Below are 72,089 nucleotides of genomic sequence, written 5' to 3'. Positions count from 1 at the left end.
TCGCTCGTTCATCTGGTGATCTGTGGCACATTTAGATGGGCAGATTGTCGAGAATGAGCATTTGCAAGAACGTTCATTCTCGATAATTTGCCCGACAATCGGGTCATGTAAATCCACCTTTAGGGCTCATGCAAACAGCCGTAGTGTTGGACCCATTCATCTCAATGGGGCTGCCAAAGATGCAGACAGCACACCCGTGTGCTCTTTGCATCTGTAAGTCCGTTCCGTGGGCCTGCTAATTTTTTTTTAAAATTCTTGTCTGTTATGTGGACAAGGATATTTTGGCAGGATTCATTTTTCCATCACATTATACACTGCTCATTTCCATGGTTACAGACCACCCTGCAATCCATCAGCGGTGGCTGTGCTTGCGCAATATAGGAAAAAGCACAAGCCTATGTGCACTCCCATGGTCCCGGCCACCAGAGAGGCTGATGCTTTTTCGTATAGTGTGCAAGCACAACCACCACTGATGGATTGCAGGGTGGTCGTAACCATGAAAACGAGCAGTGTATAATGTAATGGAAAAATGAATCCAGCCGGCAAAGGAAGCAATACGAATAACAACATTATATTAGTGGGTGGCTTGTATTAACTATCTCTACATGATAAATGCCACTCGCTGAAGTGAGACAACCCCTTTAATAAAGGACCATTATTTCCATATATTGCTCAGTTAGGCTACAGTTAAATTTTTTTTCCTAAACATGCCGTGAGACAGACACACTTAATATAGGGCAGTGTACAAGTCCATTGATTCAATGTACCCAAAACTAAAATACTTATCCCTTTTTACCTACTTGAAGTCTGAGACGTTGAAGTTTGGAGGAGGAATACGACATGTCTGCTTTTTCCTGTGATTACTAGAGATGAGCAAATTGCATATTTTAAAATTAATTTCCAATTAGTTTACTGGTAAAAGGAGAATTGCGTTATGGATTCCGTTACCACGGACCATAACGCATTTCTATGACTGAATGCCTTTAGAGTAATTCCGTCATAATAGAAGTCTATGGGCTGCATAACGGATCCGTCCCGTTTCCGTTATGCAGGAGAGGAGTCATACAACCCCGTATCCTAAGAGAATTAAGTAATGTCATAGCCAGACCCTTATTTCTGATATTTGCGGACTCTATACTGACAGGGAATGTCCCACAGGATTGGCGCATGGCAAATGTGGTGCCAATATTCAAAAATGGTCCAAAATCAGAGCCTGGAAACTATTTGCCGGTAAGTTTAACATCTGTTGTGGGTAAACTGTTTGAAGGTTTTCTGAGAGATGCTATCTTAGAGCATCTTAACGGAAATAAGCAAATAACGCCATATCAGAATGGCTTCATGAGGGATCGGTCATGCCAAACTAATTTAATCAGTTTCTATGAGGAGGTAAGTTCTAGACTTGACAGCGGTGAATCAATGGATGTCGTATATCTGGACTTCTCCAAAGCATTTGACACTGTACCACATAAAAGGTTAGTATATAAAATGAGAATGCTCGGACTGGGAGAAAACGTCTGTAAGTGGGTAAGTAACTGGCTCAATGATAGAAAACAGAGGGTGGTTATTAACGGTACACACTCAGATTGGGTCACTGTCACTAGTGGAGTACCTCAGGGGTCAGTATTGGGCCCTATTCATTAATAAATATATTGAAGAGATCTTGTAGAAGGCTTGCATAGTAAAATATAAATTTTTGCAGATGACACTAAACTGTGTAAAGTAATTGACACTGAAGAGGACAGTATACTACTACAGAGGGATCTGGATATATTGGAGGCTTGGGCAGATAAGTGGCAGATGAGGTTTACCACTGACAAATGTAAAGTTATGCACATGGGAAGGAATAATGCAAGTCACCCGTACATACTAAATGGTAAAACACTCGGTAACACTGACATGGAAAAGGATCTAGGAATTTTAATAAACAGCAAACTAAGCTGCAAAAACCAGTGGCAGGCAGCTGCTGCCAAGGCCAATAAGATAATGGGTTGCATCAAAAGGGGCATAGATGCCCGTGATAAGAACACATAGTCCTACCACTTTACAAATCGCTAGTAAGACCACACATGGAGTACTGTGTACAGTTCTGGGCTCCTGTAAACAAGGCAGACATAGCAGAGCTGGAGAGGGTCCAGAGGAGGGCAACTAAAGTAATAACTGGAATGAGGCAACTACAGTACCCTGAAAGATTATCAAAATTAGGGTTATTCACTTTAGAAAAAAGACGACTGAGGGGAGATCTAATTAATATATCAGGGGTCAGTACAGAGATCTATCCCATCATCTATTTATCCCCAGGACTGTGACGAGGGGACATCCTCTGCGTCTGGAGGAGAGAAGGTTTGTACACAAACATGTAAAAGGATTCTTTACGGTAAGAGCAGTGAGACTATGAAACTCTCTGCCTGAGGAGGTGGTGATGATGGCGAGTTCACTAAAAGAGTTCAAGAGGGGCCTGGATGTATTTCTGGAGTGTAATAATATTACAGGCTATAGCTACTAGAGAGGGGTCGTTGATCCAGGGAGTTATTCTGATTGCCTGATTGGAGTCGGGAAGGAATTTTTTATTCCCCTAAAGTGGGGAAAATTAGCTTCTACTTCACAGGGTTTTTTTTTGCCTTCCTCTGGATCAACTTGCAGGATAACAGGCCGAACTGGATGGACAAATGTCTTTTTTCGGCCTTATGTACTATGTTACTAATATGGTTGTATAGCCGTTTAACAGATATTTAATGTTAATGCCATTACACAGAGCAGTCCAAACAATTTTCTAAGGTTTAAATAAGTGGAAAGTAGCCTTCAACAACTATGAATGCTGCGTCAAATAGAACCTGCTACAACAAGAAAACAGAGGTTCACAGTTATATAAAAAAATGCATTTTTGTAAACCTCTACTGCCACCAACAGGTTAAGTGAAGATACTCTTCCTAACACACTATTATGCAGAAATGCAGCCACTTTACAAATTTCAATTTCTCTGCTTTTAAAACAGATAGGCGATACCTCATAAAATTGTTATTACTTTACATTTCCCATATGTCTACTTTATGTTGGCATCATTTTGTAAATATTTAATTTTTTAGGACATTAGAAGGCTTAGAATTTTAGTAGCAAATCTAAAAATGTTTAAAAACCCACTTTTTTAAATGACCAGTTCGGTTATGAAGTCACTTTGTGGGGCTTACATAATAGAAACCACCCACAAATAGTTCCATTTTAGAATAAGGCCTAAGTCATGTTCTGACAGTGGCTTGATGCCCTCTTAAAAGGGGTTGTCCCATGAAAAATATTCTACATTTTTCAAACCAGCACCTGGATCTGAATACTTCTATAACCGCATGTAAAAAAAACTACTTTATGGGCACATTTATTAAGACCGGCATTTTAGACACTGGTCTTAATAAGGCCCTGTACTGGCGGTGGATCCGAAGTTATGTGTGCCGGCCTCTTCATAACTTCGGCTATAAATGTAAGACCGCTTCCTTGCTGTCTTACATTTACCGCGGGTTCACACCTGAGCGTTCTGAAAGGAGCGCTCTGTATGCGCGATTGTACGGGCGTTTACAAGCGCGCATACAGAGACAAGCGAACGCCCATTGTCGCGCGTTCCCGAAAGTCTATGTACGGGAACGCGCGACAAACGCCCAAAAAAACGCTCAAGTACTTGTTTGAGCGTCGGGCGTTTTACAGCGCGATCGTACGCGCTGTAAAACGCCCAGCTGAGAACCATTCCCATAGGGAAGCATTGGTTTCTCCTTGTTGAGCATTTTACAGCGCGTAGGAACGCGCTGTAAAATGCTCAGGTGTGAACTGGGTGTTAGACCATTTTCTAAGCCTAAACTAGGCCTAGAAAATGGTAAATGAGACGGGCCTGCCTTCCCCGCCCACTTTTTTTAGACCTGCTGTGAGCAGGGAGAAGTCGAAGATTGCGGCACAAAGGACCTTTGCGCCGCAATCTGCCCTTCAATTAGGGGTATTTCTGGTTAATAAATTACCCCTTAAAATGTATTTGTATTGTGCCACCTGCTGTATGTTATTTCCCTTATTACCCTGTCCACTTGGTAAGGTGCACACACATGCTCAATTCCAGGACAGAGCTGCAGCAGAAAGGACATTCCCCCTGAAATACATCTAGCATAGCAATTGTAGCAATGAATGGGGAGTCCTCTGGACCCATATGAGGTACAGGGCTGGTTCTAGCTTTGTTAGCTAGATTGTCATGTACTATATGAGATCTGATTAAAAAAATCTACGTTATTCATGGGATGACATTGTTAAAGCAAAAGTTAAATATATGCTTCTACTACTGAATGCAATATGGCCACTGGTCTATGTCACCAGCTAAGCGCCTGTAAAGATGGTGGAAATCTTTGAGTTAAGCAAGTGCTATCTTTAAAAATCCGACATGTACGGAAAATGTCGGGATGGGAGTAAGCCAAAAAATTATATATATATATTTTGGCACTTTAAACCCTAACTAATACATAGTAGGCCAGAATATGGGTCTATATACCCTTTACTAACTCCCTAAGACCACTTTTTACACTGGTTTTGGTAAGTATTTGTATGTAAAAACAAGGAGCTGGTCTAAAACACAAAAACATGCACAAATATTTCCATTACACCTTTTCTCCATGGGTTCCATTCCTTGTTTTGGCTTACATATACTGACCATGTTAAAGTGGCCTAAGGATACTTTCACACTTGCGGCAGAGGATTCCGGCAGGCAGTCACCGGAACTGACAGCCGGATCCAGCAATCCTGACGCAAACTGATCCGTCTGACAAATGCGCTGCAATACTGTCTCAGTCTCTCCGGTGTCATCCGGAAAAACGGATCCGGTATTAATTTTTTGGGGGATTTTTAAAGGTCTGCACATGCATGCTCAGGGTCCGTTTTGCCGGAACACTTAATGCCGGATCCGGCAGTCCGGCAAGTGTTCAGTATTTTTGGCCAGAGAAACTGCAGCATGCTGCGGTATTTTCTCCGTCCAAAAAACATAAAAGGGACTGAACGGAATGCTCTCCATTCAGAATGCATTAGGATAAAACTGATCAGTTTTCTTCCGGTATTGAGCTCCTGTGACGGAACTCAATACCGGAAAACAAAAACGCTAGAGTGAAAGTACCCTAATAAGGTGCTTAAAGAATAGTCTTCTAAACCAAGTAATGGCTGCTGTGTTACAGATTTATTGTACATCAGATGGTCCAAACTAACATCTGAGCAACATCCCAGAACTTACTGGCAGATTACAGACATATTTTAAAGCTATGGGGAGCTTGCTGCAAATTTATTTGGCTCCCAGTATCTTCAATGGCAACTTTAAAATATGTATGCAATGAGCTCCCACCTCAGCAGGAATCATTCTAGATCTGTGTCATGAGAAAATCTCTGCTGGCAGTAATATGGAAATGTAACTTACAAATCTTACAGAACTTCTTTAGAGGGAACCTGTCTCCGTGAAAATGCAATGTAAGCTGCAGGCAGCAGGTTAGAGAGCAGGAGGAGATGAGCAGATTAATATATAGTTTTATGGGAAAAGATTTAGTAAAACGTAATTTATCTTTATATATTCCTGTTCATTCTGAGCTCTGAAGTCCAGGAGGCGGTCCTACCAGTGATTGACAGCCTTAATTATTTGACTGTGCATACAGAGAGAGCTGTCAATCACTGGTAGGACCGCCTCCTGGACTTCAGAGCTCAGAATGAACAGGAATATATAAAAAGAAATTATGTTTTACTAAATCTTTTCCCACAAAACTATATATTAATCTGCTCAGCTCCTTTTGCTCAATATTATCCTGCCTGCAGCTCAAACACCATGGCGGGTCATCAAACTGGTGTAAAGTAGAACTGACTTAGTTGTCCAAAGCAACCAGATTCCACCTTTCATTTTCAGTCCTGCTTTATTTTTGCTAAAATAAGAAATAAATGGCATCGCCTTCCATTAATAATAAGCTGGTTCAACTATTCATACTGCACCCCAGCTAGCTCACTCCCTCCAGGCTACACAAAATGGGACGTCTCACCCATAACAGGTTCCACAGGTGCGAGAATGAAAGTGCTGATTTCTGGCACATGATCTGGGAATGCGAGATAATTCGTCAATTCTGGACATCGGTGTTAGAGGTTCTCTCCACCATGGTCCCCGTAACAGTACCCTTCCTTATGTCCCAAATTGTGTATCCTGGGTGTATTGGATGAGGAGTCTTGGTCGCATTACCATGGAATCTTTCTGGGGGAGGCTTTGTTTCTCGCCAGGAAGGCCATAGCTATACGATGGATGGGGGATAGACGTCCTACACTAAGGCAATGGATTTCTCTAGTAAATCACGCAGTCTCTATGGAGAACTTTGTTTTTAAACACAGAGGGTGCCCACAGAAGTTTCAAAAGGTATGGGGTGAGTGGTGCTCATCCCCGTTAACTCTGAACGCAACACATATGTACTCAGCGGCCGATGATTAGGCCTGACAACCCAATTAATCTTTAGTCAGCTCTCTCTGTTCATAGCAGTGTGCCTGATATACTGTCCCTTTTTCCTCCGTAATCTTATTGTAACCTCACCTTAATTGATCTGTTACATTGTTGATGCTCAATATGTATTACATTCCATGTATCTGTGACATTCTTTATGGCCCCTGCGTGGGCAAACATCATGCCTTATCTAAAACATACTTGTGGTCATGGTTACGGCCAAGAGATATCCGAAGAACCCTAGGGAGAGAAACAACCTAACCCAGCTAGGCGTGTCTTAGCTAACCTGACTAAATGGCTTGTTGTGTGCCCTAAGCCATGATCGTGGGTAGGCCTATAAGTGGGCAAAAACCAAGCCAAGTAAAGTAGAAAAGGAACACGAATGGCATGTGCAAACTAATCCCCAAGCCAACTGCAAGGCGTCAGGGATCTAGAGCGAAAAATTCGGGGTGTATGAGGCAAGGCCAGAAGGAGACCTACAACCCATCTTGTGGATGACAAGGCCAGAGACAGGATGCTCAATATTGCGGATACTGCCCCAAAGCGGAATAGAGGACCGGGAATACGTTGTGAAATGGATCATGAAAACCAACTGAACCTTGTAAAGTTTTGGTTCTAGGGAGTACTGGCAATGCCCTAGCCCCAGGAGATCGTGGGACCGAAACCTAACTGCCTAGACTATGCAGGAATGAGGGCCAAAAAGAACTATGTAGATAGGAAGAGAATCCTTAAATAGTTCCCCAGACAACAGCTATCTGCTAGCCGTGATCCGCGCGTTGTTCTACTGTGTGCCCCTGAGAATTGTGTTAACGCTTGAGACGTGAAGACCGACCAACTATCTGAATCTTCTACCGTGAGGAAATGATGAACCTTGTCCAAAACCCGATTCAACGTGATTGTAGGGAGTGTGAGGTTGGTGCGGCAAGAAGCTACGAAGCCATAATATACAAGATTCTGTCTATGCCCTCCCATGAGTGAGGGAATGCAATTGCAATGAAGCTACCGGTGAAAATGAATTCCTGGTCGTGGTAAAAAGGCAAAGACTTTGCGCGGGGACCTGGTTGACAAGATATGATCAACTACGATCAGAGACTGAAATGCTAGAGGGAATTACCCTACTTGTGCCTCCTCTGGCAGGACCTGAACGTAAGCATGAACAATTAAAGCAAGACGAAATGTCTGCGTAAGACATGACAATGATGCTGTAGGGCGAACCGGACCAGTTTGCGGTCAAAACATAAAGTGAGCGATCAACATGGATTATTAGGAAATTAGGGAAGCAGGTATGTATGTGATACATACGGGCCAAATCAGCCCAGATGCACATATGGACAACCAACCAAGCAATCAGCCCAGCAGGACCGAAAACAGTCATCGGGCCCCCGAAGCCATGGGGCAGAGTTTTGTTTTTTTTTTAAATCAAGAAATTATAACTATAAGTGACCTGAATAAGGTGCAGGTGAAATTAAACCATGAGCCTGACCGATGTGGCAAGCGATACCTAAGATAAACTACGTGACCTGAATAACATGCAAGGCGAAATATCGTTAGCAACGAGACCTGACCGACGTGGAAGGTGACCCCCAACATGAATTCAACTGCATGACCTGAAAAGACGAAGGGAAACGTGACAGAAAATGGAGAGAATAACGGACATTAACTAAAATGAACCTAAATAACATAAGCTGGCAAGCAGGTAAAGATGTGAGTCATTCAAAACCAAAAGCATAGCTGCACAGGTAGACAGACAACCATTAGTCGGACCCCTGAAGTCATGGGGCGAAGCAACACCAGGGGCCCATGGGGCCGGGCAGCCGCCGGGATGCGAACCTTAGAATTAAGGACGGCAGGGGAAAAGCTTGGGGCTTAACCCGACGGATTTAGTAATCAACCAGGACTCGATAACTAGAAAGACAAAGACATGGGGTAAAGCTACTTACTGAATGAACAGCAAGTACTAATCTGTAAATATAAATTAACAAAAGAAAACTTCTGAAAGGTGTGCCATGGAAAATAGTATCAGATGGCCGTATGACCTACCAATGTCGATGACAATTGTGAAATCCTCTAAGCCGGGAGCCATGCGTGCGAGTCCCATATGGCGGGAGCCATGCGTGCGAGTCTCATATGGCGGGAAAAAGTATCAGATGGCCGTGCGAACTACGAATGAGGATGCCAGTCGTGAGCACCTATAAGCGAACAGCCACTCGTGCGAGCCTTTATGGGAGGAGCCATGCGTGCGAGGTCTCTTATGGCGGAAAAAAAGTATCAGATGGCCGTGCGAACTACAAGTGTCGGTGCCAATCGTGAGGTCCTATAAGCGAAGAGCCACTCGGGCGAAGCCCTTATGTTTTTTTTTTTTTTAAACCACTTATGCAGACACCCAGAATGCCTTAGGGGACTTGCATAACCATGACCCTCCAACAGCAAACCTGGGACACTAACCAGCCTACAACCGTGTCGTACCCCTAACGAACAAAACAAACCATGAAAAACGGTCCATGGGGCCACCGGAGCCATGAGGCCGTATCAGTCATAGGGGCCCTGAAGCCAGAGGGCCCCCCTGAAGCCAGTGGGATGACGTTGCGTGGTGACGATAAGAAATTAAACTTAAGCCGAGACCTGATGGGATCTGCAGACGACTTGAATGATTGGAGTGGCTAAGAAGGTGGCCTAAAGAACATAACTGCCAACAGGCGTTGAAAATATAGACATTAGTTAATACGAAGCACGTGCATTCAGTACATAAAAAACTAACCACCGCGAACCATAAAACGTAAACATGAAATTGAAACAGAGATGGGAGAAAACAAGAGCCTGAGGCGTTGCAAGTTTGCTAAGAGAAGGTCTCTTATGTGACAAACAAATGAACAAGCTTGTGAAAACATTAGCAGGAAACTTGCTCCTATTGGGCCCCACTGACTTCGCTGAGGAGCAGTTTGGTGAAATGGGGTAGGAGACAAATCCTGCCCCAGTGAATACGAACCAGAAGTAAAAGAAGACCAGTCTGAGTGAATATGAACCAGGATTAAAGAAAACAAAGAAAAATATGTATTTCTCCCCGAGGTGAACAGAAAAGTAGGCCTATGGAATGTAACAGACCACGAGGAAAGGAACGTAAGCCTGAAAAGAACGCAGGTTATGTTTGTCGGGAGAGCGGTGGGTGCAGACTGCCCCCGGTGAGATTATTGAGTAAAACCATGACGTAGCAATGAACAGGAGAATGCAGCTTTGAGTGGAAGCAGAGTACAACACATGATGTAACCACGGGTGAATGGAGCTTTGGATGTGAGTGGTACCTAAAAAACATGGTATGGGTGCAGCTCTGAGTATGGGTAGCGCATGAAAAGCATGGTATAAAGCAGACGTATGAATGCAATCTGAAAGTGAGCAGAGTATTGACTTGATGCGAAAGCAGACACGTGAACGCAGCTCTAGTAGTGAATGGAGTATAGGACAAGATGTAAAAGCAGACATGCGGACGCAGCTTTGGATGTGAACGGAATATAAAATAGATGTGAAAAGCAGACATGGAAAGCGGGCTTTGGTGAGTGGGGTATATGACCTGGTGTAGCAGTAAAAAAGTGTGAACACAACTCTGGGTATAAGCAGAGCATGAAATTTGGTATAACAGCAGCTCTGGTTGTGAACGGAGCATAACATAGATGTAACAGCGAAATGAATGCAGTTCTTGAAATGGGCATGGAAAGAAACCTGTAGTAGCATAGGACGTGTGAAGCAGCTCTGGGTGCGAGTAGAGTAAACCTGATGTACGATAGACGGATGAATGCAACTCTGGTCGAGGGTGGAGTGCAAAAAATGATTTGACAGCGATGTGAATGCACCTCTGGGTGTTGCAGAGAATAAAATTGGTAGAACACAAGCTCTAAATGTGAGTGGAGCATAAACATGATGTAACAGTGAAAGTTGAATGGCAGCTCTGAAACAAGCCTAGTATGAACATGTTGTGACAGCGGACGTGTAAAACAGCTATGCTCACTGTAGAGAGCTTAAATGGTATATCAGTCGACGCATGAACGCACCTTGGGTGTTGCAGAGAATAAAATTGGTAGAACAGCAGCTCTAAATGTGAGTGGAGCATAACATGATGTAACAGTGAAGTGAATGCAGCTCTGAAACAAGCCTAGTATGACATGTTGTGACAGCGGAGTGTAAACACAGCTCTCACAGTGAGCAGAGCAAACATGGTATACCAGTCGACGCATGAACGCAGCTCTGGTTGTGAGTGGAGCAAGGTGTGAACAACAGGCTGGTGCGTCCTGAGAATAAAAATGGAGTAACAGTAGCAGCTGTAAGCCGAGTACACAACATGTAATAACAGGCGTGTAATACAGATTCGGCTGGGTATGGAATGAGATGTAACAGCCAACAGGTGACAGCAGCTTGAATGCGAGACCAATCTGAGTGAATACGAACCAAGAGTAGGAAAGTGCTGGACAGTAAAGACGTGCGGATGCAGCATGACATGAAATAAAATCCGAAAGTGTAAATGCCGCTCAGGATAACAGCAGAGCATAAAAGTGCGGCAGGGTTTTTAAGTACATGGAGCAGTGAAATACGTGGAGTCTAAAGATGGTGGTAGCGGGGGAGGGGGAGACACGTGGCAAGGAACAGCTACAGCAAGAGGCCTAAACAATAAACGCTGTGTCCGATCTCCAAACATGACGTCACGTGCAGCCCAGGTAACTCTTCCTTTACAGCAAACCGGCTGAAGTAACTTTCCATACGAGACGAACAAAGCGAAGTAAAACTTGTAAGATTTATAGGAACTAACTCCTATTAAACAAAGGTGAAAAGAAATAGAAGTATTTAGCCCCAACGAGCAAACCTGAGGTAGCAGATTCTGAGGCGAAGCCTCCCGTTCGCTAGCAAAGTCGGTTCCGACCGGCCAGGAGAGACGGCCCCGGCCCAACCTACTTACATAGTATGGCGCGTGCATGCTACGGTAGCAGAGAGCAAAATAACAAGCTCCATGCTGCAAAGAAAGACTCCTACCACCAGAGAAGCTAGTGTGCTAATGACACCCAGCGGCAGCGGTGCACCTGAGAACCCACGCCGGTGAGGGAGGCTATGGCTCGTATATGAAGAGCCTCTGCGCCCACCCCCACCCCCACACAAATGCAGGCTGACTAATCAGCCTTACCAACTTGTGCTGTTTACTCCTAATAAAACGAGTTTAAAAAAATAATAATAATAATAATAATAATAATAATAATAATAATATGTAAAACCAATAGTTACCTACCTTATGAGCCTTTTCCAACCAGGATTGTTATTAAAAAGGTAAAACATTTGCTGCATACAATAAATGAACTGCCAATAATGTCCTTTCTCCTCTTTTATTGACATACATTATATACAGGATCCAGTCTCAGGATGCTTCAGTAGGTTAAACATTCCTAGCTATATATACCTAAGCTGGATATTTCTAATAAGAGTCAATTGGACTACATGGAGAACGTATACCTTATGTACACACACAGTGCTTTGTTGCTTGTGACTCCTTGCTATGGGCAACGTCACTTTCTAAAAGCACTATCTTTTTATGCATAAAGCCCTTCGTGAATAAAAAGGAAAAGAAAGTGGAAAACATTAAAAATAATTAACGTGAATTAAGTAAATTATGAAGTTTCTAACCCAACAAGTATGACATGAAAAGAACATACCATCTAAGGCAATTGGAAATAATCCAGATATTTTTTTTTCCCCATTTGCTGTGCTGAAATAAAAACCATTTTCTTGAATTATACTGGGATCTGACCGTTAGGCCATTCCTTCCTCCTCTGGATGGTACTTTAAGAAAACCCATTTACACACTACAGTCGAAAACAGTGCAAAATTTTGGAGTTTTTTCACCCAAAAAAGTAACGGTCATGAGTCTTCTTGTGCATGTAGCCTAACAATTCTCTAAAGCTGAAAAAAATAAATCAATGGGTAACAGTCACATCTGAATTTCCACATTCTAGTAACATTCTTGGTGAAGGGCTTTAACATAGATGTCTGCATTGCACAATATCTGAACATCATGTTAGGATATGTTGTATACAGCTTTTCATTCGACACATATTTTGCTAAACCGTCAGTGCATTTTCTATATACACCTGTCCAACTGAACTCAGATTGTCCATTTACTGAAAAGCTGAATATTTAAAGGCTGAAGTACAGATTTCTGATGGATACGCTAGAAGAGCACTGGACTGAAAAAACTGCCTATCATACGTGACATAACGGATGATACCATACTCCAGTCCATTGATGACCGTCTGACATCCCAGGACTACAGCACTTTTACAAGGATGGATTAGAGAACTTATATACGGACCCATTGGGACATAGTCACTGTTCAAAAAGTCTGCTAACCTAAAGAAAAGCAACATTATGGAAAAATACTTTCCTTCTCTTCATGGACTAGTAAAATACAATCCCCTGACAAAATAAAACACAGGATTGTTCTCAGCAAGTGTTGTATGGTTGCTAACATGCAACCCCTAGAACATTCAAACATCTCTCCTGTCCGAATACAATAAAAATGGAGACTCCATTGTTTGCCTCAGCGATACCTTATTTTCTAACAGGCCACAATAGAAGAGAAAAAAACTTTTGAAAACTTTTAACCAAGGTACCCACACGCGGAACGCCATACATGAATCAAATGACAAACATATGGCATGTAAATAGCTGTGAGTGTAAACCAATACTTGTATTCTTCTGTGCCAGTCTTGGAAACAGAATATACCAGACAAGCTTGTAAATCATTAATTAGAATTGGCTTATTAATTAAAGGGCCTCACAATACAACATTGGCAACAGAAAAGCATCCTTCTGCCTCTAGTCCATAGGTCTGCGGATCAGTGCTTTATGCAGTGGCGTGGCAACAAATAGACCTTCAGCAAAGCAGTGCAGCTGAGGTTTCCTCTATAGTACGTGTTCATGACTCTGCGGTTGGTCAGGGAGAGCTACAAGAGAAAGAAAGAAATTATAGGTTTACATGGGGTGTTCAATAAAAACATGGTAACATTTGATTCTTTTGTGTTTATTAGTTTAAGCAGACTGTGATTGTCTATTGTTGTGACTTAGAGGAAGATCAGATCACATTTCATGACCAATTTGTGCAGAAATCCATATCATTCCAAAGGGTTCACATACTTTTTCTTGCAACTGTATTTTGAACCATAATATCAGTTAAATACGCAGTAGATGATAAGGGGGGGCGTGGCCAACTGCCGGCATGAGAGCACGCGTTTGAGAGCAGCTCCGACAACCCTGAGCAATCCTACATCATCCTGACAAACTGTCCACCACAGACACCGACTGGAAGGTGTGCAGACGAAAGAGAAGACCCCGCACACCTACGATGGGGCCCAGTAAAACTCAGAATGCAGCGGAGAGGCTGAAGGAGTTTGCCAGATCTGAGGCCCAACATGGCGCCGCGTCTGCCTCACCGTCGCGCTCTGCGGTTACAAGAGGTCAGTCTGCTCAACAGGCAGAGGCGGACGAGCCAACCGAGCCGGAGTTCACCCTAAAGGCAGCATATGATCAGCTGCTACTGGCGATCTCTTCATGCCAGTCCTCGCTGACCGGAAAGCTGGAGGAGGTAAGAGTGGACGTCAGCTTACTCCGCCATGATATGCAGCAGCTGCGCGACCGGGTTAAGACCACTGAGGACCGCGTCTCTGCTCTAGAAGACCAGACAAGACCCATGGAGGGGAGAGTACAAGATCTGGAGAGAGCGATGGGTCAATGGCAGCAGAAATGCGATGACCTAGAGAATAGGTCGCGCCGTAATAATGTAAGAATTCTGGGCCTACCTGAGAGAACGGAGGGAAGGGATCCTGCAGCGTTCCTGGAGAACTGGTTCAGGGAACAGTTTCCTGAAGCGCCTTTTACATCAGCATATGCAGTGGAGAGGGCCCACCGTGTCCCTGCCAGACCACCTCCTCCAGGGGCGCCACCAAGGCCTCTCCTGGCTCGTCTCCTGAATTGGCGAGATCGAGATCTTCTTCTCAGCCAGGCCAGACAAAAGCAAGACATCAGGCATGACAACGTCAGAATCTCTCTTTTCCCGGACTTTTCGGCGGACCTTCAGAAGAGAAGGGCTACGTTTGTGGCGGTGAAGCGCCGCCTAAGGGAACTAAACCTGCAATATTCTATGGCATACCCTGCCCGTCTTAGAGTGATTGACGGTGAAAAGACCATTTTCTTCAGTGACCCCAAAGAAGCGGAGGACTGGGCCTCGAGAATGGCGGCTCACCCGCCACGGCGATGAGAGAGTTCCTAGAGACGCAGCAAGTATCATATGTTTCCCCTATGTGAGAGGAGCGATATTGGAGCTTAATGTCGTTTTCTACAAATATTGTCGCCCCCATGACTTGCCATACGTCCATGGAGATCTGGACAGTCAACGTTAATTCCTTTCCTGAAGGAACACTGTGCCATTGAGTATGGCTCTTTAGTCCAAAGGTGGCAGTTTATTTGAGTACACTGCAATAAGGGTTGGAGCGGCACCTGTGTGGTAATACCAGCCTTTTACACCATGCAGGTCCCCGAGTATAGGACCAGTACGTTCACTGGTCCTACACCTGATAATCTCAGGTCTTTCAAGATGTTGTTTTATGTTATTTTAGTTCATGTATATGCACACTCGTATCAAGCATGGCCCAATGTCTATTGTCTTCCTGTAGTAGGATTGATGTATTGTTTTAAGCAGATGCAATTTATTTTGAAAAAAGGAGTGATAAAGGGGTTAGATGGTCAGGATAATGTTACGCCCTTATGGCCTCCTTGAGACTCATGTCTTGGAATGTCAGGGGACTGGGTGATCCAAAGAAGCGGATAACTGTGGCCTCCCAGATCCGCGCCTTTAATCCTCATGTCCTGTGCCTTCAGGAGACTCACCTCACCCCGGAAACGGGACATAGGCTAAAAAAACCCTGGGTCCAGCATCTATTTAACGCCTATGGCAATTCGCACTCTAGAGGAGTGGCACTCTTACTTCACAGAAGTTTGAGATGTGAGATTCATCACTCAATGATTGATCCAGCAGGTCAATACATCTTCTTATACGCCCATATAGAATGTATCCCTTACGTGATAGTAAACCTGTATAACTCACCACCTGCCTCGGTTTCCCTACTGCAGTCAGTTGTGGGTTTTGTAACTCACTATCCCAACGCCCGACTACTGTGTATGGGAGACTTCAATCAGGTGATGAGTGAGAACATGGATAGATTTAGAAGTAGGAGTGATAACACGTGGGTGGGGAGTGATGACACACCCTTGACAAGGATTTCACAGGAGATGGGGTGGATAGATGTGTGGAGGGCCAGGAATCCGAATACAAGAGAATACTCCTGTTTCACACCCTCCCGGGGCGCCCTCTCTAGAATAGACTACTTGTTTGGTAACCCTGCAGCTTACACTGATTTGGTGAGCATCTGTTACGGTCCACAGGGCCCCTCTGATCATGCACCGGTCCTCGCAGAACTGGGATCCCCAGACTCCTCTGGAATAGGTAGAAAGATGCGCATCCATCCGTTCTGGCTCACATTATTTGGTTTGACAGACAGGATCCCAGATCAGTTAGGGGTCTTCTATGGAGCACAGGATGTTGCCACCGACTCCCTGTTACTCTGGGAGACCCTGAAGGCTTACCTTAGAGGTTGCCTCAAGTCCTCCATTTCATATGTCAAAAGGGATGCGCAGCGTAAAGAGGAAGAATTGCTAGCTAGCTGTAAAGAGGCAGAGAGATGTTTTGTTGAATCCCCTACGGAGGAACACAGGGGGGCGTGGCTGACCAAGGGAAGACTATATGCCATGCATCTGGAAGAGAAGAGTAAAAGGAAACTCTTCTTTCTCAGGCAGCAGGCGTTTGAGGTGGGCAATCAAGCAGGGAAATTGCTGGCCCATTTAGCCCGTGCTAACACTATGGCTCCACCGCTACTCCGTCTTAGGGAGACCGATGGCCGCATAGTCGAGATGGCTCGGGATATATTAAACTGCATGTACACCTTTTATGCGGATCTATACAAATCAGCGGTAAATTACACCGAGCAGGATTTGGAGGCGTACCTCAATGAAATCACCTACCCCCAACTCAGCGACCTAGATAAGGGTATCATGGAAGAGGACATCACCTTGGAGGAAGTAGAGAGGGCCATCACGGATCTCCCCGCTGGGAAAGCCCCGGGTCCTGATGGCATCCCGGTGGAGGTGTACGCAAAGTATAGGGAGATACTAGCGCCACAACTTGTAAAGCTGTATGGGGCGGTGGACTCCGGCGGATCATTGCCAGTATCATTATATGATGCCTCTATAGTCTTGATACTGAAGCCTGGCAAGGATCCGCTGGACTGCGGATCTTACCGTCCAATTTCATTGCTGAACTTGGATTATAAAATCCTGACTAGAGTGCTAGCCAATAGGCTTAACAAGGCAATAACCACAGTGATCCACTCTGATCAATCAGGATTCATGCCGGGCAGATCCACATCAGATAATATTAGAAGAACCCAGGTAGTCGCGCAGATAGGTTCGGCAGGGAAAGAAAGGTGGGCCCTGGCCTCTCTAGACACTGCCAAAGCTTTTGACTCCCTGGAATGGCCCTTCCTGATAGCTGTGCTGAGAAGCTTCGGTTTTGGTCCCAATTTCATAAAATGGATTAAAATACTTTATAATAACCCATCTGCACGTATCCAGCTCAATGGCTCCTATTCAAAGGAGATCTCCTTACGCAGAGGCACTAGGCAGGGCTGCCCGCTCTCACCCCTGTTGTTTGCAATCGCGATTGAACACCTGGCAATTAGAATCAGGCAGGATTCAGTGTATGCAGGAATTTCAATGGGTTGCAGGGAGGAGAGAATAGGCTTGTATGCGGATGATCTGATACTTTTTATGTCTAGTCCAGAGATGTCCCTACCAAGGGCAATTGAAGTAATAGCCTTGTTTGGGCGCTATTCTGGACTACATATAAACTGGGGTAAGTCAGCCATCATGCCTTTGTGGGACCATGACTGGGGGACTCACCATCATAACCTGCCAGTAGTGGATAGATTCAAATACCTTGGGATGATGATCACTAGGGCTCCACAGCTTGCCTACGACCTGAATGTTGAGCCTCTGGAAGCTCTTTTTAAAGATAAAATGAAAGCATGGGAGGCCCTTCCATTGTCCGTTATGGGCAGACTGAACCTAGTGAAAATGGTTTTGTTACCTAAAGGCTTATATGTATTGTCTCATGCATGCACACCGATCCCTCGGAGCTTCTTTAAATGCATACACTCCTTGGTCACTGCTTTTGTATGGGGGAAAGCTAGAAGAAAGCTCTCGCTCCAGGTCCTCCAGAGGTCGAAGCTGCAGGGCGGGGCAGCACTGCCTGATTTTTTCCTCTACTTCATTGCTAGTCAGCTGAGATTCCTGAGGAGCTGGGTTACCGAGACCATAAGACCCAACTCGGAATACTATTTGCATGAATATCTGCAGGTTTCGACTTTGTGGCCGGTGTTAGAAGGAATGGGACGCTTACAGAAAGCTACCCTCCCGCTGCATAAACTAGCCCACCAGATATGGCAGGCCTCCAAGCTGAATGCTTATAAAGATTTACCTTGTAATATTCCTATTTGGGATAACTGCATGTTTCCACACCTGTTGAGGTTAGAGGGTGCAGGGGAGTGGAGGAGATATGGGATTCAAACGCTAGGGGACTTATATGAGGATAGCAAGCTTTTAGATTTCGCGCAAATCCAGGACAGGTTCCAAGTGCCAAGTACCTTATCATTCAGGCATCTCCAACTGCGACATGCCCTTCAAACTCAATTTAGAGACAGTGGCAGAAACATATCTAAATACCCCACCATTGGCATACTCAGATCTCAGGGTCCCAAGGGGATAGTATCGGCCCTTTATACCCACCTGCTGGATCGCCGCTTGCTGATGTCCCCGCTGACCGTAGAGGGCAAATGGAAGGGGTTCATACCCTCTTTGTCTGAGGAAGAATGGGAAGAGGCCCTACTAGCACCAACTAGAGTATCCCCCTCCATTAACAGGATGACGCAGCTCTTTATTTTGCACTATAGCTATTTAACTCCCACCAGGCTTCATAAGATGGGCAGAATGGATAATACCAGATGTCATAGGTGTGGGGTGGAGGGTGCAGATTTCTGGCACCTGATATGGGACTGCTCATACATCCGGCGGTTTTGGTTGTCTGTACTGGAGATCCTCGGACCCCTGGTGCATGCACCATTACAGCTGTGCCCTAAAATGTGTATTTTGGGAGTAGTTGATGAGGAATCTTGGACACACTATCATAAAATCTTCCTTGAAAGAACACTGTTCATGGCTAGAAAGGCAATCGCCATGTGTTGGATGGGGGACAAGCTGCCATCCCGGGGTCTATGGCTGTCTCTGGTTAACGCTACGGTATCAATGGAAAGCATAGTATATAAACATAGGGGTTGCCCGCAAAAGTTTGACAGGGTGTGGGGGGCTTGGTGCGACTCTTCACTTACTGCGCATGACGAGAGCCAGCACCAGGAGTCTGATGGCTCTGGGTAGTTCAGCCGTGAGCATGTATGAAAGCTTGTGAGTCCGGATGACTGACCTCCTGAGACAAGTGGTTGTTATCCATCTCTAATATGCACCCATACGTTTATATCCCCTGACTGTTTCTGAACATGTTATCATTGACATAGACATCCGATTTTCACAGCTGCTTAAAATGTATGTAAGATTCTTCATACGATGCTTTTGCTTTTATGTATGGCCCATGTGTGGGTCTTGATAACTTTTGGTTGTACATGTGCCATGCTTGTAAATTTTTTACCATGCAATAAAACGAGTTTAAAAAAAAATACGCAGTAGATAAGGACTATATATACAGTCCCTTATTGGATGCCTATGTGGAGACGAGGAGAGATCAATTAGATCTAACCCATATACAGATAATAGAGGGGCATTGGTATTTCAAGTGTGTGTTTTATTTTTAATTTGATTTTTATATGCTAGTTATATTTTTATATTAGCTATAATAAATGAATATATGGATGACATAAATCTGAGGTCTCTGGATAGTTCCAAATGAAGAGTGCTTGTCTACAATAATACAAAAAACAAAAGATATATAACTTTGCATTAGCACTTATATTAAATATTATCAAGTAGTGAATACCCCTTCAACTGACACATACTTCAAAAGCAGTTTGTTTTCAAGGTGACTAGTTAGTGACAAAGTGAATAAGACTTACCTTCCGTGTCCGTTATATCTTGCATTTCCTCATCTTCTTCATCCTCATAGTCCTCCCCCACAAGCTCTTTTGCTATTAATTGCCTGGCCAGTTTGATATTCATACCCTCATTATAATGGTGCTTCCTTTTCATCTCAAATTCCTTTTTCTTTTCTACAAAGTGAACAGAATGAATGAGCAGTTCCCAAATAACTGAATAAATCTGGTTACCTGATAAAATTGCCATTCAATAAATACACAATTAGCAATAGCAGTTTCTATTTACTTGAATGCAGAAAACTATTTTTTTCATACCCAAGAATGATAGATTTGAGCATAACTGCTGTACAGAAGCATTTACCAACTCATTTTGGGTATAAAATACCCATCATTTAAGGGTACTTTCACTCTAGAGTTTTTCTTTTCCGGCGCTGAGTTCCATCACAGGAGCTCAATACCGGAAAAAAACGGATCAGTTTTATCCTAATGCATTCTGAATGGAGAGTAGTCCGTTCAGGATGCATCAATTCAGTCCCTACTACGTTTTTTGGGCGGAGAAAATATTGCGCCATGCTGCAGTTTTCTCTCTGGCCAAAAATCCTGAACACTTGCCGGAATGCCGGATCCGGCATTAAGTGTTCCTGCAAAACGGATCCGGTTTTCCGGTCTGCGCATGCAGAGACCTTGAAAAATGCAAAAAATATAAAAAATAAATACCGGATCCGTTTTTCCAGGTGACACCGGAGAGACGGATCCAGTATTTCAATGCATTTGTCAGACGGACCCGCATCCGGATCAGTCTGACAAATGCCATCCGTTTGCGTCAGGATTGCCGGATGCGGCAGGCAGTTCTGGCGACGGAACTGCCTGCCGGAATCCTCTGCCGCAAGTGTGAAAGTACCCTAAGCATGATAACAACTAGGCAAAGACCCCTAAAATATTTCTGGAAGAACACATGGAAGAAATAACCAACTGTAATCCATTTCCTATAGAAGCTTTGCTGGTGCCCTAACACATAGAGAATTATATGCAACGCAGGTAAAGAATAAGACAAATAAAAAATGCTAAAGAAAGGTCTTGAATGATGTATCCTAGGCTAACATCAGTATCCAGATGTATCGCTACAATAAAAAAAATAAGTACCTCTCTCCTCCGGTGTCAGCTCCTCGTCTTCCTCTTCACTACTCTCTTCTTGTGTCAAGAATTTAGGATCTGTTCCTTCTGCTGCTTCCAACCTAAAGGCAAACTAGCCATTTACAAACCTCCAGTTGCAAAAAATTCATGACACAAATGTGCAACAAGTAAACCGGAAAGAAAATACACATCTATTTTTTTTTTTTTTATTCACAATGATGGGCAAAGCTTTTATTATTGTACACTGTTCCCATTTCCAGACCCCTGTGATTTAGAATAGGGTCTAGCAGGGTTCCATTGTGGGGTCAGCCGGCCAAGTATACATCTGGCCAATAGTAGTATAGTACGGCTACATTCACACGACTATATCTTCAGTCCCATTCACTTCTATGGGGCTGCAAAAAATGCGGACAACAGACGGATGACATCCGCGTCGCCATGCCGCAAAGTCCAGAACATGTTTCTATTCTTGTCCATTTTGCAGACAAGAAAGGCATTTTTACAATGAAAGTGCTGGATGCTCATGGACCACATCCATAATTTTATGGTTCCGCGAGTTGCGGACTGCAAAACGGACATGGTCGTGTGAGTGTAGCCTATATGTTATAGTTGGCAACAACCATATAGCCTAAATGTAATGTTAAAGGGAATCTGTCTCCAGGTGCCTGTAACTAAACCAGACGCATATTTAGTTATACTCTGTCGACATAGTATAATCCTTATCCATGCCTCCAGTTCAGAGAAATAATGCTTTTAATGTCAGCAAGGGCGTGCCATTGCACCTGAGGCTCCCCTGCCTTGATGTCCACACCCCTACTGCTTTGACCTGACAGGGCCAGGCAGTGTAGACGTACTCATGCCTGGCCCTGAAGTATTGTGGCAGAGTGACCAGCCATCTCCAGCTCTGTACAGCATGTGCGCCGAATGAGCTTCCCACAGACTTCAGGGCCAGGCGTGAGTAAATCAACACTGCTTGGCCCTTACAGGCAAAATGGTGGGGCGCAGACATTAGGCAGATGAGCAGAGCCTCAGGTGCAACAGCACCTTCTTGTTGCACACAGGGACTAAATAGTATGGAATTAAAAGCATTATCCTCTAAATTTGGGGCACAGATAAGGGTGGGAGAAAGAGCATTATAGTATGTTGACAAGCGAACACACCTGAGCATGCGGCTGGTTTAGTTTCAGGTACCTGGTGACAGATTCCATTTAAATTATGCCAAACCTAAAGTATTACATTTTTCTCACATGTAGATAGGTCATAGTGGCCAAATAGCAGATTGCATTGTAAAGTCTAATTCAGTGGTGGCGAACCTATAGCACGGGTGCCAGAGCTGGCACTCGGAGCCCTCTCTGTGGGACTCGCACCCTGTAAAAGTCTAAGGTGTACCAATATGCCTTAGACTTTTCCTGCCATTCATCAGGCACAGGGGGCACTATGAACGGGACAGGAAGCATACTGAATGTAGACAGGATATTATAGCTAAGTGATAAAGTACATGGAACATATACCATATTGCACTGTAGTATTCAGGTTACATTGCCGTGGTGGCACTTTGCGATAAATAAGTGGGTTTTGGGTTGCAGTTTATTTAAAGGCCCTTTTACATGGTCCGATGGAGCAGACGCTTGATTGTCAGAGGAGGAGAAAGCAGTATTTACATGTAGTGATCTCCTCCACAGTATGGGAGCAGTGATTGTTAAAAGGGAATCTTTCACCGAATATGGACCATTACAGACCACTCAGATCAGGTTCTCCATTACCTTTCCCAGATTACTATAATACCCTTTCATATTGCAGTCCATCGCCGATTTGCCTCCAAAAAACACTTTTATACCATATGGTAATTAGGTTCTGAAGGTGCCCAGGGGCGGCGTTCATGCGGCCGCTGCCCAGGCCCCTCGGCGCTTCGCTTATCAAACTCCTCCTCTTTGACCCCTCTGGCCCGCCCTTGTTTATTCCGATTACCTCCTCCTCTCCATCTGAAATCCTGTGCCTCCGCCGGCTGGATCGGGTTGCGCAGGCTGGAAAGTCCCTGTTCCTCTGCCCTAATGGGCAATGCTGCGCGCATGCGCAGGGAATGTGTGGAGCGGCTAGGACGCGGGATTTCAGACCGAGAGGAGGAGGTAATTAAGATTAAACAAGGGCGGGCAGAGGGGTTTGGTAAGCAAAGCGCCCAGGGGCCTGGGCACCGGCCGCATGAACGCCGCCCCTGGGCACCTTCAGAACCTAATTACCATGTGGTAATAAAAGTATTTTTTTCGAGCAAATCGGCGAATAGACTGCAATATGAAAGATACCATAGTAATCTGGGGAAAGTATGGAGAACCAGCTCTGAGTGGTCTGTAATGGTCATATTCGGTGAAAGACTCCCTTTAATGCAAACACTCATCCCCATACAGAATCACTGTTTGCCGGCAGCAGAGTTGCCGTTTAGATCATGGACAGTGCATTCCTGTGACAGTATCCACCACGAGGAAATAAGCATCACCTCACCGATCATCCAAGGTTGCTGTTCTGGCATGCTACCTCTATGCTACTCTATTAATCCTCTATAGGCCGCCTAGAATAGCTGAGCACTGGAAATGGCTTACAATTCCCGCTAAGACTAATAACTGGCTGAGGAGCGTCACCTCTGTGCGAGAATCAGGTGGTGAAGAGCAACAGGGACTGGTGAGGGAGTAATGTTTTTATTTTATTTTTATTTTAACATTTAACCCTTTCTGGCTCCTTTTTAATGTACCTCCTGAAAAATCTCTTTAAATTATTGTGTAAAACCAGCCAAAAGATAAACTTCACAGAGGAAACAGCTGTACAATTTATAGCCTGTACCTAAATGCTAACCAGTAATACTTACTTTTTCGCCAAGACATCAGCCGTTAGTGCTTCATTACCCTCTGAATCACTCATGGCTCCTTCATCGTCGTCATCATCTCCAACCATTCTGTGAAGGAAAAATAGTAATAAAACAAGGCAGCCTACAAATAAAATTCTGCCAGGTCAGTGTCTGTGAGTATAAAAGGACATTATCATTTGGTTTGTTGTAATGCATAGGCAGCTACAGAGTTTTAGTGTCAGAATGAATGGGTACGTGCCAAAAATTCCTGGGCTGGGCCTGAATTAGTCAACTACTCTCTTACCACATAGACAGTGGCTCCAATAGAACCAGTCTTTGCACTGTACCATCTCTCAAAGGGCAACTGGTGATCTTCCATGAGCCAAAAGCACTATAGATTAGCCTACTCAGACATCTTTCCTTTGGTAGATTCATGGCCCATCACTGGAGTAATATCTTAGCGATATGCCCCCAATGTCCGAGATGGGAATGCCTCTTTAAAGGGACACTGACAGGCCAAATCAGCATATATAGTTAGATATATGACATTACAGGTCTTATAGAGTCTTTTAAAAGCATCTAAGTATCCCCCCTGTCCACCTTATAAAGAGCGAAATATAAAGTTTTATAACCTGCTTGTCCGGTCAGCAATCTGCCCAAGGGGCGGCGTTTCATGTGAAAATGCGCCCAGCCAGCCTTCCCAACTGCCGCTCTTAAGCCCCGCCCAGCTCATCATTATTCACTTCGCTGGGCGGCGGCTAGAACTCTCCCCAGTCCCGATCCTGCGCATGGGCAATTCAATCCTCTGGGACGCACTATTAACCCCTTTGACGATGTGAGTGAGCAGCGCTCTGAAGCGCTGCTCTGAACAGTGCATGGCTGAGGCTGCAGCTGCCTCCAAGACGCAGGCAGGCTGTGTGTACACGCATGCGCGATCTAACCACGGCGGGGCGCAGGCGCAGAAGATTGGGCATGAACGATGCCCAGAGGATTGAATTGCCCATGCGCAGGATCGGGACTGGGGAGAGTTCTAGCCGCCGCCCAGCGAAGTGAATAATGATGAGCTGGGCGGGGCTTAAGAGCGGCAGTTGGGAAGGCTGGCTGGGCGCATTTTCACATGAAACGCCGCCCCTTGGGCAGATTGCTGACCGGACAAGGAGGTTATAAAACTTTATATTTCGCTCTTTATAAGTGGACAGGGGGTATACTTATATGCTTTTAAAAGACTCTATTAGACCTGTAATGTCATATATCTAACTATATATGCTGATTTGGCCTGTCAGTGTCCCTTTAACCACCCCAGGACCGCCGTACGCAGGATTGCGTCTTTGCGGCGGTCCTGTTGTTCTGGGTGGACGCGCCGGTGCGTCCTCTCGCGAGACGCGAGATTTCCTGTGAACGCGCGCACACAGGCGCGCGCGTTCACAGGATCGGAAGGTAAGGGAGTGGATCTCCAGCCTGCCAGCGGCGATCGTTCGCTGGCAGGCTGGAGATGTGATTTTTTTAACCCCTAACAGGTATATTAGACGCTGTTTTGATAACAGCGTCTAATATACCTGCTACCTGGTCCTCTGGTGGTCCCCTTTGTTTGGATCGACCACCAGAGGACACAGGTAGCTCAGTAATATGTTGCACCAAGCACCACTACACTACACCCCCCCCCCTGTCACTTATTAACCCCTTATTCACCCTTGATCACCCCTGATCACCCCATATAGACTCTCTGATCACCCCCCTGTCATTGATTACCCCCCTATCATTGATCACCCCCCTGTAAAGCTCCATTCAGATGTCCGCATGATTTTTACGGATCCACTGATAGACTGATCGGATCCGTAAAAATCATACGGACGTCTGAATGCAGCCTTACAGGGGAGTGATCAATGACTGTGGTGATCACCCCATATAGACTCCCTGATCACCCCCCTGTCATTGATCACCCCCCTGTAAAGCTCCATTCAGATGTCCGCATGATTTTTACGGATCCACTGATAGACTGATCGGATCCGTAAAAATCATACGGACGTCTGAATGAAGCCTTACAGGGGCATGATCAATGACTGTGGTGATCACCCCCCTGTCATTGATTACCCCCCTGTAAAGCTCCATTCAGATGTCCGCATGATTTTTACGGCTGCACTGATAGATGGATCCGATCCGCAAAACGCATCCGGACGTCTGAATGAAGCCTTACAGGGGCATGATCAATGACTGTGGTGATCACCCCATATAGACTCCCTGATCACCCCCCCTGTCATTGATTACACCCCTGTCATTGATTACCCCCCCTGTAAAGCTCCATTCAGATGTCCGCATGATTTTTACGGCTGCACTGATAGATGGATCCGATCCGCAAAACGCATCCGGACGTCTGAATGAAGCCTTACAGGGGCATGATCAATGACTGTGGTGATCACCCCATATAGACTCTCTGATCACCCCCCTGTCATTGATCACCCCCCCTGTCATTGATCACCCTCTGTAAGGCTCCATTCAGACATTTTTTTGCCCAAGTTAGCGGAATTTTTTTTTTTTTTCCTTACAAAGTCTCATATTCCACTAACTTGTGTCAAAAAATAAAATCTCACATGAACTCACCATACCCCTCACGGAAACCAAATGCGTAAAATTTTTAGACATTTATATTCCAGACTTCTTCTCACGCTTTAGGGCCCCTAGAATGCCAGGGCAGTATAAATACCCCACATGTGACCCATTTCGGAAAGAAGACACCCCCAGGTATTCCGTGAGGGGCATATTGAGTCCATGAAAGATTGAAATTTTTGTCCTAAGTTAGCGGAACGGGAGACTTTGTGAGAAAAAAATTAAAAATATCAATTTCCGCTAACTTGTGCCAAAAAAAAAAAAAAATTCTATGAACTCGCCATGCCTCTCATTGAATACCTTGGGGTGTCTTCTTTCCAAAATGGGGTCACATGTGGGGTATTTATACTGCCCTGGCATTCTAGGGGCCCCAAAGCGTGAGAAGAAGTCTGGTATCCAAATGTCTAAAAATGCCCTCCTAAAAGGAATTTGGGCACCTTTGCGCATCTAGGCTGCAAAAAAGTGTCACACATCTGGTATCTCCGTATTCAGGAGAAGTTGGGGAATGTGTTTTGGGGTGTCATTTTACATATACCCATGCTGGGTGAGAGAAATATCTTGGTCAAATGCCAACTTTGTATAAAAAAAATGGGAAAAGTTGTCTTTTGCCAAGATATTTCTCTCACCCAGCATGGGTATATGTAAAATGACACCCCAAAACACATTCCCCAACTTCTCCTGAATACGGCGATACCACATGTGTGACACTTTTTTGCAGCCTAGGTGGGCAAAGGGGCCCACATTCCAAAGAGCACCTTTAGGATTTCACAGGTCATTTACCTACTTACCACACATTAGGGCCCCTGGAAAATGCCAGGGCAGTATAACTACCCCACAAGTGACCCCATTTTGGAAAGAAGACACCCCAAGGTATTCCGTGAGGGGCATGGCGAGTTCCTAGAATTTTATATTTTTTGTCACAAGTTAGCGAAAATGATGATTTTTTTTTATTTTTTTCCCTTACAAAGTCTCATATTCCACTAACTTGTGACAAAAAATAAAAACTTCCATGAACTCACTATGCCCATCAGCGAATACCTTGGGGTGTCTTCTTTCCAAAATGGGGTCACTTGTGGGGTAGTTATACTGCCCTGGCATTCTAGGGGCCCAAATGTGTGGTAAGGAGTTTGAAATCAAATTCTGTAAAAAATGACCAGTGAAATCCGAAAGGTGCTCTTTGGAATATGGGCCCCTTTGCCCACCTAGGCTGCAAAAAAGTGTCACACATGTGGTATCTCCGTATTCAGAAGAAGTTGGGGAATGTGTTTTGGGGTGTCATTTTACATATACCCATGCCGGGTGAGAGAAATATCTTGGCAAAAGACAACTTTTTCCCATTTTTTTATACAAAGTTGGCATTTGACCAAGATATTTATCTCACCCAGCATGGGTATATGTAAAATGACACCCCAAAACACATTCCCGAACTTCTCCTGAATACGGAGATACCACATGTGTGACACTTTTTTGCAGCCTAGGTGGGCAAAGGGGCCCACATTCCAAAGAGCACCTTTCGGATTTCACCGGCCATTTTTTACAGAATTGATTTCAAACTCCTTACCACACATTTGGGCCCCTAGAATGCCAGGGCAGTATAACTACCCCACAAGTGACCCCATTTTGGAAAGAAGACACCCCAAGGTATTCCGTGAGGTGCATGGCGAGTTCCTAGAAATTTTTATTTTTTGTCACAAGTTAGTGGAATATGAGACTTTGTAAGAAAAAAATAAAATAAAAAAATCATCATTTTCCGCTAACTTGTGACAAAAAATAAAAAGTTCTATGAACTCACTATGCCCATCAGCGAATACCTTAGGGTGTCTACTTTCCGAAATGGGGTCATTTGTGGGGTGTTTGTACTGTCTGGCCATTGTAGAACCTCAGGAAACATGACAGGTGCTCAGAAAGTCAGAGCTGCTTCAAAAAGCAGAAATTCACATTTTTGAACCATAGTTTGTAAACGCTATAACTTTTACCCAAACCATTTTTTTTTATCAAAGACATGTAGAACAATAAATTTAGAGCAAAATTTATATATGGATCTCGTTTTTTTTGCAAAATGTTACAACTGAAAGTGAAAAATGTCATTTTTTTGCAAAAAAATCGTTAAATTTCGATTAATAACAAAAAAAGTAAAAATGTCAGCAGCAATGAAATACCACCAAATGAAAGCTCTATTAGTGAGAAGAAAAGGAGGTACAATTCATTTGGGTGGTAAGTTGCATGACCGAGCAATAAACGGTGAAAGTAGTGTAGGTCAGAAGTGTAAAAAGTGGCCTGGTCTTTCAGGGTGTTTAAGCACTGGGGGCTGAGGTGGTTTATAAATTCACTATTCTCCACATCGCTGACTTGTCAGCGATACACGGTACGGACGCTGCACTCTATCAATAGGGCTGCAGAGAACGGAGTAAAGACAGGAACAAAAAGTGCTGCTCCTGTCTGTGCCCCCCTTGTACCCATGTGCTATGCCAGAATTAGCGGAGCGGGCTCCTGCCTGTGCCTGCTTCACTAAGCTAAAAGTCCTGCATGTCAGCTCTTAGCAAAGCAGGCACAGGCATGAGCCTGATCCCCCCAGCTAATCCAGGCATAGCACATGGTTACAGGGTACCCATGTGCTATGCCAGCATTTAGTAAACCTCAGGGAGGGGGGGGGGGGGGGGGGCACAATGTGTGATCCTGCTCGTACTCTGCTCTCTGTAGCCCCATTCATTTTTGAATAATATTTTTTTGTTTAATGTTGCTACTTCCATCATGACCTTGGTGTATAATCTCGGGGCTGCCTATTCTGAGTCCTAGGTTAATACCTGGAGAGGTAAGAGGGAGGGGGCCCTTTATTGGCTGATCTCGCTATTGTTTCCTGTCCCTGAGAAGGCGGGCCAACCTCCAGGTAGTGCCGTTGTGGAGGCGTGGGGAAAGAAATGATTATGTGCTCCATTAACCACATGTACAGCACAGTCCGTGAAGGGGTTAACATGCCATGCATGCACACGTAACTGTATGTTGGTCATGATTCCACAAGGCCCCGACTGGCAAAGCAGACCGCTGACCACACATGAACTACCGGCATCACACAGGATAGTAGTACTAATATTATTACCTATGGAAGGGAGTACTTGGTTCATCTATTTTCATTAAGCCATAGTCCTTATCAGAAGGATGATAAGTAGCCAGAATATTCATCTCATCCCACTTCTGTGACTTCTTACTGCAAAAGAAACAGTACTAAAAAAATAAATAAAAGTAATAAAACTGCAGCACTTCATTCTGGGACTGGTAAATCCCTAAGATATCATAAAGAACAGAAGTGAAATGACCACATAAGATTTCTAGGATAAAATAACCATGATGGCCGACTAAACAAATACACAAACATTCTGAATTATTCATTCTGAATGAGTGGAGCTAATGGAGGCATTTCATAGACAGCGTTCCCATCATGGTAAAAGAAACCATTCTACTGGGCAAGTAGCAAGAACCATAAAATAGGCAAATAATGAGCCGCAATCACCTTTTTGAAGCGATATAAATGTCTGGTGAATAGGATTTATATCATGGGAACTACAGTGCCTGCACTCTGATGGCCACGTAGGGCACAGCGGGTGCTGGCTGTATTATACAGCTCTAAACGCCAGGATCGGAGAGAGCTGCGACTGCAGCATCTAGATGGTTAGACAGTGCAAAGGGGGCTTCCTCTGTCGTCTTACCACCCCCCAGGTGGGACTGCAGGGTGATGATGGGTTGTTCTGGTGGCCCAACAATGGCCCTGAATCAAGGGAAGGGCCTAATAGGATGCCTGTCAAACACACTACCCTGCAGAAGAAGTGCAGTGTATGTATTATACCAGCGATCAAGGCTTCATGCACATGACTGGCCCCCAGACAAGGGGTCTGTAAAATACAGATAGGGGGCATTCTGCTTTATTCTCACTCCCATCAATAAAAATGTCTATTATCGTCTGCAAAAGGAACCAAAATAAAACATGTCCTATTATTGTCCGCATTACGGACAAGGATAGGACTGTTCTATTAGGGGCCAGCTGTTCCGTTCCACAAAATACGGAAACGTCAAAATACATACGTTTGTGTGCATGAGCCCATAGGATGTAATCATTTCCAGACCACAGCCTGACCACGTAAAAATGCTGGTTTCAGGCCCTGATCTCCACTCTGAAGATCAGAGCCTGACTCCCTCTGTGCCGCCTAATGCCCCTTGGTATACGATGGCGGCGGCTCAGGAATGGAGCCGCCGCCATCTACAGCGAGTGTCATCTGTAACCGTACAGCAGGCACTCTGCTGCAATGACTGAAATTGGTGCTGGCAACGATCCCGGGCGAGTAACCCCTTAGATACCATGGTCTGTACCCACCCACGGCATCCATGGGGTTAACAGAGGGAGGGAGCTCCTTCTCTCCCCCTATTGGGTCACCACACTGCGATGGCTGTGACCCAATGGTTGCCATGGCAACCGGATGCCTTACAAAGGCATCCAGGCTTGCCATGTAAGGCTTAGGGCTCATCCCGACGGCCGTATGTGTTTTTGCGGACCGCAAATGGCCGTCACTCTCATAGAAAATGCTTATTCTTCTCCGCAATTGTGGACAAGAATAGGACATGCTCTATATATTTTGCGGGGCCGCGGAACGGACATCTTTTGCGGCCCTATTGAAATGGAAGAGTGTGGAACAAAACATACGGCCGTCTGAATGAGCCCTAAGGCTGGGTTCAGACCTGAGCGTCTTTGAGATGCGCGTTTAACGCGCGTTTTTGACGCGCGTTTTTTGCAATAGTAAACGCGCGTTTGACTGCAATGTCCTATGGCCACAAACGCGCGTCAAAACGCCCCAAAGAAGCTCAAGTACTTGTTTGAGCGTAGGGCGTTTTACAGCGCGTTTTTCAGCGCTGTAAAACGCTCAAGTGAGAACCAGGGCCATAGGGAACCATTGGTTTTCATGTGTTGAGCGTTTTACAGCGCGTTTGAACGCGCTGTAAAACGCTCAAGTGTGAACCCAGCCTTAGTGTCAGTGTAAAACTGATCGTACCATACTCTGCCATAGAAGACCATCAGCCCCACTGAATCTTCAAAAACTGTACCACCAAATACTGGGGGACATTTTGCAAAACTGGTGTAAAGGAAAACTGTCCTAGGCTATGTTCCCATCTCCAGTGAACGTTTTCAGCAGAGAACAGTCTGCCGGCGTTCACAGAATCAACGGATCACCACCTGCTGGATGGTGATGTGAATGCAGCCTTAGTTGACCATAGAAACCAATCAGATTCCACCTTTCATTTTACAATAGAGATCTGGCAAGTGAAAGGAGGAATCCTATTGGTTGCTACCGGCAACTAAGCCAGTTCTACTTTCCACCAGTTTTGATACATTTCCGCCACTGACTGTGTGAATAAAGCCTAAAGCTGGAATAACCCTTTAAGGACCATTCACACACAAATTTGCTGTAGTATTTTTTGTTCACTCAAAAATCAACACCATGTTTTTTCAACTACAGAGAAGCCCCCAAAAAAAGCTTCAACATGCTGCGTTAAAACCCACCCTACCACAAAAAACACTACCTATTTTTTTTTTTTAAAACACAAAAGTTCACAAAAATGCCGTTGTGAACTTTTTGGTGAACTGTGTGAACCCACCATAAAGGGATAAAAAGTTTCAGTTTGTGGAATCAACTCAAGACCTCTGCTTGCTGTCACCCAATAGGCACTTTGATGGTTCCGGGTAACTGACAGAGCATCAGGCCCGATCCGTGCAGTGGGAATCATCGTCACCCCAATGTCGCCCCCCAGGGCCGCGTCTCCTAGTACATGAAGACTTCCAGCTGCTGAGTACTGGGACCTGTCACTCCCCAGCTGCAGCCCCCTGTGCCCCCCTACTCCAGTACAGGACCCCTCCCACCTCAGGTCGTCATCGCCGTCCTGGCTCAGTTCTGCTTCGCTGACCACACGTACGCCAGTGGCCGCCGAGGCCTTGTTCTTTAGAATGCCTTTAACGGGCCTGTGTGCCTGCGCCTCCATTCTCGGTGCCGGACCAAAGTCCCGGTAATATGTGAACACGCCCAGCGAGCACCGGCCGCACTTCCACCCTGTCAGCGCCCACTACGTCATCAGCAGCGGCTGTCCTACCGTCACTTCCGACGTGACACCTATGAGGTTGGAAACCTGCTGAGGAGCTTGCGCGCTGTGCAGTTGCCATGGAAACCAGAGGCAGACGGCTGTGCTGAATCTGTGGTGTAGGGGAAAAGCGCGGGCACTTGCCGGTCGTACTGTAATGTAGTGGCTTCAGATACCTGACTACCTCTGGTTGTCAGTACCACATAGCTCTAAAAATAATCTCCCCACTTGTGTATAAGCTTCTTCCTTTTATAACCTCATGTGGTTTTTTTTTCCATAAAATGTTTATTTACCGTTCAACTTTTGAAAAGCTGAAAGAGGGCCACTATCAGGCGCAATACATGGCTTGCCCCGGGTGCTGGCAACCCACGCTATGCCACTGCTATCAGCTGCATGCTTAGGCTACTTTTACACTAGCGGCAGGCTGTTCCAGCGGGTGAACAGCCTGCCGGATTCGTGCTGCTGCTAGTGCACGCGTGCCGCTGGAGGTCTGCTCCGCCCCCATTGACATGCCGAGAGGCGGGCGGAATAATTTAGGCTAGTGCTACACGACGATGTGTCACGCAACATTTTTTATAATGATAGTCTATGGTGTCGCACATCGTCTAGACTCTAGATGAACGGGATATATTATAATAGACATAGAAATGCAGTTCAACAATATAAAAGAGAGTATAAGTGCACACAAAAGCATAAATCACAATGCAAGTTAACCCTTCAAAGTGCAATAAAATAGGGAACTGATGGCTTTACATTGTAGCAAAAGGGAAAATAACTAGTGTTGATCAAGCACCAAAGTGCTAGGGTCGAACACCTCGGGGATGCTCGGGTGCTCTACCGAGCACAATGGAAGTCACTGGGAGAACCCAAACATTTAACCAGGCACCCCCTGCTCTGAAGAGGGGAGGGTGTCTGGTTTATAAGAAAAGGTCAGAAATGGATGGAAACACCACCGAAATGGTTCGGGAACAGCATGGGGAGGATGCCTGGATGCATCTTGTCCGAGTAGTATGCCACTTTTACAGACTGACAATAATACGCACAAAACCGAAGATAAAATCGATTTTAGAGGAAAAATGGTTAGGAAACATTCTTTCCTGTATATTTACTTGTATATAAAGTGCAAGAGCTGCCAAAAATTACAAGGAAGAGTCACTCCGATATAACCTGTACATCACATAAAGAAGGGCCTCATTCACATTGGTACAATTGTTCAGGTAGTGGGACTCCTACACTCATAAAGCCTATGCACTAAGTGAAAGGGCTGCCAAAAATTACAAGGAAGAGGCACTCCGATACAACCTGTATATCACATAAAGGAGGGCTTCATTCACATTGTGGTACAATTGTTCAGGTAGTGGGACTCCTACACTCATAAAGCCTAAGCACTAAGTGAAAGGGCTTCCAAAAATTACAAGGAATCAGCGCTCCAATACACCCTTTATTACACATAAAGGAGGGCATCCTACACACCCTTGAAAAATTATGATTGATGGCCTGCTGGTGACCCAGGGCCGATCCTAGGGTCACAGGCGCCTGGGTGCAGAAATATTTCTGGCGCCCCCACATGGGCGTGGTTATCTTACTAACTCCTCCCCTTTACAATGTTTCTATGGCAACAACTTCAGCCCCACGAATCGGCTGCTCGGCTTAAAAAAAAAAAAAAGTCCCGGCGGCTCGCTCGGCCAGGGCCGGACTGGGGATATAAACCAGCCCTGGAAAAAGTTGCACACCAGCCCCACAGCATTGCGTCATTATTTACTTGTTTATAATAGGAGAAAGCATTCATTTTAAAACACGTGTGTAAACACGAATATGAACTTTGCCCCACGATAGCTCTTTTGTAGAACCCCCATAAAAACTTACAGTTACTTGACTTGGCCCTTGGGGATCTCGGACGCCACTTCAACACTTTGGCCGGGGGCTCGGCGGAGCTGATGTTGTGCTTTAACCTAATGAGAAAGATTTCATAATAAGGATTTGGAGAAAGGGCAGAGGGATAGCAGAGCAGGGAGAGGCTGGTGCTGCTACTAGGGGGTCATACCATGGGGGAGTAATAAAGCCCACCATAATGCCCCCCAGTAGTAATAATTCTCCTTATAATATGCAAAACATTTGTAATGCCCCCAGTTGAGCTAATGTTCCCATAATGTGCCAATATAAAATACCCCTTCTCAGTGCCCCCGTAGATGACCCCCATAGTGCCCCCCCCTTCCCCATAGTACCCACCATAATGTGTCCCAGTATAAAATGCCCCTATACAGAGCCCCCATATAAAATATCTTCTTTTTTAGCCTCAGTAGATGCCCCTATAGTGCCCCCCAATAATCTGCAGTAAGATGTGCCCCCATAGATGCCCCCAATCATGTGCCAGTAATAAGAGCCCCCCCACCATCATGTGCCAGTAGCCAGAGCCCCCCCATATCATGTCAGTAGCCAGAGCCCCCCCATATCATGTGTCAGTAGCCAGAGCCCCCCATATCATGTGCCAGTAGCCAGAGTGCCCCCAATCATGTGCCAGAAATAAGAGCCCCCCACCATCATGTGCCAGTAGCCAGAGCCCCCCATATCATATGCCAGTAGCCAGAGCCCCCCCATATCATGTGCCAGTAGCCCCCCTTATGTGCCAGTAGCCCCCCTATGTGCCAGTAGCCCTCCTTATCATGTGCCAGTAGCCCCCCTTATCATGTGCCAGTAGCCCCCTTATCATGTGCCAGTAGCCCCCCTTATCATGTGCCAGTAGCCCCCCATATCATGTGCCAGTAGCCAGAGCCCCCCCCATATCATGTGCCAGTAGCCAGAGCCCCCCCATATCATGTGTCAGTAGCCAGAGCCCCCCCATATCATGTGTCAGTAGCCAGAGCCCCCCATATCATGTGCCAGTAGCCCCCCTTATGTGCCAGTAGCCCCCCTAATCATGTGCCAGTAGACCCCCTTATCATGTGCCAGTAGCCCCCTTATCATGTGCCAGTAGCCCCCCTTATCATGTGCCAGTAGCCCCCCATATCATGTGCCAGTAGCCAGAGCCCCCCCCCTTATCATGTGCCAGTAGCCAGAGCCCCCCCCATATCATGTGCCAGTAGCCAGATCCCCCCCATTATCATGTGCCAGTAGCCAGAGTGCCCCCATATCATGTGCCAGTAGCCAGAGTGCCCCCATATCATGTGCCAGTAGCCCCCCATATCATGTGCCAGTAGCCCCCCTTATCATGTGCCAGCCCAGTAGTCCCCCCTTATCATGTGCCAGCCCAGTAGTCCCCCCTTATCATGTGCCAGCCCAGTAGTCCCCCCTTATCATGTGCCAGCCCAGTAGCCCCCCTTATCATGTGCCAGCCCAGTAGTCCCCCCTTATGTGCCAGCCCAGTAGCCCCCCTTATGTGCCAGCCCAGTAGCCCCCCTTATCATGTGCCAGCCCAGTATTGTACCTATATAAAAAAATAATACACTTATACTTACCTCCAGCAATGCGATGCGATGCAGGCCACCTCTTCCGTCTGTGTCCCTCGCTATACGGCTCAGGCGACGCGATGACGTCATCGCGCCATCACCGGCCTCTGATAGGCTGCCAGCACTAAGCCGGCAGCCTATCAGAGGAACAGGAGGGGACACACCTCTCCCTCCTCTGCCGCAGCACAGACAGGCATCTGTATTGCCGTCCTGAGGACGGCAATACAGATGACTATGGAGATGAGCGCTTCCGCAATGGAGGCGCTCATCTCCTGCTCTGCCCTGCCGCGGCCGCCCCCACTTGTCACCAGGGCCGCAGCGCTGGGGTGCGGGGCACCCACTGCACCCCGTGTAGGATCGGCCCTGTGGTGACCCTCAAAAACATTAGGAGCAAGGCCCTGCTCGTGACCGTCTAAAACATTACAGGCAAGGGCCTGTTCAGCTGACCATCTAAGACAGCGGTTCTCAACCTAGGGGTCGCGACCCCTTTGGGGGTCGATCGGCCCTTTCCGGTGGGTCACCTGAGGCTTCCTATTGTGGGTCGCCCGCACAACGGCAGCGGCCCCTTATCCTCGCGCACAGGAAGTGATGTCCTATCACTGCCTGTGCTTGAAGGAGCCTGACGTCTGGACGGGTAAGTCGGGCCGCCTGTCTGCTGAGGTCCGAGTTTTTTCGTTAATGACACCGCCGCTGAGCACAACTGCCACCAATGATTTAATTGAGCCTGGCTAATTTTATTTTAATTATTTGGCTGAGCAAGGCTTAATTTATTTGGGGGGACATGAAGCACCGCTGATTTATTTATTTGGGGGACCCTGAGCACTTCTGATTTATTTATTTTGGGGACCCTGAGCACCATTGATTTATTTATTTGGGGGAAACCTGATGCACCACTGATTTATTTATTTGGGGGACCCTGAACACCGCTGATTTATTTATTTGGGGGAGACCTGAAGCCCCGCTGATTTATTTATTTGGGGGACCCTGAGCACTTCTGATTTATTTATTTGGGGGGGACTTGAAGCACCACTGATTTATTTATTTGAGGGGTACCCTGAGCACCACTGATTTATTTATTTATTTTGGGGGGGGTACTGTGCGCACCACTGATTTATTTTTTAGGGGGTATTTGTTGTTTATTATTTATTTTAAAGTTATTTATTTGGTTTACAAATATTTTGTATTTATGCTAAAGTTCTGTGGTTATGAATGAATACTTGTGTATTTGAATTAACATTTGGTGTATTGGTGTCTGTGCGTGTTTTTGGTGGGTCATCATAACAGTAGCAAAATTAGTTATGACGTAGCAAGGAAAATAATGTAATGGTTGGGGGTCACCACAACATGAGGAACTGTATTAAGGGGTCACGGCTTTAGAAAGGTTGAGAACCACTGATCTAAGACATTAGGGGTGAGGGTCTGCTGCAGAGCTGACTCTCTAAAACATTAGGGGCGAGTACCTGCTGCTGATCTGAGCATCGAAAGAATTATGGGCGAGTGCCTGCTGCTGAGCTAACCATTGAAAACATTATGGTTGAGGGCCTGCTGGTGAGCTAACCCTCAAAAACATTATATGTGAGGGCCTGCTGGTGAGCTGACCGTCTAAAACATTATATGCAAGGGCCTGCAGGTGAGCTGACCCTGTAAATGATTGTAGGTGAGGGCCTGCTGGTGAGCGGACCCTCTAAAAGGTTATAGATGAGGGCCTGCTGGTGAGCTGACCCTCTAAAACATTACATGTGAAGGCCTGCTGGTGAGCTGACCCTCTAAAACATTATATGCGAGGGCCTGCAGGTGAGCTGACCCTCTAAAAGATTGTAGGCGAGGGCCTGCTGGTGAGCTGACCCTCTAAAACATTAGGCGCAAGGGCAGATTAATAAGCATGTTGATATGATGGAGGAGGAGGAGAAAAGGAAGATTGACTCTTGGCTACTGAGACTGGACTTGGTGGAAGACAGGGTGGTGCTTAACCGACTGGAAGCATTATCTGCTGCAATCCAACTGACCACCTGGTCGCACTGGTCTGACTTCGAGAGCGTTGTCCTGCACCACCCTGCAAACTGGGACATGAAGCTCAGTATCGCGGATGATTGTTTTTCTTGTGCTCTGGCAGCAGGCACAGTTTAAACGCGCCCAGGGCCACGGCCTCTGGGTGCACCATCAGCATCACGGCTACTTCCCTGTCCCTTACTGCTCACCTTCTTCATATTAAATGTTATATATGCTTGAAAGTATGTCACACGTACAGTAGCGTAAGATTTGTAAGTGTATGCGCAAAAAAAATAAAAAAGTTATTTGGGATGTGGAAATGTCACACAGGAGATATACCGCACATAATGTCGCTGATGTCAGCAGCGGCTAATATAAAATTACAGGGAATGTCGCAGGTATTTTGGATGTGGAAACGTTACACAGGAGATGTACCCCAGGTAATGTCACTGTCCGCAGCGGACACCGTCTACGGAAAAAGTACACTGGATGTCAGTTGTCACTGATATTTTTTGGATGTGCACACGTTACACAGGAGAGGGACATCCTAAAACATTTAATGTGAAAATGGCTTAATGTACCATAATAATAAACCTCAGTCAATTGCCTTGAAACTTTGCACAACCTAAGATCTCAGCTTCCCAAACCTATCCTGGAAGTTTCATGGATTTCAGTTAACCACAAGTCAAATGAGTGAGCTTGTTTTTTGGGGAGCTCAATGTGGCTTAACATATAAAAAACAACTCAGATGTTAACCAATTTCCCCCAAACTTCCCATTCTACTAGATTCTCTCTATGCCAACATATTCTGAAGATTTTGGGTCATTTGATAAAACATACCAAAAGTTATTCACATTAAACTATTTTATTCCTTTTCAAAAACTTTTAGCTTAATGTAAAAAGAGCTTAATGTACCATAATGTGCCTAAACCTCAATCAATTGCCTTGAAACTTTGCACAACCTAAGATCTCAGCCTCTCAAACCTATCCTTGAAGTTTCATGGATTTTGGCTACCCACAAGGCAATTGAGTGACATTAAGCTTGTTTATTGGGGAGCTTAATGTGGCTTAACGTACAAAAAACAACTCGGATGTTAAAAAATAGTGGTAGGTTGTGGTGGCTCACTAGCAGGTAGTTAAGGTATGGTGCTGCAAGCTCATATAGAGGGAATCACCCCACCCTCTCTTAAAGGAAAATGTAGTAATAGGAAAATGAGCGAGCACTCATACACTTGGCAACCAGATTGACATATGCAGAAAATATTTATTAAATCCCCATAAAATACAAGTAATAAAATTTATAAGAACAATGTAGCAATAATATACAACATTACAGTCACATATATTATGGTGGATATGATCGACACTATATTCATATGACTCAATAGTGTCGATAAATTCAATAATATATATCACACCAAAAAACTTCAAGTATATGCTGTTATTTGGGAAAGAGGGGGTATTATCTTCTAGCGCTCTATCCCAATTTGGGAAACTGAATGTCACTGAAAATGTTGTAGGTGTATTCACTGGGAGCGCAATATGTTCATAAAGTGTCCACAGGAATCCTGATAATGTGAAAAGTCTCTTATAGCATATCCTTTTAAGCTCGATATGAGCTTTGGATTGAAGAAAACTTTAAATCGATGTTTGGCTTGCCGTCTAGCGTCTGCTGTCTCCCTATTGCTTCAATGGAGCTTTAAATATTTGCCGGCTTATTCAGTCGCTCCATACAGCAAGCTGGTTTGAATTTCGCGGGAGTTCCAAAGATCGCGGGAGTTGCCACTCTGTTCCGCAATTTCCTTTGGTGCAGCTTTCAACGATAAGAATAGTTAATCCTTTACTGTAGAAATTTTCTTCTGTATGGCCATACAGTATTAGGCCTCCTGCACACGAACGTATTTTTTTGCGGTCCGCAAAAACGGGTCCTGTTTTTCCGTGATCCGTGACCGTTTTTTCGTCCGTGGGTCTTCCTTGATTTTTGGAGGATCCACGGACATGAAAAAAAAGTCATTTTGGTGTCCGCCTGGCCGTGCGGAGCCAAACGGATCCGTCCTGAATTACAATGCAAATCAATGGGGACGGATCCGTTTGACGTTGACACAATATGGTGCAATTGCAAACGGATCCGTCCCCATTGACTTTCAATGTAAAGTCTGGAGTCCCTTTTATACCATCGGATCGGAGTTTTCTCCAATCCGATGGTATATTTTAACTTGAAGCGTCCCCATCACCATGGGAACGCCCCTATGTTAGAATATACTGTCGGATATGAGTTAGATCGTGAAACCTCATTTCCGACAGTATATTCTAACACAGAGGCGTTCCCATGGTGATGGGGACGCTTCTAGTTAGAATATACTACAAACTGTGTACATGATTGCCCCCTGCTGCCTAGCAGCATCCGATCTCTTACAGGGGGCCGTGATCAGCACAATTAACCCCTCAAGTGCTGCACCTGAAGGGGTTAATTGTACTATCATATCCCCCTGTAAGAGATCAGGGCTGCCAGGCAGCAGGGGGCAGACCCCCTCCTCCCCAGTTTGAATATCATTGGTGGCCAGTGCGCCCCCCCCCCCCTTCCTCCCTCTATTGTAATAATTCGTTGGTGGCACAGTGTGCGCCCCCCCTTCCCTTCCTCCCTCTATTGTAATAAATCGTTGGTGGCACAGTGTGCGCCCCCCCGCCCCCCCCCCCTTCCTCCCTCTATTGTAATAAATCGTTGGTGGCACAGTGTGCGCCCCCCATCGGCCCCCCCCTCCCTCTATAGCATTAACAACATTGGTGGCCAGTGTGCGGCCTCCCATCTCCCCCCCCCCCCCCCCCTGATCATTGGTGGCAGCGGGTTACTAGCAATAGTACAATAGTAAAAGATTCATACTTACCTGGGAGCTGCGATGTTCGTGTCCGGCCGGGAGCTCCACCTACTGGTAAGTGACAGTTCATTTAGCAATGCGCCACACAGACCTGAGGCTGTCACTTACCAGTAGGTGGAGCTCCCGGCCGGACACGAACATCGCAGCAGCCGGTAAGTATGAATCTTCTACTATTGTACTATTGCTATGTAACCATGGCAACCAGGACTGTAGTAGCGTCCTGGTTGCCATGGTTACCGATCGGAGCCCCAGCGATTAAACTGGGACTCCGATCGGAACTCCGCTGCCACCAATGATGATGGGGGGGGGGGAGATGGGAGGCCGCACACTGGCCACCAATGTTGTTAATGCTATAGAGGGAGGGGGGGCCGCACACTGTGCCACCAACGAATAATTACAATAGAGGGGGGGGGGGCCGCACTGGCCATCAATGATATTCAAACTGGGGAGGGGGGGGGGGGGGGTCTGCCCCCTGCTGCCTGGCAGCCCTGATCTCTTACAGGGGGATATGATAGTACAATTAACCCTTTCAGGTGCCGCACCTGAAGGGGTTAATTGTGCTGATCACGGCCCCCTGTAAGAGATCGGGTGCTGCCAGGCAGCAGGGGGCAGTCTTGTACACAGTTTGTAGTGTATTCTAACTAGAAGCGTCCCCATCACCATGGGAACGCTTCTGTGTTAGAATATACTGTCGGTTCTGAGTTTTCACGAAGTGAAAACTCAGCTTTGAAAAAGCTTTATGCAGACGGATCTTCGGATCCGTCTGTATAAAAACTAACCTACGGATCACGGACACGGATGCCAATCTTGTGTGCATCCGTGTTCTTTCACGGACCCATTGACTTGAATGGGTCCGTGAACCGTTGGCCGTGAAAAAAATAGGACAGGTCATATTTTTTTCACGGCCATGAAACACGGATCACGGATGCGGCTGCAAAACGGTGCATTTTCCGTTTTTTCCACGGACCCATTGAAAGTCAATGGGTCCGCGAAAAAAAACGGCACAACGGCCACGGGTGCACACAACGGTCGTGTGCAGGAGGCCTTATCGGAGGCTTTTCAATGCAGGTGCATCACTTGTTTCACCATACGCGTTACGGGTAGATTCACTCTCTGAGGAAGATCCATTGTGTGAACATACCATAATTTTTTGACTGCGCTTTTCTTTGGAGGTAAAATCAGTGTGTTTTTTTTTTTTGTGTAAACGTATATTTTTTTTTTCTGTTATCTTATTCTTCTTTATTTAAACTATACTCAGAATAAGTGTTTATTTGGGCATTTTTCAACTGCTTAGACCTTTCTATGGAAAAAAAAAGCCATAGCCCAAAAAGGCCTAAAGTATGCTGCATATCGATAAAAACATACATTGCAGGGGAAAAAAACTTTAACGCTTTGTAATGAATTTCATTATTCCCTATATACTTTTAAGGGGTGGTCCAGGATTTTTTCAAGGAGGACAGCCTGAGTATAGGCCATCACTATCTGATGAGTGGGGGCTGACCTCCTGCAGCCCCGAAACTACACAGCTCCAGCTGTTGTGTAATGGGCAGAGCTTGTAATATCAGCGCTGCTCACTTTCCCTTCAATGGGAGCAGCGCTGCCATACTACCTCCATCCATTACCCATTGGATGGAGCTGCGTCGTTTCAGTAACATCTACATAATTAGTCACAAAGAATAATAATGTTAATAAACTATGTCTTTATTAATGTACAATCAAAAAAATACAAGACAAATATATGATCAAAGGTGGAATTCACAGGCTCTTTAGTTCCACTGATAATGCGGCTACTAGCCAAGGATGCAAGTAAAATTCTGTTAAAAATATATACTGTACATGACAAACAGCTGCAATGTTACCAAAATCTGTATTTTCTGAGATCACACAGCATACCATGTATAAAAAAACAAAATAATAATTGACACATACAATCACCATCATGCAACTTTGCATCAAAAAGTGGTTATAAGCAAAAAATGCACAAAAGTTCAAATTTGCAACAAAAATTAGTTCTCAGGCAGATTTTTTATACAAATAAAATATAATCTGCAGAAAACTAAAATATGATACATACCACATCTATATTTACTCCTGCATTTGTTAAAATGCAAAATATATTTTCTGACTGATGGAAATCTTTTTCTATTTGTCAGAAATGTATTAGGGCTCATTCACACAACCGTAAGGGCTCCGTGCCCATTCAGTTGACCGCAAATAGCGGTCCGCAATGCACGGGCACTGACCATGTGCACTCCATGCTGCGGATGGGTCCCGCAAGATACGGCAAAAGATAAGACGTGTCATCTTTTGCGGTGTGGAGGTACGGACCCGAAAGCCCCCGGAAGTGCTTCAGAGTATTTCCGTGAGCTTTTAATTTGCCGTTTTTTTCAATGCTTCACTTACCCCCCAAAATGCTTTATAAAATGTGATAAAAGAGTAACACACACTCCACTAAAACTACTAATTGTCCCACAAAAAACGAGGCCCCACACAGCTCCATAGACATAACTATAAAAAAAGTTATGGGGGTCAGAATATGGTGATGAAAAGGCATATAAAAAAACGTTTGTCCAGCTCACCTATTCGGCATATAATATCCTGTGTGCCCGGAGTCAAACCAGCAAGGTTCTGGATGTGTAGGCAAATTGAAAATGAAAGACGATTCCGGCACTGTGTATTCTTCCCATAAAATCTTCCTCTTTATTAAATCACAGCATATGCGGACAGTATCACAAACAAGCAGTTGTTTACGCGTTTCGGAGACCTTCTCCTTAGTCGTAACAATGTGGTCTGAGGGTTTGGAAAATTTAAAGTCCCATGTACCCTCCCCCAACTAGTGGGTGGTGGTAACATGATGTCATAACTTAATCAACGCAAAGACTCACACCTGAAGTATCATTCTCAGTTAACACATAGGTTAAAATAGCCCCACACGATGTGCTCCTCACTACCCTGCGCTTAGACTATGCATATCATCATGGCGGAAGCCTTTGCATATCAAAAGAGTAAGGCCTCTTTCACACTTGCGTTGTCCGGATCCGGCGTGTACTCCACTTGCCGGAATTACACGCCGGATCCGGAAAAACGCAAGTGTACTGAAAGCATTTGAAGACGGAACCGTCTTCCAAATGCGTTCAGTGTTACTATGGCACCCAGGACGCTATTAAAGTCCTGGTTGCCATAGTAGGAGCGGGGGAGCGGTATACTTACAGTCCGTGCGGCTCCCGGGGCGCTCCAGAATGACGTCAGAGCGCCCCATGCGCATGGATGACGTGATCCATGTGATCACATGATCCATGCGCTTGGGGCGCCCTGACGTCACTCTGAAGCGCCCGGGGAGCCGCACGGACGGTAAGTACACTGCTCCCCCGCTCCCCACTACACTTACCATGGCTGTCAGGACTTTAGCGTCCCGGCAGCCATGGTAACCACTCTGAAAAAGCTAAATGTCGGCTCCGGCAATGCGCCGAAACGACGTTTAGCTTAAGGCCGGATCCGGATCAATGCCTTTCAATGGGCATTAATTCCGGATCCGGCCTTGCGGCAAGTGTTCCGGATTTTTGGCCGGAGCAAAAAGCGCAGCATGCTGCGGTATTTTCTCCGGCCAAAAAACGTTCCGTTCCGGAACTGAAGACATCCTGATGCATCCTGAACGGATTTCTCTCCATTCAGAATGCATTAGGATAATCCTGATCAGGATTCTTCCGGCATAGAGCCCCGACGACGGAACTCTATGCCGGAAGACAAGAACGCAGGTGTGAAAGAGCACTAAGCACAAGCGCAAGGAGTGAGGAAACGCATCATGTGAATAAGGCATATACAAAATAAGAAATAAAATATACATACATATAACCTGTAGAGAACTCTACATGCAAAATGGGTGGAAAGATGGATTAGACACGGCCACAATCTTCTAGTTATTATAATATAAATGTATATATTGGAATTTACTTATAGATAAATAAATGAACCATGATAGACAGACATATAATATTGCAATTATCATCCAATGACAACTAAAAGGTTAGATGCTGGCTTCAGATATAAAAGATTATTGGTAAATATTAGGGATCGACCGATATTGATTTTTTAGGGCCGATACCGATAATTTGTGAACTTTCAGGCCGATAGCCGATAATTTATACCGATATTCTGGGAATTTTCATTTTTGATAAAAAAAAAAAAATTCCTACACAAATCTGCTGAAAATTAATATGTTTATTATTAATGTGTATTTTTTTGTTTATTGTTAATGTGTATTTTTTTGTATAAATCTTTTTCATTTATACTTAATATTTTTGTGTTTTTTTTTTACTAACTTTTAGCCCCCTTAGGGACTAGAACCCTTGTCCTATTCCCCCTGATAGATCTCTATCTCTATCAGGGTGAATAGGAGCTCACACTGTGCACACAGCAGCATGGAGCTTACTATGGCAGTCAGGGCTTCAATAGCGTCCTGGCTGCCATGGTAACCGATCGGAGCCCCAGGATTACACTGCTGGGGCTCCGATCGGAGGAGGAAGGGAGAGGGGATCGTGTGGCCACTGCCACCAATGAGTAATACTGGGTGGGGGGGGGGCGCACTGCGCCACCAATGTTTTTACTATTGGCCGGGATTGGGGTGGGGGGCGCACTGCGCCACCAATGAATAATACCGGGGGGCTTGGGGGGGGCGCACTGCGCCACCAATGAAGATAAGTCTCTCATTTATTCATATACAGGAGGCGGGAGCTGGCTGCAGAATCACATAGCCGGCTCCCGACCTCTATGAGCGGTAGCTGCGATCCGCGGCACCTGAGGAGTTAACTACCGCGGATCGCAGCTATCGCTCATAGAGGTCGGGAGCCGGCTATGTGATTCTGCAGCCAGCTCCCGCCTCCTGTATATGAATGAATGAAAGACTCATCTTCATTGGTGACGCAGCGGCCACAGCCCCTCCCCTCCTCTTGTCTTCTCTCCTGTCATTGGCGGCAGCAGCAGCACAGGGGGAGGGAGACACTGCTTCCTTCTCCCCTGTGCTGCGGAGGGAACACAGAGAGCGCTGAGAGCAGCTCGTTCTGTGTTCCCAATATGTTATCGGTATATCGGCAAAATAGATGCCGATACCGATAACGTTCAAAATCCTCAATATCGGCCAAACCGATAATCGGTCGATCCCTAGTAAATATACATCAATTCTTTCTTTTGATTGAGACCTGTTGGCACACTTGTATTTAAAAGGCCTCTGTCACGGGGTTCCAAAGGTGCACTCGGTCCCCCATTGCCCGCAGAACTGTTGCTTAGCTTTTGGAATGAGGTTCTGTGTTTGACCTCATTCCCAGGGCGGCTTTACTAGCTGGGTGGCTCCCTGCTCCTAGTCTGCCTTGAGCGCCGAGCTGATCACTCGGTGCTCGACTGGTTGGTCTGTCGGTCACATGACCCTCACTCCCCACTATAAATACAGGCAGCCTGCTGGCTACAGGTTGCCTGTTAATTTCTAGGTTCCTGGCTATTTGTTGGACTGCTGAATACTTACCTGATCCTGTTCCCTGACCATCCTTTTGCCTTCTCCTCCTGTACTGCACTTCCGTCCTGGTATTGTGACCTCGGCTCCCACCTGACTACTCTCTTAGGACTACTCTTATACTTCTCTGCTCTCCTGGTATTTATGACCCCGGCTTCTCCTGACAATTCTCTGCTTGCTCCATTTGTACTTTGCAGCTTTCCTGGTATTGACTCGGTCCGTTCACGTCCTGTTGTTTGTCTGTCTGTCATCCCTGCACTTACTCCAAGTTAGGGATTGCCGTCCAGTTGTCCCCTGTCATTAGGACTCGCTAGACAAGTAGGCAGGGCCAGGGGTAAGGGTGGAGCGCAGTGGTCACTTCCCTCCCCCCTGTGTGTGTGTGTATGCGACCGTTACAGATTAACAGGCCCAATAACCACTGTATTATGAATCCTCTGGTGACCCTGACTGACCATGTCTCTAATCTGACGCAGAGGGTGCAGGAGTTAGGGGAAAAACTCAGCTCTTTTGAGTTAGGGCAAGGTTCTTCCACTCCTCAGGCCTCCAGTCCGCATTTTGAGCCCCAGATTAAGCTCCCAGAACCCTTTTCTGGAGACCGGAGGAAGTTTCTCTCTTTTAAGGAGAGTTGCAAACTTTACTTCCGTTTGCGCCCCGTGTCCTCTGGCCCCGAGAGTCAACGCGTGGGCATTATCATTTCCCGATTACAGGGTGATCCCCAGGACTGGGCGTTCTCTTTACCTGCTGGCACCAGTTGTTTATATTCTGTGGAGGGGTTCTTTCAGGCCTTGGGTACCCTCTATGATGAACCAGACAGGGCTCTAGTAGCCGAGACGGCTCTAAAGGCACTGGTTCAGGGCAATTTACCAGCGGAGGAGTATTGCACCCAATTCAGAAGGTGGTGTGTCCCCTCAGGATGGAACGAACCAGCCCTGAAGAGTCAGTTCAGGTCAGGTCTGTCTGATAAATTAAAGGATCTTCTGGTCAGTTATCAACTTCCAGAGACCTTAGAGGAGATGATGACCCTTGTTGTCCGACTTGACCGACGGGTTAGAGAGAGACGACAGGAACAACAGTTCTCTTCCCAGATGGTGGTCCAGCCAGAGGCCTATCCCAGAGACAATGCTGAGGTCTCCACCGAGGAACCCATGCAGGTTGGCATGACCCGAGGGAATCTTCGCCGCAGACGTGGAGAATGCTTTTACTGTGGAGATCCTGACCATTGGATCAACCAGTGTCCTAAGAAGGTCCTCTCTGTCAAGTCTCCTAAGACAAGGCAACCTAAAGACCAGGTACACCCTGAATTTTCTAAATGTAAGCTTTCGGTACCCATTACGATTTCTCTGGGAGTAGATAAATGGCCGGGTAAGGCCTTTATTGATTCTGGCTCAGCGGCTAGCTTTATTGACTCTGAGTATGCTGTAAGATTGGGTATTCCTATGTTTGCCTTACCAACTCCTATCCATGTCATGGCTATTGATGCTACTCCTCTTATTGGTGGTACGGTGAGCTTATGTACCTCGGAGATTTCTCTAACCGTGGGTGTGTGCCACTCAGAGAGATGTTCGCTTCTAGTCCTGGAGAACCTACCTGCTGAGGTGGTACTAGGGTTGCCTTGGCTCCGACTACATAACCCCACTATAGATTGGTCCAATGGGGAGTTGGTGAGATGGGGGCCTAAGTGTGACTCGTGCTTGTCCGTGGTACAGGCTGGGGTCTCAGTAAAGTCTGATCCTTTACCCTCTGTTGTTAGAGAATATTCTGATGTATTCTCATCACCAACCCCGGAGGTTCTACCCCCCCATAGACCTTATGATTGTACCATAGAGCTAGTAGAGGGGGCCAAGTTTCCTAAAGGATGAATTTATAATCTTTCTATGCCCGAACGCAAGGCCATGGAAGATTATATTAAGGAGAGCCTTGGTAAAGGGCATATTAGACCTTCTGTCTCTCCTATGGGGGCGGGTTTTTTCTTCGTTAAGAAAAAACATGGTGGTCTTAGGCCATGTATCGATTACCGGAGATTAAATAAAATCACTGTCCAGAATAGATACTCCCTCCCATTGATTCCGGATTTATTTAACCAGGTTCTGGGGGCAACCTGGTTTTCCAAAATTGACCTGAAAGGGGCATACAATCTAATCCGAATCAAGGAGGGAGACGAATGGAAGACGGCGTTCAATACTCCGGTAGGACACTTTGAATATCAAGTGATGCCTTTTGGTCTCAGCAATGCCCCAGCTGTGTTCCAAAACTTCATGAATGACATTCTTAGGGAGTACTTAGGTAAATTTGTTATTGTCTATCTTGACGACATTTTGATATTCTCTCCTGACTTCGAATCCCATGTGTCTCATGTTAAACAAGTATTAGAGGTGTTGAGGGAGAATCAGCTATCCGCTAAACAAGAGAAATGTGTCTTTGGTGTACAGGAGATTCTGTTTCTAGGGCATGTTCTGACTCCTCACGCCTTCAAGATGGATTCTGGTAAGGTACTAGCAATTAAGGAATGGGTAAGACCTTCATCCTTAAAGAGGACCTTTCACCGATTCTTACCCTATGAACTAACTATACAGATATGTAGAGCGGCGCCCGGGGATCTCACTGCACTTACTCTTATCCCCGGGCGCCGCTCCGTTCTCCTGCTATGCCCTCCGGTATCTCCGCTCACTAAGTTATAGTAGGCGGAGATACCAGTCCCTAAGTTATGGTAGGCGGAGTCTGCCCTAGCGCTGGCCAATCGCAGCGCAGAGCTCACAGCCTGGGAGGTTATTTTCTCCCAGGCTGTGAGCTCTGCAATGCGATTGGCCAGCGCTAGGGCAGACTCCGCCTACCATAACTTAGGGAACGGAGATACCGGAGGACATAGCAGGAGAACGGAGCGGCGCCCGGGGATAATAGTAAGTGCAGAGAGATCCCCGGGCGCCGCTCCACATGTATGTATACTTAGTTCATAGGGTAAGAATCGGTGAAAGGTCCTCTTTAAAGGCCTTACAACGGTTCTTAGGTTTCGCCAATTACTATCGTAAATTTATTATGAATTTTTCCGTAATTGCTAAACCGTTGACCGACCTTACTAAGAAAGGGGCGGATTTGGAGAATTGGTCTACTGAGGCCATTTCTTCATTTGAAAAATTAAAAAAGGCATTTAGTAGCGCTCCCATTCTGATCCAGCCTGATCAGGAGAAACCTTTTATTGTGGAGGTGGATGCGTCCGAGGACGGCGTAGGAGCAGTCCTTTCACAAGGTCCTGCTAGCCTCACTAATCTGAGACCATGTGCCTTCTTCTCCAGGAAATTCTCTCCCACGGAGAGAAACTACGACATAGGGAATAGGGAGCTGCTGGCCATTAAATGGGCATTTGAGGAGTGGAGGCATTTCCTGGAGGGGGCAAGACATTGTGTAACTGTTGTCACTGACCATAAAAACCTTATGTTTCTTGAGTCTGCTAAGAGGTTGAATCCCCGTCAAGCCAGATGGGCTCTGTTTTTTACTCGTTTTGATTTCTCCATCACGTTCAGGCCGGGAAGTAAAAATGTGAAGGCGGACGCATTATCTCAGAGCTTCCAGGCTTTTCAACCTACTGAGGTACCACCTGAATCCATCCTACCAGCAAAAATCTTCTTAGCAGCTCTTACCCAGGATATCTCGGCTCGCATTAGGTCTGAACAACATCTGGCACCGGTATCCACCCCAACAGATAAGTTGTTTGTTCCCGTACAATTTCGTCTCCAGCTGTTGGGTGAGTGTCACGATTCTGCCTTTTGTGGACATCCGAGTGTTGAGGGCACTAAGGATCTGGTTTCTAGATCTTATTGGTGGCCCACTCTAACTAGGGATGTCAAGTCCTACGTGTCAGCCTGTGAGGTTTGTGCCAGGTCCAAGACACCTAGGACTCGCCCTGCTGGTAACCTACGACCCCTACCCATTCCCAGTAGACCCTGGTCCCATATCTCGATGGACTTTATAACTGACCTACCGCTGGCGGAGGGTAAGACTGTGGTTTGGGTAGTGGTCGATAGGTTTAGCAAGATGGTTCATTTCATTCCCCTGTCTAAACTTCCGAATGCTAAAACCCTGGCGTCTATTTTTGTGAGAGAGGTTGTTCGTTTACATGGCATCCCGGAAAATATTGTTTCTGACAGGGGTGTGCAGTTTCTGTCCAAATTCTGGAGGGCCTTCTGTCAAAGATGTAAAATTTCATTGTCTTTTTCTTCCGCCTACCATCCTGAGAGTAATGGGCAGACTGAACGCCTTAATCAGTCTGTGGAACAATTCTTGAGGTTGTATGTTGCTGATGACCAGCAATTATGGGTCAAATTCCTTCCGTTGGCTGAATTTGCTTTGAATAACCGTGTCAATTCTTCTGCTGGGGTCTCCCCTTTCTTTTGTAACCATGGTTTTCATCCCCGTTTTCATTCTGGGTCGTCCGTCTCCTCCTCTAACCCTGAAGCGGATAAACTCTCCTCCGAACTGTGCACAGTTTGGGCCCGGGTTCAATCGAACCTAGAAAAGGCTCAATGTTCTCAAAAACTCAAGGCCGATAGGAGACGTTCAAGGGGGGTAAACTTTCAGGTTGGGGATAAAGTATGGTTGTCCTCCAAGAATCTATCTCTCAAGGTAACTTCTAAAAAATTTGCTCCTCGTTTTATTGGACCATATAAGATCACGGAAGTGATTAACCCGGTATCTTTTAGGTTGGAGCTGCCTGAGTCATTCCACATTCATAATGTGTTCCATAAATCTCTGCTTAAAAAATATTTTGAACCGGTAGTACCATCAAAAGCCTCGCCTCCGCCGGTTCTTGTTAATGATGCTGTCGAGTATGTGGTGTCTAAAATAGTGGATGTCAGGAAGGTGCGTAATTCCTTGCAGTACCTGATTCACTGGAAGGGGTATGGACCTGAGGAGAGATCTTGGGTACCTGCCAGGGAGGTTCATGCTCCTAGACTTGTTCGTAAATTTCATTTAGAACACCCTGAAAAGCCATCGCCTGAAGTCTTGGGTCCGGTGGCCCCTCGTAAAAGGGGGGGTACTGTCACGGGGTTCCAAAGGTGCACTCGGTCCCCCATTGCCCGCAGAACTGTTGCTTAGCTTTTGGAATGAGGTTCTGTGTTTGACCTCATTCCCAGGGCGGCTTTACTAGCTGGGTGGCTCCCTGCTCCTAGTCTGCCTTGAGCGCCGAGCTGATCACTCGGTGCTCGACTGGTTGGTCTGTCGGTCATGTGACGCTGGCCACGTCACATGACCCTCACTCCCCACTATAAATACAGGCAGCCTGCTGGCTACAGGTTGCCTGTTAATTTCTAGGTTCCTGGCTATTTGTTGGACTGCTGAATACTTACCTGATCCTGTTCCCTGACCATCCTTTTGCCTTCTCCTCCTGTACTGCACTTCCGTCCTGGTATTGTGACCTCGGCTCCCACCTGACTACTCTCTTAGGACTCCTCTTGTACTTCTCTGCTCTCCTGGTATTTATGACCCCGGCTTCTCCTGACAATTCTCTGCTTGCTCCATTTGTACTTTGCAGCTTTCCTGGTATTGACTCGGTCCGTTCACGTCCTGTTGTTTGTCTGTCTGTCATCCCTGCACTTACTCCAAGTTAGGGATTGCCGTCCAGTTGTCCCCTGTCATTAGGACTCGCGAGGCAAGTAGGCAGGGCCAGGGGTAAGGGTGGAGCGCAGTGGTCACTTCCCTCCCCCCTGTGTGTGTGTGTACGCGACCGTTACACCTCTCTCAAAAGTATTTTCTTTTGGTGGTCCCCTCCCCTAGCTGGCACCATTACCTTCTCAATTGCAAATGCAATGAATAGAGAAAGCTATTAATAGAGATTACATGCAGGCTAAGGATAAATATAAACGGGAAATAGAAAAGAAAGATCCACCTACTTTGGTTTTGACATACAGCCGGCAGTTCAATAAAATACGAAGCATTGTGCAGAAGTGTCTGCCTATTCTATTTGATGACAATATTTTATACAATGCTTTAAAATATGGCTGTAAAATAGTGTCCAGAAAAGCATCAACCATGGCGAGTTCCCTTTCCCCTTCCCTGTACATGGCTAACAAAGATAAAAAATTACAGAGCATGTGGATCAGTTACAAAGGCTTCACAAAATGTGGCAGCCATCCCTGTAAAACATGCAAATATGTTTCAGTCAAAAAAAGTTTTCATAATGCTGACCATTCCACAACCTTCCCTATAAAAACGTATATTAACTGCAATAGCACGGGGGTGATCCATGTCATACAGTGTGTGGAGTGTGACTTGATGTATGTTGGCAGAACCATACGCAAGTTCAAAAACAGAATATTAGAACATCTGAATTGCATTTCAAATCCATCTATTCTTAACCCCTTCCCAACTGCAATCCGTTTATATACGTGATATTTGCACATGCCCCGTGCAGCTATCACGTCTATAAACATCAAACCAGCTCTTTAATCAGCGCTTGGATTAAAGCTTCTGCCCGAGCCCTGCTGCTGTCACGGACAGCATACAGTCTAGTAATGCCAGCAAGGGATCAATCAGAGTGGTCCCTTGCCGACAATCGATCCGATTGGTTAGTCTGTGCAGACTAACCAATCGGATCGCGGCAGTGAAAAAATGCCGGTTTCAGGCTCTGATCTGCGCTCTGCAGATCAGAGCCTGAAATCAGGTAGTGTCCTCGTAATACCCCCCGCCCGATCTGTGCCCCCGATCTGTGGCTGTGCCCCCCATCTGTGCCCCTCCAAGCCCCCCTTGTGTCCGCCTGCAGCTCATCTGTTCCTGCGCTCATCTCCTAGAGGCAGCTGCCCTGATGCGGTCCGCCCCCTCCCCGCCCCATGCATTCATTCTCACCCGCCCCTCCTGCCCCAGCCTTCCTCAATGTTGGCGGCCGTACCACCCTGATCCCCCACCCCTTTCCAGCGCTGCCCCCGGTCCCCTGCTGTGTGTGATGGCGGCGGCTCCATTCCTGAGCCGCCGCCATCAGCAGAGAGTGTCAGCTCTATGCTGACACTCTCCTGTAACCCCATAGATGCCGCGGTTGCGGCATCCATGGGGTTAATAGAGGGAGAGAGCTCCCTCTCTCAACCATCGGGACTGCAGCGCTGTGATGGCAGTGCCCGATGGTTGCTATGGCAACCGGACGCTTTGCAAAAGCGTCCGCTGTTGCCACTTACAGGGCATCTAATAGTATTATACTTTGCAATGCAAGAGCATTGCAAAGTATAGTACAGCCATCAGCCTCTCTGGATCTTCATGATCCAAGAGGGACTTGATAAAAAAAGAAAGTGAAAATAATAAAACGAAAAATAAAAAAATAACTAAAAATAACCCATAAAGTGTAATAATGAATGATCAAAAAATCCTATGTACCCAAAAATGGTACCAATAAAAACCTCAACACTTTCTGCAAAAAATGAGCCCCTGCACAAGACAATCAGCAGAAAAATAAAAAACATATGGCGTTCAGAAAACCAATCCAGCAAAATCTGCCTTCCAAAAACCGTATGGTATTACTTTCCTTCTGTGCCCTGCCGTGTGCCCGTACAGCAGTTTACGACCACATGTGGGGTGTTTCTGTAAACCGCGGAATCAGGGTAATAAATATTGAGTTTTGTTTGGCTGTTAACCCTCAATGTGTTAAAGAAAGAAATTTAATAAAATGGAAAATCTGCCAAAAAAGTGAAATTTAGAAATTTCATCGCCATTTTCCTTTAATTCTTGTGGAACGCCTAAAGGGTTAACAAAGTTTGTAAAATCAGTTTTGAGTAACTTGAGGGGTGTAGTTTCTACAATGGGGTCATTTATGGGGGTATCCACTATGTAGGCCCCACAAAGTGACTTTAGACCTGAACTGGTCCTTAAAAAGTGGGTTTTGGAAATTTTCTTAAAAATTTTAAGAATTGCTTCTAAACTTCTAAGCCTTCTAACGTCCTAAAAAAATAAAATGACATTTCCAAAATAATGCCAACATAAAGTAGACATATGGGGAATGTTAAGTAATAAATATTTTATTAGGTATGACTTTCTGTTTTAGAAGTAGAGAAATTGAAATTTGGAAAATCGTGAATTTTTCAAAATTTTGGGTAAATTTGGGATTTTTTCAGAAATAAAGGTGAAATATATTGACTCAAATATATGACTATCATGAAGTACAATGTTTCATGAGAAAACAATCTCAGAATGGCTTGGATAAGTAAAAGTGTTCCAAAGCTATTACCACATAAAGTGACGCATGTCAGATTTTTAAATTTTGACCTGGACACTAGGGCATCAATGACCCTTGGTCATGAAAGGGTTAATATATCTGGTGCTGCCAAATACTTCATCCACGCACACAACCGTGGTACTGGATCCCTCCGTGCATTTGCAATTGAGAGGGTAATGGTGCCAGCTAGGGGAGGGGACCACCAAAAGAAAATACTTTTGAGAGAGGCCTTTTGGATTTTCCTTTTAAATACAAGGGTGCCAACAGGTCTCAATCAAAAGAAAGAATTGATGTATATTTACCAATAATTTTTTATATCTGAAGCCAGCATCTAACCTTTTAGTTGTCATTGGATGATAATTACAATATTATATGTCTGTCTATCACGGTTCATTTATTTATCTATAAGTAAATTACAATATATACATTTATATTATAATAACTAGAAGATTGTGGCCGTGTATAATCCATCTTTCCACCCATTTTGCATGTAGAGTTCTCTACAGGTTATATGTATGTATATTTTATTTGTCATTTTGTATATGCCTTATTCACATGATGCGTTTCCTCACACCTTGCGCTTGTGCTTACTCTTTTGATATGCAAAGGCTTCCAGCCATGATGATATGCATAGTCTAAGCGCAGGGTAGTGAGGAGCACATCGTGTGGGGCTATTTTAACCTATGTGTTAACTGAGAATGATACAAACCGGATTCCAAAAAAGTTGGGACACTATGCAAATTGTGAATAAAAACTGAATGCAATGATGTGGAGGTGCCAACTTCTAATATTTTATTCAGAATAGAACATAAATCACGGAACAAAAGTTTAAACTGAGAAAATGTACCATTTTAAGGGAAAAATATGTTGAATCAGAATTTCATGGTGTCAACAAATCCCCCAAAAGTTGGGACAAGGCCATTTTCACCACTGTGTGGCATCTCCCCTTCTTCTTACAACACTCAACAGACGTCTGGGGACCGAGGAGACCAGTTTCTCAAGTTTAGAAATAGGAATGCTCTCCCATTCTTGTCTAATACAGGCCTCTAACTGTTCAATCGTCTTGGGCCTTCTTTGTTGCACCTTCCTCTTTATGATGCGCCAAATGTTCTCTATAGGGGAAAGATCTGGACTGCAGACTGGCCATTTCAGTACCCGGATCCTTCTCCTACGCAGCCATGATGTTGTGATTGATGCAGAATGTGGTCTGGCATTATCTTGTTGAAAAATGCAGGGTCTTCCCTGAAAGAGATGACGTCTGGATGGGAGCATATGTTGTTCTAGAACCTGAATATATTTTTCTGCATTGATGGTGCCTTTCCAGACATGCAAGCTGCCCATGCCACACGCACTCATTCAACCCTATACCATCAGAGATGCAGGCTTCTGAACTGAGCGTTGATAACAACTTGGATTGTCCTTGTCCTCTTTGGTCCGGATGACATGGCGTCCCAGATTTCCAAAAAGAACTTCGAATCGTGCCTCGTCTGACCACAGAACAGTCTTCCATTTTGCCACACTCCATTTTAAATGATCCCTGGCCCAGTGAAAACGCCTGAGCTTGTGGATCTTGCTTAGAAATGGCTTCTTCTTTGCACTATAGAGTTTCAGCTGGCAACGGCGGATGGCACTGTGGATTGTGTTCACTGACAATGGTTTCTGGAAGTATTCCTGAGCCCATTCTGTGATTTCCTTTACAGTAGCATTCCTGTTTGTGGTGCAGTGTCGTTTAAGGGCCCGGAGATCATGGGCATCCAGTATGGTTTTACGGCCTTGACCCTTACGCACAGAGATTGTTCCAGATTCTCTGAATCTTCGGATGAGGTTATGCACAGTTGATGATGATAGATGCAAAGTCTTTGCAATTTTTCGCTGGGTAACACCTTTCTGATATTGCTCCACTATCTTTCTGCGCAACATTGTGGGAATTGGTGATCCTCTACCCATCTTGGCTTCTGAGAGACACTGCCACTCTGAGAAGCTCTTTTTATACCCAATCATGTTGCCAATTGACCTAATTAGTGTTAATTGGTCTTCCAGATCTTCGTTATGCTCAAATTTACTTTTTCCAGCCTCTTATTGCTACTTGTCCCAACTTTTTGGGGATTTGTTGACACCGTGAAAATTGGAATCAACGTATTTTTCCTTTAAAATGATACATTTACTCGGATTAAACGTTTGATCTGTCATCTACGTTCTATTACAAATAAAATATTGACATTTGCCATCTCCACATCATTGCATTCAGTTTTTATTCACAATTCGTTTAGTGTCCCAACTTTTTTGGAATCCGGTTGGGTTGATTAAGTTATGACATCATGTTACCACCACCCACTAGTTGGGGGAGGGTACATGGGTCTTTAAATTTTCCAAACCCTCAAACCACATTGTTACGACTAAGGAGAAGGTCTCCGAAATGCGTAAACAACTGCTTGTTTGTGATACTGTCCGCATATGCTGTGATTTAATAAAGAGGAAGATTTTATGGGAATAATACACAGTGCCGGAATAGTCTTTCATTTTCAATATGGTGATGAAAAGTTTTTATTTTTTTCCAGTATTAATGGTGGTATTGTTGTAATCATACTGACCCAGAGAATGAAGAGCACAAGTTAGTTTTACAGCATAAGGAACGATGTAGAGACAAAACCTGTAAAACTGTGGCAGAATTGCATCTTTTTTTTCCAATTCCACCTTATTTGGAATGGTTTCCCGCTTCTCACTACATTGTATGTCATATTAAATGGTGGCATTAGAAAGTACAACTTGCCCCGCAAAAAAACAAGCCCTCATACGGCTATGTGAAAGGAAAAATAGGGGGTTAAAGTCCGTATGTCCAGGATTCCAAAGTCTCTCTGCTGTAGTCCTGTTCTGTCCATCTGTCAACCCTCCATGGGGCAGATTTATCATACTTTCACTACAGAATTCTGGCTTCAAAAAGTCGCAAAAGCCCAACTTTTGCACTCGCATGCACAAACATTTTGCGACTGTTTGCAGTTTTACACCACTTACTCCAGTTTTGAAATATGAGTAGAAAAGTGTGGCGTGGTTAGCTATTTTAACAAGTTTTACTCCAGATTTATCACTGTGTAGGAGGGTGGATTAGGAAAACTGGAGTAGCTTTTCTAGACAAAAGTGTTAGGTTTAAAGGATAACTGTTTTTATTTATTTTTTGCTACAGTGTAGGGCAAGTGATAGGTAACAATTTTGCTATAGACTTTATTTAGCCAAAACGTTTATTTTTGGTAGAAAACTGGGGCTGAAATGGCCCTTAGCAGCACTCTTCAAAAGAGCGTTGCTAAGGGCCATCCGTCTCCGATTAGAAAAGACGGGCTGTGCAGCCAGATGCTATGCTTCAGCCTCCCGTGCTTCCCTGGGAGACAGAACGCTGGGCACAGGAGTCTTAGGAGTTAAAATTACATTTATATTCCCCCTTTCTATGCAATCTAATGCTCCGTTACATTCACTGACTTGCGATCCCTGTGATAATAATTCATGAATCAGCCGCCGGAAGTAGAAGCACTGTGCGCAGTGAGCCGGCGGCTGCTTCATGAATTATTATCACAGGGATTGCAGGTCAGTGAATGTAATGGAGCATTAGATTGCATAAAAAGGGGGAATATAAAGCACGGGAGGCAGAAGCATGGCGTCTGGCTGCACAGCCCGTCTTTTCTAAGCGGAGACGGATGGCCCTTAGCAACGCTCTTTTGAAGAGTGCTGCTAAGGGCCATTTCAGCACCAGTTTTCTACCAAAAATAAATGTTTTGGCTAAATAAAGTCTATTGCAAAATTGTTACCTATCACTTGCCCTACACTTTAGCAAAAAATAAATAAAAAATATGACAGTTATCCTTTAAGGATAACACAAATTTATCAAACAACATGAAACATTTGATAAATGTGGCATAAAGTACTTCAACATAGTGTCACGAATCAAAGTGAGGGTAACTCTAATCCTTGTGATGTTAAACGTAAGAGGGAAGCTGCTTGACCAGGACAACAGAATTAGGGAGAAGGTCACCTCCTATGCGTCCCTAACTCTGACCCTGACTCCTAGCTGTTTGAGCCAACCCAGATTGTAGGAGGGCTCATACTCAGGAACCTTGGGTCCCTACTAGGCCTCAAGGGATCCCTGAACTAGGAGCTGAGTAAGACAACCTGTTCCTCCTGGACACGGACGAACAGGAGTCTAAACTGGCCAAGCTGCAAGGGAAGAGAAACATAAACAGCCTATGGATATGGCAGGTGAGTGAAACGACTTCCACACCTACCTGCCACAGACACACTGACTGGATCCCGTGCTCAACTGCTGATGTCCCAACCAAACATAAAAGGACACAGCACACACACATAAACACACAGGAACCCAGATCCATATCTGCAGTAATAATAGACACCACATAAACCTAAAATAACATCACACATAACGTTTTATGACCACAAGGGTGGCCCTCACTGGCAGATGGTATAAGAGACCAGGAGGATGACTCCAGCTAGAACAAGGCTGGAGTACCCCTCAGCTACAGGTCTCAGCAGAGGCTAAATAGCCCAAATGGCCACACCCACACAGACACACACTGGAAAGGGAATTAACCCTTCCAACACCAACCAGGGAAGTGAAACCACTTAAAGGGGGAGTGCACACATACCTAAACCTCGTGCACAACAAACAGGGAAAGTGCACACATAAAAATCACACTGCACATGTTACCGCCGGCAACAGCATGCGTGGCAATCATGTCCTGGGAATCAGCCAGCAGGCCGCGACACTGCCACCACATGCACACAACACCACACGTTGCCGCGGACAACCGCAAGTGAAGGGAAAATGTCTGAGTGCACACCATACAGACCAGAGGCACACCTACATAGCCAGGTTGCCAGGTGTAACCCCATGCACTTGACAGCAAGCTGCCTAGCAACAGCTCAGGCTGCTATACTGTCAATACAATCATGTTGCCAGCGACAACCACACGTGAGGCAACATACAAGCAGCCCTCACCATGTGGTTGACAAGAAAACCAAACCGCAGGCAACAGCATGCGGGTCCAGGAGTCACGACCATAACCATGGTCGTGACACATAGGCTCAAACAAAACTGACTTCAAATATTCACTGTATGCATTCTTGCTGGGGATCGCCATTAGCAATGGGCTACAAGTGCAGGATTTGCTCCCCTGTATACACATGCGCAACTGCATATGGGTTTGAGCACTTCCTGCCTGTTTAACACCACACCATTTTTTCTGTTGGTTTGACTTCAAATATTCCCCATATGATAAATTCCCCACTTGTTTTCGCTCATGCCTTTATCTGTTTGCCTTGGATTTGCCTGTACTCTGCCTGGTTCTGACTTAGTGCCTGTGCCTCTAGTCCTTTGCACTAGTGTTTCTGACCTACGTGGGTTAGCTGCCAACTACACTGGGAATATTCAAAGAGATAGCAGCCTTGTGGCTCCCCTTTTGTGAAGACTAGGGGTGTAAAGGGTGAAAACCAAGGGGCCTGCCACTAAAACTTTCTCAGGATCAGTCCAACGTCTTAGGCTACTTTCACACTTGCGTTCGGAGCGGATCCGTCTGGTGTCTGTACAGACGGACCCGCTCCTATAATGCAAACGCTTGCATCCGTTAGAATATACTAAAAGAACTGTGTACATGACTGCCCCCTGCTGCCTGGCAGGTGCTGCCAGGCAGCAGGAGGCAGACCCCCCCCCCTCCCTCCCTTATATTTAACTCATTGGTGGCCAGTGCGGCCGGCCCCCCCTCCCCCCCTGTTTTTAACTCATTGGTGGCCAGTGCAGCCGGCCCCCCCTCCCTCCCCCCCGTTTTTAACTCATTGGTGGCCAGTGCGGCCAGCCCCCCATCCCCCCCCAATTAAAATGACCGACCCCCCATCATTGGTGGCAGCGGAGAGTTCCGATCGGAGTCCCAGTTTAATCGCTGGGGCTCCGATCGGTTACCATGGCAGCCAAGACGCTGTTGCAGTCCTGGCTGCCATGGTTACTTAGCAATAGAAGCATTATACTTACCTGCGATGTCTGTGACCGGCCGGGCGCTCCTCCTACTGGTAAGTGAAAGGTCTTTGCTATAAGCAATGCGCCGCACAGACCATTCACTTACCAGTAGGAGGAGCGCCGGGCCGGTCACAGACATCGCAGGTAAGTATAATGCTTCTGAAATTGCTAAGTAACCATGGCAGCCAGGACTGCAGTAGCGTCCTGGTTGCCATGGTTACTGATCGGAGTCCCAGCGATTAAACTGGGACTCCGATCGCACTGACCACCAATGAGTTAAAAACAGGGGGGGAGGGAGGGGGGCCGGCCGCACTGGCCACCAATGAGTTAAAAACAGGGGGGGGAGGGGGGGCCGGGAGCACTGGCCACCAATGAGTTAAAAACAAGAGGGGGGGCGGCCGCACTGGCCACCAATGAGTTAAATACAGGGGAGGGAGGGGGGGCCGCCGCACTGGCCACCAATGAGTTAAATACAGGGGAGGGAGGGGGGCCGCCGCACTGGTCACCAATGAGTTAAATACAGGGGAGGGAGGGGGGGTCTGCCCCCTGCTGCCTGGCAGCACCTGCCAGGCAGCAGGGGGCAGTCATGTACACAGTTATTTTAGTATATTCTAACTTGAAGCGTCCCCATCACCATGGGAACACCTCTGTGTTAGAATATACTGTCGGATCTGAGTTTTACGATCTAACTCAAATCCGATGGTATATTCTAACATAGAGGCGTTCCCATGGTGATGGGGACGCTTCAAGTTAAAATATACCATCGGATTGGAGAAAACTCCGATCTGATGGTATATTAATAGGGACTCATGACTTTACATTGAAAGTCAATGGGGGACGGATCCGTTTGCAATTGCACCATATTGTGTCAACGTCAAACGGATCCGTCCCCATTGACTTGCATTGTAAGTCTGGACGGATCCGTTTGGCTCCGCACGGCCAGGCGGACACGAAAACGCTGCAAGCTGCGTTCGGGTGTCCGTCTGCTGAGCGGAACGGAGGCCAAACGGTGCCAAACTGATGCATTCTGAGCGGATCCGCATCCACTCAGAATGCATTGGGGCTGTACGGATCAGTTCGGGGCCGCTTATGAGAGCCGCTTATTCATTATCACTATTACTGCTGCATGTAACGGGTATCACTAGAAAAGGGATCTACATATTTTACACTAAAAATCAGGTATGGACAGGATAGGGAATAGTGTAAAAAAATAAATGTTATTGATGTTTGTGTGTAGTATGTGTTTTTCTGTGATTTATCTGATGCTGTGATTTGGACACAGCCTAAGTAGGCCTAGAAAGTAATTACCGTATTTCTCACCCTATAAGACGCACCGGCCCATAAGATGCACCTAGGTTTTGGAGGAGGACAATAAGAAAAAAATATATTTTCATTAGACCTCAGGTCAGATCACCAATCAGACCCCCAATCTTAATCTGACCCCAACCAGCCCTAATAAGATCCCCAATGTTAATCAGACCTCAGCTAACAGCCCCAATCAACCCCAATGTTAATCAGATCCCAACAAGACCTCAGATCAGACCCCCAATCAGACCTCAGCTCAGACCCCAATGTGAATGACCCCCAATCAGACCTCAGATAAGAGCCCCATGCCTCTCATTAGCCCCCAGCAGCTTTTCATCAGCCCCCAAATGCCTCTCATCAGCCCCCATTGCCTCTCATATTAGCCCCCATTGCCTCATATCAGCCCTCAGTAGCCCCTATTGCCTCTCATATTAGCCCCAAGCAGCCCCCAGATCATCCTCTAGCATCCCCTATTGCCTCATGTTTAATAAAATAAACCACTTACCTTTCCTGCTCTGGACACCGCCGATTCTCTGCTCCAGCACTCTTCTTCCTCCTACGTCGTCTGTGCTGTGATCTGACGCACACAGAGTGAGGTCACAGAGCGCCCTCACACTGTGCGCTACCACAGCACAGCCGAGGACCAGGAAGCGGTGAGTACAGAGCCTTCACCGCTTCCTGGTCCTCCAGGACCATAATGCAAGCGCTTATTAGTATTCGCCCCATAAGACGAAGAGGCATTTTTCCCCCACTTTTGAAGGAAAAAATGCGTCTTATGGGGTAAAAAATAATGGAAATGAGCAAGCACTCTTCTCACTGCATTTCTGAAAAAAAGACCCCCATATGTGAAAGAGAGCAAGTATGCTTTCTGATTTATGTGGAGGGGGATGGATTACATGCATAAAAGTCCATGTTAACCATCCCAATTGGGTCTTGTATAGGTATGCATCTAGGTCTCTGCTCCTCTCTCTGTAGCCTGTCAGACTGATCCCCCCTTGTTTCCTCCACGTTGGCGGATATCATAGGTGGTTGAAAGGAACAGATTGTTCAACCTGGCTTTATCTCAGCTAAAGGTATGAGCCAAGCCTTTTGTTAAAGCTGACAATCTAAGCTTTAACATAAGAACAGATGCTATCCATGACACACCCAGCCTTTAGAAATCGAGTCAAAGTGAGAGCTGCAGCTTTAGACTGCCAGCTATAAAACAAGACTTGGCTCATATCTCTTGCCTTGAGATACAGCATATCAGTAGCAAGGACCTATGAGTTATGTCTTTGGCAGGGAAAAGGGTTAAAGGGAGTCTGATAGCTACCAAATTACGTGTAATATGACTTTATAGGGGGATGCACACTGAATCAGAAACATACCTTTTTTTTGGAAGTCCGTACCTGAACTCCAGAGAAGCTGTTTATTTTATTTTGATGCAAATTAGGATGTGCAGTGGCCAGGACTGGGTTGTTAATGTTCTGTATTTGTCGTGACGCCAATTGCAGCGTGCGCAGGGTACTATCCCAGGGCCCTTCCAAGGTGTTATAACGCACGTCCCACATTAGAAATGCCAGAGTGGTGTAATGGCCTAGAATGTCTCTGTAGGATAGTGGTAGTTGTGTCAACGGCGTCTCCTACCTGGGTACGGCTGGACTCCTGGCTCACTTGCAATAAATTTGAGTGTAGTGATAGTAGGGATAATAGAGGGATTCTGCAGAGTAAATGATGTCCAGAAGATGAAGTTCAAACGTTGCTTTACTTGAAATAACTTGCATCCAAGCAGTATACAGCTTTGGTCTCTTGTCCCAGCAGGTTTTGGCAATGATTGGCAGGAATAAATACTTCTGCTTTAAATTTGGAGCTTGCAGGATAAGTCGTCTGCTTAGTAGCTCTGTAACTGTGACAGGAATTAATCTTCTGCACTTTTCTGTAACTTCTGCTTTGTGGGGACAGACTAGCTGAGGAGGAATGGCTTCTCCTAGGTCTCTGGACTTAACTCACAGATAGATTCTCAGGGGATACTTTCCTGGAACTCTGAAAGTTGTAGTTTCTGCTTCTTCATCCAGCTGAGGCTGAAGGTGCTCAGACTGGGTATATGGACATGTCTCACACGAGACCAGGTCCTTGCTGTCTTCCCTATACAGGGGTAAACTCCACTCACACCCTACCCCTAGCAGGGGGTGGGCTACACTGACTCTAACTTCCTTCTCCACCCATGCTGCAGGATGTGGGAAAGGTCCACACCTCCACAGAGGGGGAGCTAAACTGGAATAATCTATTCCAGCCTAGATATACTAAACTGGGATTAGTATCTGGCCAATGCGTTCCTGCCACCTGCTGGTGAACCTGGAAAATTACAAGAACAATGACATTTTACATGGTTTTTGATGCACATTTGTGAAGACATAATATAAATTATGTGGGGGATTGAGTCAGCACAACCTGTATGTAGGTGCACATCACTATGGCGAAATACATATACAAACGGAAAATACAAATGTGATAGCACTCTGCATCCAGCATTCTGCCCTGCCTCCATGCTGGATGAGGCATTGGTGTACATTTTGGCCAAAGCGTAATAAGCCACTCACCACGTCAAGGTCGCCTCTATTGAGTGGTCCCTAACACTAGTTTCTACCTGTTTATGGGCCATGACAGCCACACAAAGTCCAGGGAATGCAGGTCAGCATGCACGCCAAGCACACTCTGCTTTTAACCCCGTCCGGTGCCATTACAGCTTTCATCGGATCCAGGGATGCAAGTACCAACATGCACGCTGAGCCCACCATATACTTCTCCTGGAGCCAAATGGCTACTGGTAGGTTCTATATAAGCAGACTCAGTTTTATACTGACTTTAAAACCAGCCTCCAGGACAGATTGACTGGTCAGGTGTGCATGACTCCAAGGAGATCGCCACGCCTCCAATATATACTACAAAGAAAAAATGTGGGGGATTGAGTCACCACAACCTGTATGTAGGTGCACATCACTATGGCGAAATACATATACAAACGGAAAATACAAATGTGATAGCACTCTGCATCCAGCATTCTGCCCTGCCTCCATGCTGGATGAGGCATTGGTGTACATTTTGGCCAAAGCGTAATAAGCCACTCACCACGTCAAGGTCGCCTCTATTGAGTGGTCCCTAACACTAGTTCCTACCTGTTTATGGACCATGACAGCCACACAAAGTCCAGGGAATGCAGGTCAGCATGCACGCCAAGCACACTCTGCTTTTAACCCCGTTCGGTGCCATTACAGCTTTCATCGGATCTAGGGATGCAAGTACCAACATGCACGCTGAGCCCACCATATACTTCTCCTGGAGCCAAATGGCTACTGGTAGGTTCTATATAAGCAGACTCAGTTTTATACTGACTTTAAAACCAGCCTCCAGGACAGATTGACTGGTCAGGTGTGCATGACTCCAAGGAGATCGCCACGCCTCCAATATATACTACAAAGAAAAAATGTGGGGGATTGAGTCAGCACAACCTGTATGTAGGTGCACATCACTATGGCGAAATACATATACAAACGGAAAATACAAATGTGATAGCACTCTGCATCCAGCATTCTGCCCTGCCTCCATGCTGGATGAGGCATTGGTGTACATTTTGGCCAAAGCGTAATAAGCCACTCACCACGTCAAGGTCGCCTCTATTGAGTGGTCCCTAACACTAGTTCCTACCTGTTTATGGACCATGACAGCCACACAAAGTCCAGGGAATGCAGGTCAGCATGCACGCCAAGCACACTCTGCTTTTAACCCCGTTCGGTGCCATTACAGCTTTCATCGGATCTAGGGATGCAAGTACCAACATGCACGCTGAGCCCACCATATACTTCTCCTGGAGCCAAATGGCTACTGGTAGGTTCTATATAAGCAGACTCAGTTTTATACTGACTTTAAAACCAGCCTCCAGGACAGATTGACTGGTCAGGTGTGCATGACTCCAAGGAGATCGCCACGCCTCCAATATATACTACAAAGAAAAAATGTGGGGGATTGAGTCAGCACAACCTGTATGTAGGTGCACATCACTATGGCGAAATACATATACAAACGGAAAATACAAATGTGATAGCACTCTGCATCCAGCATTCTGCCCTGCCTCCATGCTGGATGAGGCATTGGTGTACATTTTGGCCAAAGCGTAATAAGCCACTCACCACGTCAAGGTCGCCTCTATTGAGTGGTCCCTAACACTAGTTCCTACCTGTTTATGGACCATGACAGCCACACAAAGTCCAGGGAATGCAGGTCAGCATGCACGCCAAGCACACTCTGCTTTTAACCCCGTCCGGTGCCATTACAGCTTTCATCGGATCTAGGGATGCAAGTACCAACATGCACGCTGAGCCCACCATATACTTCTCCTGGAGCCAAATGGCTACTGGTAGGTTCTATATAAGAAGACTCAGTTTTATACTGACTTTAAAACCAGCCTCCAGGACAGATTGACTGGTCAGGTGTGCATGACTCCAAGGAGATCGCCACGCCTCCAATATATACTACAAAGAAAAAATGTGGGGGATTGAGTCAGCACAACCTGTATGTAGGTGCACATCACTATGGCGAAATACATATACAAACGGAAAATACAAATGTGATAGCACTCTGCATCCAGCATTCTGCCCTGCCTCCATGCTGGATGAGGCATTGGTGTACATTTTGGCCAAAGCGTAATAAGCCACTCACCACGTCAAGGTCGCCTCTATTGAGTGGTCCCTAACACTAGTTCCTACCTGTTTATGGGCCATGACAGCCACACAAAGTCCAGGGAATGCAGGTCAGCATGCACGCCAAGCACACTCTGCTTTTAACCCCGTCCGGTGCCATTACAGCTTTCATCGGATCCAGGGATGCAAGTACTAACATGCACGCTGAGCCCACCATATACTTCTCCTGGAGCCAAATGGCTACTGGTAGGTTCTATATAAGCAGACTCAGTTTTATACTGACTTTAAAACCAGCCTCCAGGACAGATTGACTGGTCAGGTGTGCATGACTCCAAGGAGATCGCCACGCCAAAATGTACACCAATGCCTCATCCAGCATGGAGGCAGGGCAGAATGCTGGTTGCAGAGTGCTATCACATTTGTATTTTCCGTTTGTATATGTATTTCGCCATAGTGATGTGCACCTACATACAGGTTGTGCTGACTCAATCCCCCACATTTTTTCTTTGTAGTATATATTGGAGGCGTGGCGATCTCCTTGGAGTCATGCACACCTGACCAGTCAATCTGTCCTGGAGGCTGGTTTTAAAGTCAGTATAAAACTGAGTCTAAGGGTGGCTTAAAACGACAAAAAATTTCTAATTTTTGCACAAAATGGGACTTGCGTTAAATTTGTTACTTTTCTATGTCGGTTTCATACCAGTTTGATACATTCCCCCATACCATAAGGACTCATAAAAACGTACTCTTCAGAGTGTTGGTGATGTTCACAATGATGTGCCTGTGTACAGCACATGACCACTGCAGCCAATCACTATCCTCAGCGGTAGACTGTGCTGTATACCGGCCTACTGTGCTGTATACCGGCCTGCCAGAACGATCAATGCGGCAGAGAACAGCATTGGAGGGGGGGGGGGGGGAGATTGGGGCTAACAGATTTTAAATGATCATTTACAATCCCTTTAATTTTTGATTTTACCCTTTCTGGTAGGGAACGAAAAAAAAATCTTCCATTGTTTTTTTAGTTTTTTAATTTTCCGCTATTCACTGTGTAGCAAAAACGAACATTTTACTACTCTGCACAATAAAACAATTTTTATGTAAAATGATAATTTGTTTATGCTTCCTCATATTCTGAGAACTACGAGGGAGGGATTGATAAAAGGTTTTACGCCACAACATTAGCGTAAAAAAGTCGCAAATATTTGCAACTTTTAGAAGGTCTCACCACTTTTGAAAAGTAGTGAGAAAAAGGGGAAGACATTAGTTCAGCTTGCCGGATTTACCATAACTTACACCAGAAACTGGCGTAAGTTATAGATCAAGTCTAAAAAGGAATCATGAAATATTAACATAATTTTGGGACATTTTCTTTGGGAGGGACATTTTATTTATGTGCTTTTATTGATATATCTATTTCCGGAGTTGAAATGAAATAATAGTAGTATTAATGATACATTCTTCCTTTGGATTCAATAGTGTATTGTTGGATTGGATGGATTCCTGTCCTTCTTAGCTATACCGACTACACTGAGTAAGACAGGAAAACCACCATATCCAAACACTCATGTGAGTTTTTGAGTCTCAAGTTTATAGGAGGTATTGTGATATATATTTTTTAATATATTTTTTGATATACACATGATAGAGAATCAATGCGGTATTCTCTTAATTGTATAATAGTGTAAATACCTCTGTGCGCTTTGGTTGCAGAGATAATAATCGTGCACACCACTGTTGCTGAAGCGGACCAGAAAGTAGCAATTTACTAGTTGGTTTTATTAAGATTTTTTATTTCTTATTTCTTTATATTCTATATTTGAGTGTAATAAACGACTATTTTTATACAGTTCCCGGTGACTGAGTGCCTGTTGGTCCACTTATTATATATCTATCACTCTATTTATGGACGTTGGGGTGGTCCACTAGTGGCGCACCGAATTCCAGTGCCCAAACAGGTGGCGCCACTATATTTGTATATCATTTTTTCCACAGATCAAGTCTATGCCAGCCCCTGCCTGGCATAGACTTCAGTTTCTGACAAAGCAGAGATACGTATAATTTGTGAGATGCATCCAGTGTATTCATGGATGCATTGGTCACTACTCACTTCTCCCTACCCACTGCCTGTGATTGACAGTTTCTCTCCATTTAATCTATAGGGTGAAATCTGTCAATCACGATAGGGGCCATTGTCAGACAGATTAGAAAAAAAAACACTGTTTTAATTTACCTGTTACCTTCATTCTCTGGGTCAGTACGATTACAACAATACCAAATTTATATTGTTTTTCTTGTGCTTTAATACTGAAAAAGAATAAAACATTATTTTTATCGCTATATTACAACCCCCATACATTTTTTATAGTTATATTTACAGAGCTATGTGAGACTTTTTGTTTGAAATCTCTTTTTATTAGACAAACAAAGATCATAATTCAATAAAGCAATCCAAAGTTGAGTGAGTCACATCGTTATGGAAGCAAGGCATACATCGTCAAGGGCATAGCCTAACAATACATGTAATCACGAGGTAACCACTCATCTAAGACCAAATAGTCCCATTAGATAAATGATCTTACAATCACAAGAAGAAACAAGAATGTTGTACAGAACAAGTGAACAGAGCTAACGGCCCTAACACTGTGTCACCTCATGTAATAAACTACAATCCGCATAGTGTTTGAGAATGAAGATATAGCTTATTGCGTCAACCAAATCTTCAAACATATCAGTTCTGGTCAAAACCTAGTAGTGAGAGATAAAGACAGGTGAGTTGGGAGGAGGGAAGGGGGGGGTCTCAAAAAGTGGCCAGAATGGACATCTCGCCTTTCGTAGATTAAGTAGTACCGGGCTGCAGTAAATTCAGGTAGTCCGCTCTATAGTGCAGCCATGGCTGCCAGATCTGTAGAAAGCAATCTCTGTTATGATATGTCCACCCAATCAGTTCCTCCATTTGGCATATCTGGTGGACCCTATCTCTCCACATGTCCAAGGTCGGGGGGTCTACTGACCTCCATTTTATAGGGATCAGAAGTTTAGCGGCCATCAGCAAGTGTGTGGTCAGGTTATGTTTCCCAGGGCGAAAATCTGGGGTAGGTAGCCAGAGTAGTACTAATTGGGCTGTGAGCTTCAAGGATGTGCTACAAATCATATTTATAGTACGCTCCACTTCCGCCCAGAAATTATGAATGCCTGGACACGCCCACCAAATATGAGAAATGGAGCCAGTAGCAATATTACATCGCCAGCACAGATCTGTGGGGAGCAACTGGATTTTATATAGAAATTCAGGGGTCCTATACCACCTAAATGCTACCTTTACAGAGTTTTCTTGCATTTTTATACATTTAGAAAAGCCGTGTGAACACTTTTGGATCCATTTCCTATCGGCTTCATTTAAAGTGAGTTGCAGTTCCCTCTCCCAGTCAGCTACCCATGGCGGCGGGTTGGAGTCCCTGGCATTGAGGATTTGTCTGTATATGAGAGTGGTGCACTTATGGGGCAAACGTGGGAGTAAAACAAAGTTTTCCAGCCACGTCGGGTCTGCTAAAGGGACAAGCTTGGAGGACTTGAACTGTCTACACATGGACTCAAAATCATTTCTCTGAATAAAGTTTTTCCCCAGGTCTATATCACCTGAGAGGGTATTGAAGAAATCAACAGTAGCTTCAAGTCTCACTAAATCTCCCAATCTGTGATTTGACAGTGAAAGCCATATATCAGAGGGATATTTAATTTGTGGGCACATAAGGGCGGGTAATACTGAGATAGGGGCCAAAGGGGAAATCTTACTTTGCCCTGAATTAAGTTCCTTTGATCTGTGGCAGGTGTGCAGCATTCCTCTGGTGAGTACATTATCAATTTTGGTCTCTCCCCCGGATCTTCCAGGCAGCCAAATTCTATGAAACGAGTCTTTGCCCAAAAGGGCCAATTCCAAGTGAATATGCATATAATGAGACTCACGTCTGGTCAGTGTAAGCCATCTTTCTAGATTAATGGCCTGTATATAGGTTGGAAGATCCGGGAGAGAGATGCCACCTTGTTTTTTCCTGCGAGAGAGCAAGCGGAAGGACATTCTAGGGTGGCCTCCATTCCAGAGGTATTTACTCATAATGGATTGAACTCTTTTTATAAAGTTGCCAGGAATTAATATGGGAAGGGCTCTAAGGGTGTACATAAGCAATGGGAGAATATAGGTGGTCAGGACATTTTTCCTACCTAGCCAGGTAAGAAATGGCGAGGAGCTTTTTGAGAGGATGGAAGTCACTTTTGAGAGTAAAGGAGGAAAATTAAGTTTAAATAGGAGTTTGGGGTCTATTGGGATCATGACACCCAGATATTTGATTGCCTGTGGAGGCCACTTAAATGGGGTGAGGGCCTTAACTCTGCTACGCAAGGCAGGTGATAAAGAAATACCCAAGGCTTCCGACTTATCAAAGATTATCCTAAAGTTTGAGAGTTGACCAAAGGATTCAAATATCTGCATAACCTCCGGTAAAGCCTCCTCAGGGTTTGACATAAAAAGCAGAAGGTTGTCCGCGAAGGCCGCCATCTTGTGGTTAAACTTCCCCAAGTTCACACCATTGATCACAGGGGATTGTCGGAATTTTAATAACAATGTCTCTAGGACAAGGATAAACAGGGTAGGGGATAGCGGGCAACCTTGGCGGGTGCCATTTTTGATTTGGAAGGCGTCCGATAGGGTCCCATTTACCATCACTCTCGCAGCAGGTGCCGAGTATAAAGTAAATATGGCTCTAATAAAAACTTCAGGAATGCCGAAAGCACTCAAGGCTCTTTCCATATAGCTCCAACTGACCCTATCGAACGCCTTCTCAGCATCCGTGCCTAGTAGCACTAGGGGGGACTTGGTTTTGATAGCGTGTGTAATCACATGTACCACTCTACTGATATTATGTCTACCCTCTCTACCCGCCACAAAACCCACCTGTTCTTCACCCAGAAGCCCAGGAAGCAATTTCGAAATTCTGTTGTTAAGCAGCTTGGCCCACCATTTCCGATCGGTGTTCAGCAATGAAATTGGCCTATAATTACCACAAGCTTCTCTATCCTTTCCTTCTTTATGGATAATTGTTATATGTGCTTCCTGGGCCTGTGGGGGTCAGAGAACCACCCTTCAGGAGGGTATTACAAACATCTACAAAGTGGGGTATGAGAGTCTCTCTAAACCTTTTGTAATAGTAGATTGGGAACCCATCAGGCCCTGGACTCTTACCCGAAGGAATAGAGGATAGGTCTACTTCTTCCACCGTAAAAGGCAGGAGCAGCCCGTTCATGTCATTTGCGGAAAGTTTCGGGATGGCAATAGAGCCTAAGAATTCTGTAATATGTCTATCAAGCTGCTGACCACTGAGGGGTGTCGGGAGGTTATACAGAGTTGAATAAAAGGAGCAAAACTCTTGAGCTATCGCAGGTGTGTTGATGAGTCGGGAGCCTGAGGCTGATTTAATCGCTGAAATAAAGGATCTGTTCCTTTGACCTTTTAAAAGGTTAGAGACTAATTTGCAGCCCCTATTTCCATGCAAATATTGCTTGAAGAGTAACGTCTTCAGTGCTCTAGCCGCTCGCACATTCAGCAGGTCGGTGACCTCGTATCTTAATCGTTTAAGAGATTCCAAGACCTCGACTGATCTCGCCCTCTTGTGCAAGATTTCAA

General features: G+C 45.5%; 1 protein-coding gene across 1 annotated transcript; it reads right to left on the bottom strand.

Moving 5' to 3' along the window:
* Positions 1 to 11,838: 11,838 nt before the first annotated feature.
* On the bottom strand, positions 11,839 to 32,405 carry PPP1R2 (protein phosphatase 1 regulatory inhibitor subunit 2). The gene is made up of 6 exons (XM_040428325.1): positions 32,196 to 32,405; positions 29,388 to 29,495; positions 23,708 to 23,794; positions 20,860 to 20,951; positions 19,738 to 19,890; positions 11,839 to 13,452 (listed from the first exon to the last, which is right to left on the bottom strand). Exons 1-6 carry the CDS (start codon positions 32,312 to 32,314, stop codon positions 13,412 to 13,414), a joined length of 600 nt encoding a protein of 199 aa, XP_040284259.1. The 5' UTR covers positions 32,315 to 32,405; the 3' UTR covers positions 11,839 to 13,411.
* Between the last annotated feature and the right edge of the window lie 39,684 nt (positions 32,406 to 72,089).

The sequence above is a fragment of the Bufo bufo genome, chromosome 4 (assembly GCF_905171765.1).
Source record: "Bufo bufo chromosome 4, aBufBuf1.1, whole genome shotgun sequence".
In the NCBI taxonomy this organism is placed as follows: Eukaryota; Metazoa; Chordata; class Amphibia; order Anura; family Bufonidae; genus Bufo; species Bufo bufo.
This window is presented reverse-complemented; position numbering and strand designations above follow the sequence as displayed.

What these genes read in the sequence shown, in the direction of transcription:
- PPP1R2 (XM_040428325.1), bottom strand. Translation starts at nt 32,314, where the DNA reads ATGGAGGCGCAGGCACACAGGCCCGTTAAAGGCATTCTAAAGAACAAG. An exon ending in CCAAGTACTCCCTTCCATAG is followed by an intron (nt 23,795 to 29,387) that starts GTAATAATATTA and finishes TTTCCTTCACAG; the next exon opens with AATGGTTGGAGATGATGACG. An exon ending in GCTGATGTCTTGGCGAAAAA is followed by an intron (nt 20,952 to 23,707) that starts GTAAGTATTACT and finishes GTTTGCCTTTAG; the next exon opens with GTTGGAAGCAGCAGAAGGAA.